The sequence below is a fragment of the Brassica napus genome, chromosome C5, assembly GCF_020379485.1.
Source record: "Brassica napus cultivar Da-Ae chromosome C5, Da-Ae, whole genome shotgun sequence".
In the NCBI taxonomy this organism is placed as follows: Eukaryota; Viridiplantae; Streptophyta; class Magnoliopsida; order Brassicales; family Brassicaceae; genus Brassica; species Brassica napus.
In genome coordinates, this window is record NC_063448.1 from 48,349,543 (window position 1) to 48,410,490 (window position 60,948).

The 60,948-nt window shown below is 34.1% G+C and overlaps 3 protein-coding genes and 1 long non-coding RNA gene across 4 annotated transcripts; 1 reads left to right on the top strand and 3 right to left on the bottom strand.

Annotated features, from left to right (window-relative positions):
• Positions 1 to 17,319: 17,319 nt before the first annotated feature.
• Positions 17,320 to 19,285, bottom strand: LOC111206569 (NAC transcription factor 56-like). Its single transcript, XM_048757007.1, has 3 exons — positions 18,920 to 19,285; positions 18,364 to 18,671; positions 17,320 to 18,264 (listed from the first exon to the last, which is right to left on the bottom strand). The coding sequence occupies exons 1-3, from the start codon at positions 19,110 to 19,112 to the stop codon at positions 17,686 to 17,688; spliced, it is 1,080 nt and encodes a 359-aa protein (XP_048612964.1). The 5' UTR covers positions 19,113 to 19,285; the 3' UTR covers positions 17,320 to 17,685.
• A 23,858-nt stretch (positions 19,286 to 43,143) lies between these two features.
• On the bottom strand, positions 43,144 to 44,350 carry LOC106397412 (NAC domain-containing protein 55-like). The gene is given in 3 exon segments (NM_001316239.1): positions 43,144 to 43,695; positions 43,802 to 44,070; positions 44,170 to 44,350. Coding segments are annotated over 3 exon segments (1,002 nt in total).
• A 7,526-nt stretch (positions 44,351 to 51,876) lies between these two features.
• On the top strand, positions 51,877 to 53,437 carry LOC125586977. The gene is made up of 3 exons (XR_007323532.1): positions 51,877 to 52,633; positions 52,759 to 53,044; positions 53,129 to 53,437. It is a non-coding gene; the product is annotated as an uncharacterized LOC125586977 (long non-coding RNA).
• A 225-nt stretch (positions 53,438 to 53,662) lies between these two features.
• Positions 53,663 to 56,529, bottom strand: LOC106399006. The gene is made up of 4 exons (XM_013839488.3): positions 55,395 to 56,529; positions 55,172 to 55,304; positions 54,920 to 55,023; positions 53,663 to 54,832 (listed from the first exon to the last, which is right to left on the bottom strand). Exons 1-4 carry the CDS (start codon positions 55,490 to 55,492, stop codon positions 54,391 to 54,393), a joined length of 777 nt encoding a protein of 258 aa, XP_013694942.2. The 5' UTR covers positions 55,493 to 56,529; the 3' UTR covers positions 53,663 to 54,390.
• Between the last annotated feature and the right edge of the window lie 4,419 nt (positions 56,530 to 60,948).

Here is a 60,948-nt window from a genome sequence, read left to right on the forward strand (position 1 = left end):
GAGTGGTTTTATCTCTAAATGCTATTATAGAGGTAAATATAGAGGTGAATTGAAGATGCTGAAAACCAATTACACTAAAAGTTAATGCTGCTGCTTTATCCTATTGTAAACGCATTACGACAAATTGTTTTTATTGGATTTGAGTTAATCTTCTCCACGTATGTAACGGCTGTTTTGCTTTTCTATGGATATCTTCTTATTTTTTTGTTTGAAACATGGATATCTTGCATTTTTCTTGCCTCTTACTTTTCCATCTTTCTTTCTTTTTTTAGTCTCTTACACAATCGTTTTTCTTCAAGAACCCATATGATGTGAAAGCAACAAGATATTGTTCATTGTTTCCCTTGGAGATAGAATATAGATATTTCAACGTTTCAACTGAGCATGAAGGATACTGAGAAAAAAAAAGGGTGTGGAAAATATATGGCAAGTGTAACCTGAAATAAATAGTGTACTGTATGTTTTCCAAAATTAAGTGCTAATGATGTCAAAATATCTGAAAGGCGGTTTGTACTTATTATCTAGAAGAGAATGTAATTAAAGGCGTTTTTAATTTCTTGGTTTAGAGATAATGATTCCTTTTGCTGATGTAGAAGCATATGGGTCCATCGGTGGCCCTTTCTTCTAGTATTCTTTTACGCATACAGCGTATGCTCTTTTCGTTCTCCTTTTCTTAAATACACAATTTTTTGATTTTTTAGAAATATATACTTTCTGAAAGTTCGTGGACGACTAGTTCTATGAAAAGGAAATGTAACAACTGTTATCTTCTAATCAATACGATCGTTGTTTGGTTTTAAAGCATATAGCATATAACAATTTTATAAATGTGGTTTTTTGTGTCTCCGATTCAAACTACTTTTGGTACAATTTTTAAAAATATCAGAATATCTAAAAACTAATTTCGAATTTAAGTTATGGAATTAAGATCCAGAACTTACTCTATTAAAATCAATTTTAGAAGTTTATTGCGAATTTATATTTTGTAATAAAACTCTCAAACTGGCATTAATACTTGCATCTTACAAAAATATAATTTGTGATGTGTAGTTACAATATTTTTTGTTAATTGTGAATACTGTCTAACGTGATTGAAGCTAGCTATTATTAGAACCAAAATATAACTTTCGTTCAATGGATGTTGACGACTCAGGTCACGACATGAAGGGACAGTCTTCAGATTGGCTTAATTTGTGTTAAATGCTGAGAGCTTCTTTCTCTGTTGGTGGCTTTGCCTTATAGTTTTCTCTCGTTTGGTACGCGTGCCATGAAACACTTTATAAGGACCACATGAGTCACGAGGTGCATTGCTTGAGTAGCATGAGAGAAAGACACCAATGATCTCATGCTCTCAAACATCAAACCTAACAGCGGTATGCACCAGCCCACATAATGTGTGCATTAAGTTTGCTAGCCATGACGAAAGATAGATATGCCCTTTAAGTCTTTAATTTTAATATAAACATGTGGTTGTTCAAAAAAAAAAATTTACTAGCCACGTCAGAATTATAATCCAAACAATTTTCCATAGGTTCCTACCTACGTCAGAATTATATTCGGATTTCAAATTCAAAGGAGAGGGCTTGTCATCCTTAGAGACAATCCCCTGAACTATATTTGCGAAGTGATTTTGCCACATGTCCTTTTTACAATCAGTTTCACACACTACAAGAAAACACAATTTAGCGAGGAAAATTAACAAGGAAAATTATTTCTCGTAAATGTACGTCGACTTTATGAGGAAATATAAAATCATCGTTATTTCCTCGTAAAGTTACGACGAAATCAGTGTAATATCACGTGGCTTTAACGACGAACTACTCTTTCCTCGTAAACTCGGCGTAAATATAGCGTGTAATTTACGAGAAAATATTTTACATCTACTTAGCGAGGAAATTTTGAATCCACTAAATAACACGTTTTTCCTAACTAAATTTTGTCGTAAATTCGTAAGAAAATTGCAACTACCAGATTCGAAAATTTCCTATAAATATGGACATTTGAACATCATTTTAAAAACACCAACAAGAAAAAAAAAAGTGAAAAAAAAATGTCGGGGTCCGGGAATATTTTTGAGTTGCGGAGGTGGATGTATATGCATAGAGATGCTAACGGGAGAGTGACGAAAGAATACCTTGCGGGGCTGGAGACATTTATGCATCAAGCAGATTTCACACCGCTCGCCCAAGAAAGTGGTAAGATGTTCTGTCCTTGTCGGAAATGCAACAATTCGAAATTGGCAAATCGTAAAAATGTTTGGAAGCATTTAATAAATAGAAGTTTCACGCCAAATTACTATATCTGGTTTCAACTTGGAGAAGGTTATAATTATGATCAGAATGAAGCTAGTAGTAGTAATAGCATTTTTCAGGAAGAACCGGTTGATCATTTGCATAATGAACATAGTTACCATCAGGAAGAGCAGATGGTAGATTATGATAGAGTTCATGATATGGTAGCTGATGCATTCGTAGCTCATGATGAAGATGAAGAACCTAATATATATGCAACAAAGTTTTATGAAATGTTAAATGCGGCAAATCAGCCACTTTACAGTGGTTGTAGAGAAGGTCTCTCTAAATTGTCGTTGGCTGCTAGAATGATGAATATTAAAACTGATCACAATCTACCTGAAAGTTGCATGAATGAATGGACAGACTTGTTTAAAGAGTATTTGCCGAAGACAATGTGTCTGCTGATTCTTATTATGAGATTCAAAAACTGGTTTATAGTCTTGGGTTGCCTTCAGAGATGATAGATGTTTGCATCGACAACTGCATGATCTACTGGGGAGATGATGAGAAGTTAGAAGAATGTCGATTCTGCAAGAAGCCACGATTCAAGCCGCAAGGACGGGGACGTAATAGGGTACCGTACCAAAGGATGTGGTACCTACCAATTACTGACAGGTTGAAAAGATTGTACCAATCAGAGCAGACTGCTGGAAAGATGAGATGGCATGCCGAGCATACTCAAACGGATGGTGAGATGACTCATCCATCAGATGCAAGAGCCTGGAAACATTTTAACAAAGTACATCTGGATTTCGCTAGCAATAGCCGAAATGTGTATCTCGGATTATGCCACCGGAGATGTGCATGCAACGGGAGTTGCTATTCTTGACCATATTAATACCTGGTCCGAACCATCCAAAAAGGTCTTTGGATGTTTTCCTACAACCACTGATAAACGAGTTGAAGGATTTGTGGGCAACAGGGGTGAGGACGTATGACTGCTCAACGAAGACGAATTTTAGATGCGAGTGATGCTTTTGTGGACCATAAGTGACTTTCCTGCCTATGAGATGTTGTCTGGATGGACTACACATGGGAGATTAGCTTGTCCATATTGTAATGGAACGACAGATGCGTTTCAACTGAAGAATGGTAGGAAGACAAGTTTGTTTGATTGTCACCATCGATTTCTGCCCATTGGTCATCCGTACCGAAGAAACAAGAATTTGTTTAGGCACAAAAGGCTTGTCAGAGACACTGCTCCTCCATATCTAACTGGAGAACAAATTAAAGCACAAATCGACTACTACGGAGCTAACGAAACAGTTCGTTGTGGTGGTAATTAGCATGTCCCTCGTAATATGCCTGATTCTTACGGTGTTCATCACAACTGGCACAAGAAGAGTATATTTTGGGAGTTACCATACTGGAAGGATCTTCTTCTGCGCCACAACCTCGATGTGATGCATATAGAGAAGAATTTCTTTGAGAACATCATGAATACAATATTGAATATCCCAGGGAAGACAAAAGAGAACATAAAATCGAGGTTAGACTTGCCGGATATTTTCTCAAGAGGTGAGTTACATATAAAAAGCAATGGACAAGTTCTTGTTCCGATATTCAGATTGTCTTCAGAAAAAAAGCCGGTGTTGTTCAACTGGGTGGCATCAGAAGTGAAGTTCCCCGATGGGTATGCTTCAAATCTCTCTAGATGTGTTGAAAAGGGTCAAAAGTTCTCCGGGATGAAGAGTCATGATTGTCATGTATTTATGCAACGACTACTTCCCTTTGCATTTGCGGAGCTACTTCCAACAAACGTGCATGAAGCACTTGCAGGTAGTATATTATAACGCAGTAATTTTATAATGGTTTAATTTGCAATAATGTATGACTAATATAATGTGTTTAATTGTTTTTGGGATATACAAGGCATTGGAGCATTTTTCAGGGATCTGAGCACACGCACTCTTAAAGAAGAAGTCGTGGAACAGCTTCAGCAGAACACTCCCATCTTATTGTGCAACTTGGAGAAGATATTTTCTCCGGGATTTTTTGACGTCATGGAGCATCTAGCTGTCCACCTCCCATATGAGGCATTGCTTCGTGGACCTGTACATTACGGATGGATGTATCAGTATGAGCGAGCCATGAAATATTTCAAGGGAAAAGCAAAGAACCTCGCAAAAGTTGAAGGTTCTATAATTGCTGGAAGTTTGACGGAAGAAACTTCTCATTTCACATCGTACAACTTTGCGTCAAAAGTACGTACCCGGAAAAGAGCTCCAAGAAGATATGATGATGGTGGTGCCGCGCCAACATATGTAGTTGCTGGTGTTTCAGACATCTTTAGCCAGATTGGGCGACTCGGTGGGAAATTAAAAGAGGTTTGGTGGTCGAGTGAAGAAGACGCTCATAGTGCACACACCTATATTCTACTCAATTGCGAGGATCCATTGATGCGTTATTTTGAAAGGTAACATATATGGACACTTCTAAACACATATAAGTATAAATTATATAATTGCCAAAGACTAATTAATATAAAATGTGATTTTACAGCCTATTTGTTTCTCAAGTCGAAGAAACATTCACATGTTTATCCACAAGTGACGTAGACAAAAGGAAAGATCAACACTTTATTAAGTGGTTGTTGAATTAATTTCAACGTTTTCTTTATTTTAATTTGCAGGTACAACAAATTCGAGTCTTTCATCATAGCTTCACAAGCAGACCAAGTTAGCTTCCCTCCATACCATCGGATGAGAGAATCGAGAATAAATTGGTTGGCCGTGATCAAAGTTACACCACGAAGACGAATCATCACTGGAGAACCACCACCACTGCAAGAAGAACAGATAAATGAAGTCGAGGAACCTGAACAAGAAATTGATGACATCCTTCTCATTGATCCGCATAATCATGAGTACGAAGATCTTACCGACGATGCCACAGACGAAGCTGTTGAAGACGAGTTTAATGAAAATGATGATGTTTCTAGTGATGACGAGAATGTCGATGTATCCGATTGATGTATTTGTTTTTAATAAGATTTATTTTCAGACTTAATGCATGTGAGGTACGGGAGTTTGTATTAGACTTTGGGGTTTGGAATGAAAATAATTTTACTTTGTGTAAGGTACGAGAGTTTGTATTAGAAATAAAAGATTGAGATTATAAGTTAAAGAATTGTGGTTTTAGAATTTGGGGTTTGGATTGGAAAGAATAGATTGAGGTTAAAGGGAAGATGGGTTTGAGGTTTGGAATATATGAAGTAGAAGATAAGGAAGATGGGGTATGGGGTTTCGGATTTTAGGGATTTAAACATAATCGTCGCTAGTTCCTCGTTAACTTACGAGGAAATAACGACGAAAAGAACGCGGGCCTCACTATTTCTACGTAAGCGCAAATCATCGTAAAGACCTCGTCTTAGAAAAACGCGGGCCTCGCTATTTCCTCGTCTTAGGAAAACGCGGGCTTCGCTATTTCCTCGTCTAAGAAAAACACGGGCCTCGCTAATTCCTAGTTAACCAACGACAAAATTACGAGGAAACGAAACGCGGGCCTCGCTAGTTCCACGTAAGTTTACGAGGAAGTTACGAGGAAACGAAACACGGGCCTCGCTAATTCCACGTAAGTTTACGAGGAATTTACGACGACTACTAATTTCTTATATATACACGCGAGCTTCGCCTCCCGTTTCCTCTCCACTTCCTCTCCACTTCCTCTCCACTTCGTAGCTATGATACTTTCTCTCTCTATTTCCTCTCTAATTTGTTTGGTTTAGGGTAGATTAGGTGGTTAGTGTAAGGAATTTAGATAGGTTTACTGATTAGTGTTGATTAGGTGGTTAATGTAGAAAATTTAGCTAGATTTATAGAATTTGTTAATTACTGTGGATGTTAATTTTTAAATTTATTTTTTTTTCCAGACGATTCGAAAGAACAGACTTACTCCCCATTACAGACAGATGTTCGGTGAGCCTGGTAGTCGTTTAGACTCGTCGTCTTCTTCAGCTCCCGGTTCTTCTTCAGCTCCCAGTTCTTCCGGTCAAGAGACTGTCCCCGAGACTCAACCTTCTCAGAGAGTCTCTCGGTCGCCTTCTTCTAGTGCACCATCGGTTCCTCTGATGGCTCCTCCGACGATGCCTCCTCCTGTGCCTCCTCCGATGCCCGCCGAGATTCATCCCGATTTGATGGCGCCTCCGAGTGCTCCTTACTCGCAGTACACTGTCGAGGACATTCTCACTCAGCCAGGCAGAGAAGGTTTACCAGTCATAAACCCCGACCGACCGGAGGAAACTTTGTGGTATGTTACATTAATTATTTTTTTTTTAATTTTTTTAAAATTCTTATATAACATTAATAAATAATTTATACTTTAAATTTGTTTTTTTCAGGTTTGGGGTTGACCGATGTCTTGCATCAGACGTAACCGACACGATGAAAGGTTACTTCTCCATGCCACATCCGAACTGGAAAAAGACCCCGATCTACGTCAGAAAAACGTGGTTCAAAATTTACGCTGCAAGTTACTATTCATTAATTCTATATACTTTAATTTTTTCATGATTTATATATTTTTTAAAAAAAAACTAATTATAAATTTAAATTTTTTTTACAGCAAAAATATCATTGGTCCATGGGGGTCGCTGAGAGGGTGATGAAAGCGTTTTACGCGAAGGCGAAAGTTCGCTTGTTGGACACGATCTCCAACTGGAAGGGTGACTGGATTGTGAAGGGATATTAGCGTGGCAAACCCGCTGAGCTCAGCACGGATGTGTGGGATGGCCTCATCCGTTATTGGCGGGATCCTGAGTCCATCAGAAACGCCCAGTCTTGCTCTGCCTCCTGTAACACGGTAGATGAGCACGACCACGGGCCGATGCTTCACTCTACGGACCAAAAACCCCACGCCGGTGTCCGTTTGGAAATGATAATTAAATAATTTATTTAATTAATTTTTTAATACATATATATATTCTAATTTCCTTAAATGTTTTTAGGCCAAAGAGACGGGACAACTCCCGTCTCTTATTGAACTTTACGAGAGGATCCACAAAAACAAGGCGGGCCAATTTCTAGATGGCAAGTCCGAGCAACTCTTCAACGACTTGGTTGCTCATGTTGAGGACCGCCAGACCCAGCTTACCCAGCAGTCCACCGACGGATTATCCGTCACCTTATCCACACTTGAAGTGGATAAGATTTACGAGGAGGTAAATTTTTTAAAATTTTAATTTTTTTTATTATTCATTTAATTTAACTTTAAATTTTTACTAACAATATTTATTTTTTGTTTTTAAGGTTGTCCCTAAGAAAAAGGGACGTACGTTGGGGATTGGTTCCGTCAACGATGTTCCGAGAGCGACATCGTCTTATGGTCAGACACGGGATGATGAAGTCATTCAGCTGCGTAGAGAGTCCGATGAGTAGAGATGTCAAACAGGTTGGACCGTCCCGTCCCGTCCCGCCGCGGGCTGAGCATCTCGCGGGTGGAAGCGGTCCCATCCCGCGCGGGCTGCTGTCTAGAGAAAGCCGGCCCAGTCCCGTACCGCCTAATTGCACAGGCCCTTACAAGCCGTCCCGTGGGCTGGACGCAAAAAGAGTGCAGCATGACGTTTCTCGACGCTGCAGGCTGCTCCAGTGACCACTACATACATAATGAATGATATATGAACACATGACCCATCTACTATTGGAGCTTAACAAAATTTTACATATATTAGTCTTGTTCTGTATTTTTTTTTCAATCTACGAGAGCATCGTTAGAGCCACTGGCTACTTCAGCAACTCGTATATATGTTAATTACTAGCCATTCAATCTGTTTCTTCAGATAACTTTGAAGAACTATAGTTTGTTGTTTGATCGTGAGTATAAAAAATTAAGTCTCAACTAAAGTAAAATTTTGAGAAACACCAAATGGTCCAAATCATAGTATTCAAAACCAAAAATCATGCAACTTAAACAAGAAATCTGAAATTGTAATTGAAGCAAAACACCAAATCAAGATAACATTTCAAACTTGCTCATCTACTCATCTTCATCTTCCCCATCAACAATGGACTCAAATGTTGGTAATTTCTCTTCTTCTCCATCACCATCGATTTCTTCATCTACAAATATCAGTGTACAAGTCAGTAATGTTACTCTTACTAAAATTATAATGTGAGTTATTTACCATGTGCGTAAGATTCATATCCTTTGATCCAATTCCTAGTGCATATCAGAGCTTGCACATTTTCTGGGAGTAGACGACTCCTATATTTGTTTAGAACTCGCGATCCAATACTGAAGGAGGACTCCTAAGCCACTGTTGTGATTGGAATACTTAGCAGATCACATGCCATTGCAGCCAAATCACCATACTGATGCGCATTATCTTTCCATCAATCGAGGATGTCCAAGCTCTGGAAATTAGTAATGTCCAAAGGTGGTTCTTCAAGATAAGCTTCTAGAGGTGTCTTTCCACTAACAATTCCACTGACTTTGCGAAATGCAAAGAAATCCTAAGAAAATTAAAAAAAAAATATCAGAGAGGAAAAAAAAATTGGAGGCTGACGACAGAAGGAAAAAAATTGAACAGAAAAAAAAATGCTTGTGAAAGATAAACACACTTCTACTCGTGAAAAAAATGCTTGTGTGAAAAAAAAATAAACAGAAGGAAAAAAATTGAAAACACTCACATTGTAGTTTCCAAATAGTCCCATTGATCCTGCCGCACAAGCTTTTTGCGGAACAGTGTCACGTGGCTCAGTGGAATGTGAGTTATTTTTGGAGTTTTTGTCGTATGTCTCAAACAGAATACTGAGCTTGTCACGCAAGTTCTTCACCTTTGCATCACGTGTACTTATGTCAAGCTTCCCTAAACAACATTCAACAATTGAAAGCTTAAACCGTGGATCAAAGACTGCTGCCATTGCAAAAACACCACTAACTTCATCCCAATATTTGTCAAACTTCTCCTTCATCGGTCGCACCATGTATCTGACAATCTCATCTGCGCTTTCCTCATTTCTCCGAAGCCAATCATGGATCAACCAAACCTGATAGAAATACAGGTTTGCAGTTGGGTAATTCGAACCAGACATCAAGCTTGTGATCACAGCAAAAGGACCCAAAAATCGCAGATATTAGCGGCTCTAGTCCATTCCTCATCTGTGGGCGCTGTTTTATAACCCTTCTTATCAAATGTCTCCAACTTAACAAATGCTTTACGGTACTTGAGGGCTCTTTCAAGCATATAGTAAGTTGAGTTCCAGTATCAGCCACCCACTTTCTACTACACCCGCAGCATCTACACATTTTTGGAACAATTGTTCACGGCTTTCCGATCCTAATACATACTTAACACTCTCTCTTACTTTCTGCAAAGAGTCTCCAATAACCTTCAACCCATCTTGCACTATGAGATTAAGTATGTGAGCTGCACATCTTACATGAAAAAACTCTCCTCCACACAACAAATCATCATTCAAATTTAGCTGCGACTTCACAATGTCCTGCATGGAGTCATTACTTGTAGCATTATCTAATGTGACTGAGAACACCTTCTTATCAATTCCCCACTCTTTCAGTGACGTGAGGAGTTGAACCGCAATACTCATACCGGTATGTGGTGGTGGTAGAGCACAAAACGTCAAGATCTTGCTGTTCAACTTCCAATTCCGATCAATGTAATGTGCTGTCACACACATGTATCCTTCCCGTTTCACGGATGTCCACAAATCAGACGTGAAGGAGACTCGTCCAGGGAGAGTCGCTAATTTCCTCTTGAGTGTGTCTCTCTCGCTTTCATAGAGTCTATACACATCTGCTCTCGCTGTGTTTCGACAAATGGTTTGGACATCAGCATTCAAATACTTCCACGTGTCTCTCACTCTTTCATACTCCACGTACGAATAAGGTAGATCATGCTGGACTATTGTCTTAGCTACCATCTGCCTAAATACAGTATGATCATACTTGCGAGATACCACTTTCCCTTCGATATTGAGTTGTTGCTGCCTTCCTCGATTCCTTGGATACATTTTACATCTCACCCGATGTCTTCTCAACCCACTGGTTCCATGCGAGTGAGATTTCCATGCATACTCACGTTTGCAATGATTGCATGCAGTTTTCAACTTTCCATTCGGTTTTTCGACCACCTTGAAATCTTTCCAGACATCTGATTTTTGCCTCTCTTCCCTTTCCTCTTCACCGATTTCATCCTCATCAAACTCTTCTTCATCCAGTTCATCACCAAGCTCGGGTATGTCCTCTGCGACCTTCTCCTTCTTCTTTTGGGACTGAGTAGGCGAAACCTTCTTCTTTTTGAACTTAGTAGGCGACTTTCTTCTCCCTCCACGAATCACAGACTTCATAGGAACAGACTTCCCCTTACTACACGCCTGTGCAGACGAGCCAACGCCACCATCGATAGTTGATTGCAACATGGGTTTCCCCGTGGCTGTTCCGAAACTGGTCTGTCTGCGAGGCTTGGTTTTTTGGGTTGGTTGACTGATTTCAACATCAGAATCATCAGTATCATCAACAAGACTGATAAGCCTTTTTCTGCTTCCTTGCTGCTTCCCATCAGCACGAGTTACACCAGCTTCCTGAGAAGCGATCTGATCACCAGCCTCAGCTGCTGCAGCAAGAGTAGCTAAGACTTCCTGAGTGGCAAAGTCCACAGTATTTGGCGGGGTGTAATTCGGATCAAACGTCGACTGATCTTCGGACTGGCTCCTTGATCCCATGGTCTCTCTCGCTCTCAAGTTTTATGTTTTTTTTTTCACGCCGTGGAATGAAATTAACGTTTTAGGGTTTCCTAAATTTTGTCTATTTTTTTAAAAAATTCTTAATATATTTTTTAAAATCTGTTATAATTGTTGATTTTCAAAATTCCAAATTTTATTATACAAGTACACAAACACAAGTAATCAAGCAAAGCAACGTAAACAAGCAAAGCAACGTAAATAACAAGTGATCCGATAACCTACGCAAAGCCATCTAAACAAGTTAATGTTCTATCATATACGAAAACAACCTAAACAAGTCAGTGATTCGATAACCTACGCAAAGCCATCTAATCTCGATTGTGTTCTATAGACAACTTACTAACCTGAGGTCATTAAAGCACCTACATTGGACGAAGCTGGTAACTACTAGAGCAGCTGCTCAACGGACTCTTGTTCTCCTTGTGATAAATCCAATCCCTCAAGACATAAAACAAACAAAAAAAAGACGTGTAAACAGTATGATCCACGTACACAATGCAAAGAAGAAAATTATAAGCGGCTGGTTATCAATATGAATCGACAAGCAGTGACAAAATTAAGTAAGACCATACATGTTCAGTTGGGTCCTGTATCTTCTTCTCTTCAACAAGGAGGCGGCTGGTTATCAATGAACAAGCTGGTGTGCTTATATCGTTTTGAGCCTACACCATCTTTCACAGTGATTACCATCCGCCTCCTTCTCCATCTACATCAACAAAAAACATATAAGAGACTTGATTTGAGATTAAAAAAACATACACTTGCAATTTTCAAAAACAAAAGACTAATCAGAGACTGAACACAAATACAAGAACAAACTGAATCGAGTTAAGACAAGCAGTGACTGAATAAAATATTCACTGTCTGGTAAAACTATACAGAAACCATATATTTTGGTGATTCATCTCACAAAAGAAAAACCAACAGAAGATATTAAAAAAAAAACTTGTAACATTACCAGAGATGGAGTCGAGTGCAACTAAAGATGTGTAAGCTCCGTTTTTACCCTGAAAGAAATCTCACACGATCAAACAAGCAAAGTTTCAAACTCTAAAGATGAAAAAGGTAAACAAGCGCACTAACCGGAACAGAGTTATTAACATCAGAAGGAGCTGCGAAGACGGCAGAGGCGGTGATGACCAACGGTGAAAAGTTGGAGCGACGACGAGGATTAGAGAGAGGAGGAGAAGGAAGTGAAAATGATGAAGAAGAAGTTGGGTTGAGTAGTGGAACCCAAAATCGCTAATATCCTCTGTTTCTCACGGATTCCACCTATAAAAAAAACAAGTCTTTTTTTATGATGAAATCTAAGAGAAACAAAAGGTGGAAACTTGAGAGAAATAGAACAAGATGTACATGCATGTACCGCAGGAGAGCGCATGAGCACCGTCGATGAAGAAACCATGACCGGAGCTGATGATCTTCTTCTTCAATGGAGAGTTCCTTCGCAAACTTCTTGTTATGTTTCCACGAAGATTCAGAGTAGGAGATAGAAGGCGAAGGGTAGACAGGAAGCATCATCGAAGAAGAAACCATGGCCGGAGCTCCATCCCGTGCGGTGGCGACACCACTTTCACTCTCGCTCTCTCTTTTTTTTCAGGTGGCCGATCGAATGAAGAGAGAAGAAGCTGTGGGACATTAGGGTTAACCGCGGTCTTCTTCGGCGCATCCCGCACAGAGCCCATCCCGCGCAAGTCTATTCCCGCGAGGCACGCGACATTGCGGGATGTCGGATCTTCGGCCCAAGCCCGCCCCGCCACAGGTTTAAACGGGCCTATCCCGCGGGCCAAGCCTTCTTTTGACATCTCTACCGATGATCTGCGTAGAGAGTCCGCTGAGCTGCATCATGAGTTGGCCTCGACGCAATCTGCATTCACAGCTCGTGTGAGTGGACTCGAGGGCTTCTTGGACGTTGTAGCGGCCACAAATCCGGAATGGGAGTCCTTGTTGAGGAACTTGCGACGACAAAATCCCATTCCAGGCGAGTCATCATCCCACACACATGCCGAGGCGGATGTAGAGAGGACGAGTGATGAATTCTACCGGGCGATGAACGACTCTTAGTTCTTTTTTTTCCGGTTCTTGTATTATAAATTCAAAACTTATTTATATATAAAATATTTTGGTATTGATTTTTTTTTTACAATTTTAATTTTATTAATAAATTAAATAATTTTAATTATTTTTAAATTATATTTTTATATTCTGTCAAATAAAACAAAGCAAATTCGTAACTAATTTACGATTTCTTTACGTGGAAATTTAACGAGTATTATACGAGGAAAACCTTACGAGGAAATGACGAGGAATAATAAACGAGTATTTTATGAGGAAATGCTTTCAAGTTATTTACGTGTTCTTTACGAGGAAATACTTTCGAGATATTTACGTGTAATTTACGAGGGGCACCTTTCGAGATATTTACGAGAAAATGAAGCGACGTCCTTACGTGTAATATTTACGTGGTCTTTACGAAGAAATATTGTTCTTCGTCTTTACGACGAAATTATTTCCTCGCTAAGTTACGACGAATTGGCAAGGAAATATGCGTTACGACGAACGTTTAACGACGAAACGTGTTTCTTCGCTAATTCCTCGTAAACCCGATTTTACGAGGAAAACCGCCGTCGTTAAATTTGTGTTTTCTTGTAGTGACAAAACAAATATGACATGACTACTGAAATTGATGACATGACTTTCAGAAAAATATGAAATTGATAATTTCATTTAATGTTGATTTATATTTTTGGCAAACTTATTAGAATATGGTAATAATTCATATATAACATTTAATATTGATATTTCTTTTTAGTAAACTTTTTAAAAATATGGTAATAGTTCATACATCATCTATAAAATAAATATATTCATATATAACATTTCAAATTTCAAAATATTATTATTTTGTATACTTATACAATTTGTATTACTAAAGCTTTTAAAAATTTCTATAATTTTTTAAAAATTTAAACATCTAATCGTAAGATCATTAGTCTTATATATCTACAAATTTTATAAATATTGTTTAGGTTAAATAGTTGATAATTATACAATTTTATATTATTTTTATTAGTTTTAGGGGGGCCTAATGAAAATGAAATTTGCGTGGAATCTGAAAATTTTTAAAGTTCAAAGATTTTTAAGAGTTAAGTAGATTTGATGAATTCTTGTCATATGTATTGCATAAATTGTCATTGATTATGATTGAATAGCATGAATTTCCATATATGTCTTTCTTTCCAGATTTATCTTTCAATAAAAATACTTAATTTTTTTTATTTCAAGAAATATAGTTATTTGATGTTAAAATAATTTTTTTTATTGTTTAATATTTGAATTTGTCTTGTTTGATTTTTGTTTAAAGTTTTCTAAGTTCAACCTATGATTTTTTCATGATTCTTGATTATGTTATCTTTAATAAATTTTTTATCTTTAATTTTTTTTTTTACAATTATCTTTCACATGACAACAAAAATGTAATACACAACTTTTTGTATTTGTATATTTGTGTTTTTTGTTATATAGATTCTAAGAATCTTATGAGTATAGATGATATTCATAAAGTTGAGTGTTATGAGTAAAACTAGAGAGAATTTATGTCCCAATAACAAGAGAGTTTACTAGAATTAAAAAATCAATAAAAACTAAACTTTTTGAATAACAAATGATTTTATATAGAATTTAAAAGTCCATAAACCAATAACTAATGATTCTAACAAGATTGTAAGAATACATAAACCAATAACAATAGAATCTCTAAATTTTATAACTCCTTCAAAATTTAACTACCAATAACCCCCCTTTATACAAATTGATTTAATATATATCAAATCTATATTAAATATTAGTAAGAAAATAGTAAAATCTATAATATTTAATAAAATTTATTTTTAAATATAAGTTAGATTTTAAAAAAAATTCTCCTATACTATATTTACGAAGTGATTTTGCCACATGTCATTTCTACAATCAGTTTCACAAAACAAATATGACATGGCTACTGAAATTCATGACATGACTTCCGAAAAAATATGACATAGATAATTTCATTTAATGTTGATTTATATTTTTAGCAAACTTATTAGAATATGGTAATAATTCATATATTACATTTAATATTGATATTTCTTTTTGGTAAATTTTTTTAAAATATGGTAATAGCTCATACATCATCTATAAAATAAATATATTCATATATAACATTTCAAATTTCAAAATATTATTATTTTGTATACTTATACAATTTGTATTACTAATGCTTTTAAAATTTTCTACAATTTTTAAAAAAAAATTAATATCTAATCGTAAGATCATTAATCTTATATATCTACAAATTTTATAAATATTGTTTAGGTTAAATATTTGATAATTATACAATTTTATATTATTTTTATTAGTTTTATACAAATTGGTTTAATATATATCAAATCTATATTAAATATTAGTAAGAAAATAGTAAAATCTATAATATTTAATAAAATTTATTTTTAAATATAAGTTAGATTTAAAAAAAAATTACTGCACTTGGTGCAGGAAAACACCTAGTAACCCCTATATAATCGTGTATACTAATTTTTTATCTAAGTGTTTCAAAATCCTCAACGTCGAAATATCTTTAAAAGACATTTTACATGTGTCTTGCCGTAAAATCATGTCCAAAGACTGTCAAAAAGGTTTACAAGATATCAAAACATAATCGCTAAATAAAGACGTCAAAAATCATGTCCAAAGAATACTTGCTGCCTATTAGCGTTTATAATTGACCCATGCATTTACAAACAAACAAAAAAGCTTTTAACCAAAATCTTTGATCAGTCACGACCTTTCTTGTATGACCTATGGTTAATGGAATATATTTGGAAATGTCAGATCAAATTTTAAGTCTTGTTGATAAAATAAAAAGTTGTAAACAAAAGAAAATGACACCCATAATGTTAAAAAAAATGACACTCACACCTGAACATATCTGGAAACACTCTTACTGTAAGATGGTCTTAACTAGGAGGTTGTTTGTTCAAAGTCATATTATTAATTATGATTCAGTAAAAAAATATACTACTGTTAATGTAAGATGAATATATAATAAATAAGCTAGCTGTCATTTAGTTATAGGTTTTTTTTATTTACGTTTTAGACGTTATAGAGGCCTTATTAAGAATTAATGACAAATATCCTAAGGAAAAAAAAATGTAGGTTACATGCTAGCTAGATTATTACATAAAACATTCGCAAATTTTTATGTTTTCTTTTCTTTTTTTTTTTGAAACATCAATCTTTTATGTTTAAAACATACTTTTTGTGGGTTGATAATATAATTTCTTACAAATTTGAGTATTGGTATGGTATAAATTACACACAAAATATATATAGAAAATAAAAAGAAAAATCACAATCAACGTGAGATGGCCATCGTATTAAACTATATTATATTTATAGCTTTACAAACAATTATTGAAATTCCTTATCTACACAACGTAGTTGATACCTATCATTACTTTTTTATATGTTCAGGATGTTTCCAAATAAGATTGGTCTTCACTATTTTTAACAATAAAATGTCTATATAAATGTCTATATTTTAATGTATACACACATTCATGGCCCCTGCGTCGTTTCAAAAGAGTTTGGATATAATTTATAAAGCAAGTCATGGGCTTGACATAGATAAGCCTATAATCCACCAGGCTAATAACTTAGTCTATTTTTTTTTTAAATCACAAGTGCTGAAAAAGTATAATTTTCAGAATCTACATATAACTTATAACTTTAAATGATATATATTTAAGAAGTTTTTTCATTTTTTGTTTGGTAAATATACTAGCCTTCTACCAAAAAAAAAAGAAAAATACACAAGCCTTATATTTATTTACCACCAATATTTTAATAAAACCGACGAATAAATTAGTGACCGATTTAAATATAAATATATAATTAGGTAAAACTCCAAAAATAGTATTTTTAAAATACCCAAAATAGCATGATAAACTTTTCAAAATAGCATTCATTTGAGCAAAATTTTTTTTTTTCACAAATTACTAAATTTTACCTTGATTTATATCCCTTAAAATACCAAATTCGAAATCATAATCAGTAAATTCTAAAATCAAATATAAAATCATTACATTTTTTTATTTTTTTTCAAAATATTATTTTATTTTTATATAGCGTGCTATTTTTGTAAATTATGATTTAGTAATATTTTAGAGTATTTCTCTCAATAATTAAATTTTAAATTGTGATTAATAAGTAATAAGAGTCTTCATTCAGTGGCTTAATTTATAGTTTGATATAAAATGTAGACTCCAAACGTGAAAAATACACAGTTACACAACTATTTTATTTATATTTATTTTTATTGTTTCTTTTTACAAAGAGAATACAAGCTCAAAATATCATTGAGATTACTATATCCATCTACACAATCTATATTTAAACACCTACGTATGTGTATTTTTACATTTCAACATTTAAATTGAGAAAACAGTATACTCTTTCAATAATCCTATGTTTGTGTATGATCCTTTGCCTCACATCTCCCCCTCTCTAAATCCCCTAATTAACCCAAAATATATACACAAATCTCAAATTACACAATGCAAATGGCCCCACCAATCATAAAATTCGTACACTGCAATTCGTCACTGTCACCGGAAATTTTTTTCACACCGGCGGCGAACACACAGATCGATTTAAGAGGCGTACCAGTTTAAACCAGGTAACTGATACGACGTCGTTAACTCATCTCCTAACACACCACCTTGTTGTTGCATCAACGGTGGTGTCTCTTCCATCATTGAAGAAGACATGTTTGAACAGTCTCCTCCTCCTGCTCCGCCGTGAAAGCGTTTGCTCGGAGATACATCATGCTCTTCCTCCGCTGCAGGCCAAAATGGCACCGGAAGAGCTCGTTTCAGGTTCGCCATCATCATCGGTCCAGAGGAAGAAGCAGGATTCAAACAGTTACCGACGGCGTTAGGATCACTATTAACGGGGCCAGCAACGTTGCTGCAGACGGCTATGTTGTTGTTGATCATGCCACTTCCGTTGTACAAACCGTGATCGCCGTCGGAGAAAATTCCGTAACCGCCGGGGAAGAAGTTCATAGACCTAGAGACATTATGGTGAAGTCCGGTGGTAGCAGCCGCCATTGATAACGACGGAGGGATCTTTCTGAAGATGTAATCGATCATGTCATGATCCTTATCGTTATCCACATGTCGACCTGCGTTGTTCTTCTTGTAGATGCGACATAGCACCCAATCATCAAGCTAACATAAGAATATTCCAAAAAATATTAAATTAATAATGAAATCATCAAAGACAATATCAAGAATAGTTACTAGTATGTTATTAATATTATTACATACCCGGAGGGAGTTTTTCGTGTTGCCGAAGTCACATCCTGGTGGTCTGTTGTTCGGTTTGTTGTCTATGAGACGATACTCATGCATGATCCAATCACTTTTAATACCTTTTGGAGGTTTGCCCCTGTAGAAGACCAGTGCCTTCTTCACGCCGACCTTTTGGTTACCGTCAGAGGCTAGCACCGGTTTGTCAGTACCCGTCGCTTTCCAGTACCCTGACGTTGCCGCTCTGTTCGGCCTAGCTCCGTTCGGATACTTCCGATCTCTAGGACTGAAGAAGTACCATTCCTGCTCACCAAACGATGCCTTGGCTATCAGAACAAAACAAAAAAGTTAGATCTCACGTCAAAGATAAATTATATCCGGAGGAAGGAAGAAAAAATTCATAAAAAGTTTTAGAATAAAAGAAGATGTAAAAACTAGGATGATGAGTGATGCTTTAAATGAAACTATTATTATCTGCTATGGTTTCGGGTCTAGCGAGGTTATGCATGGGCCTTGACCCAGATGCTCCTGGTATTCAAGAAAAGAAAGAAATGATGATGATGATTATACGTACCTGGAAGTTCCCATGGATCAAATTTGTAGAGATTGACTTCGGCAATGATGGCGACAGGTAAAGGAGCGGAGGCGGCTTTGGGTTTAAGGTAGTGAACGACTAGTTCTTCGTCGGTTGGGTGAAACCGGAATCCTGGAGGAAGGTTAGGCTGCGGCGGCGGTGGAGGACCACCGGGAGAATCGGTGCTCTCCATGGCGAGTTCCTTCTACGTTTAGAATCTAGCACTGTGGTCGGATGATTTGGTTATGATGGTAGGAGAAGCTCATATGATGGTCGAGTAATATTTACTCTGAGATTCTTCCTCTCTCTCTTTTTTTGCTAGATATTTTTTTCTGAAAGGTGTGCTGAAAAATGCTTCACAGAGTCAGCGTTACCATTCTTTTAAATGGCCACATAAAACGCTAATTTGGTTCTAATCGTATGTTTTTTCTTACATACGCCCGCGGAGATTAGGGTAAAAATGCAAAGAAAACATAAATTTTGAAGAGTTGTTTTTTTTCTTGAACTGGCTTTCGAAATGTAAGAGTTTTTTTTGTGATCTTTTGAAGACTTGTTTTACATTGATTATTAGGTGAATTTTTTGAATCCAAAATATCTGATATTTTATTTAAAAAATATTTTAAATATACCATCATATCATTTAAAATGCATATTTTGATTTAACGACAAACAAAATTAATTTATTAAATAATTAACAGTTAATTTTAGTTAAATAGTTTGTCTGAATTATGTTAAAGAGTTTCACACTAAAACCCCTATTGTTTACTTCATATATATTTTAATTCACTATTATTAACACGATGCATGTACCTAAATTTAGTTATTAGTTACAAAATTCATCGAAGGATTGAGTATAAAGATTTATAGCCTATGCAAACGTTGTGTAACTTTTTTATGATATATCATAAATTTAAAATACTGTTAACAATTTGTGTTAATGTAGATAAGAAGTATGAAAAAGCAACAATGATATACAATACAACTTAGTTAATAAACATAATCAAGGCAATTGTACTAACACAATGTCAGGAAAAAAACTTTACCATGCGTACCTTTTACTAGTTACTGAAATAATTTAGAGTCACAAAATTCATGTTATCAATTATCGAAAAGTACAATATTCCCCCATATTTCAGCCGATTTTAGTGTGCTTTGGTTGCACTAAAGAATCTTAATGTGCGACAATGCGACACATATACAAAGCCTGACTAATCATGTCGAATCTGTGTAATTAGAAGATTAACCAAATACTGAGGACATATTAGTCATTCGACTATATGATAACTATAATGTATCCATTGAACTAGATATTTTGGCTGTGCTTAATATATAGGCTCGTCATGGACGAACTACGACAATGGAGAAGAAACTGTAATTAACGTCGAAAACGAAATATGTTGCTATTTTCATTTTTTATTTGTCAAAAAAAATATATTGATATACAAAAAATAGTAAGATATATCGCTTTCTTCGTTAGTTGATGACAAATTACAATTAACACATCAAAGTCCAATAATCGATATATCGCTTTTTAAGCCTTTTTCGAAAAAAAAAAGTTATTAACGATAAAGTATATAGGAAAAATGAAGAAAAGTTTGAGGAATTTTCTAATTTCAAGTTGTAACAAAATTAGGTTAGTTTATTAATTTTTCTGTGGCCTCCTTTGTTCCAATGAAAATTCGACATGTATGATTCCTAGTGGAAGAAATATTCACACGTGGCAATCGAGACATGGGACCCATATTATCGCCATGGAAGGTAACAAATTTATGACGTGGAAATAGATGGCCGGGTGGGTGTGGGGAAAAAAAGCTTTACGTTTCAGATGTCATATGTCACGCTTTCGATATTGAGATAATCGCTCTACCAGAAAAAAATTAATAAAAAATAAATTTTAGGAAACAAACAAATCGACCCATTTCATGTGAGTTTTAGTTTCGATTACTTTATTGTTACTTTATTCTAACAATATTTTCTTGATTTTCCAACGTCACATAAAATAATTACGACTGCATAGTTTAGAAAGATAACCATGCATATTTTTCGACCACTAAAAGTCTAATTTTTTTTTTGTCAACAGTCTAAAATACTTATGGTGTGCTCATACTTATTAATGATTGATTTATCATTTTTCTAGGAAGGGTTTTCGTATGACTTTTCAGTTTTGACTCTGACCAGACTGACCTTGATATTCTCACAAGTTCAAATATATAGTTTTGTTTGGTAATAGTAATAGTGCTCCTACTCCTCGTAGTGCATAATTTTTTTTTCTTTTATTTAACTTTTTTTTGCTATTAATTTAATCAAACAATCTCAGCAAGCGAATACAAAAGAGAAGGGAACACCAAAACCCTTCCTTTGAGTTTTGAGTTAATGAACCAGAAACAATCAGATCATTCGCTTTGAGTTTAGAGGTAGAAAAATAGCACCGAGGGGCGAAGCCACAGTATAGACTATTGGGGCCTGAGCATCGAATAAAATATTTATATTTACGTTTTTGTGTGTCAAATATTAAAATTTCCATAGGTATAATGGTATAAACATCCTATGTGCACCCATAATGTTACAAGTTTGTGTCTCTTTGTGCATGTATTTTAATTTTTTTTTATCATTGATGCACCCAGTACAATAAAAGTCTAGATTCGTCCCTGGTTTTCACGTACTCTGTTTCCTCAAAATTGATTTACTTCCTCTGTTTTTTTTTTTCTTTGAAAACTTTACTTCCTTTGTTTTTGTTAATGAATGTTTAGTGAAAATTATTTAACAAATATCTAGTTTACATTTTATTTATGTTCTAATTTACATATAGCAAGTGAAGATTTACATTAAAATTTTTAATTTACAAATGACCCGATCCCCACCTTTAATATCACAAGTATTACATTACTTTTTTAAAATCCAAAATTTATAACTTAAAGAGTCCCAAAGTGAAGTAAAAATGTCATGCGTTTTCAAAATCCTCAAAAATAGATTATTTATATATTTTCTAAAAACATTGTTAAAACAATTTTCTAAACAAAATAAAATATTAATTTTTTTTTTTGAAAAAAGTTAAAATGTATAGTTGACTGTTTGGATTCACATACGGTTCAGCGTAGAAAAATTATATGTTTACTTCGATATATGCATTAAGAGATATTACTATGGTTATTTACGTGTACATGTTCACGTAGATGTTTTAAAAAATTTAAATACTTTTTGCTAAAAATTTGATGTCTCTTTTTTTTCTGCACGAACTGATTATATTAAAACTAAGGATCCAAAAGGCCAAGACGATTACATCCGGAAGTAAATTCGACTGGAAAGGCGAATAACTAAAAGTACTACAACAAACCAAATGATAGATGTGCTACAGGAGTGAAGAGATCCGTTGAAAACCTTCACTTGAGTTCCTATAACTGTTGTTTGGAACAGTCGTGATCGACGTTGAGAGACCCAATAAAAGGGGTTTGAGAGCGGTTGTATACCTTCTCTGATGCTACTCGGTCTTCGCTTGATAACATGAGGTAATTAAGCGTGATCGCAGAGCGGAGAAGTTAACTCCATTAAGGTGACTTGATTAATGAATGTTGAGCCATAAACTCCGGTTCTAGATAACTCATCGGTAGGAGCAAGCGATGCAATTAACGAGCAAAAGAGTCTCATCGTGACAGTCTTAGGCGTGAACTTGAAGTGTGGGGTCAGCCCTAATAATTTGATGTCTATATTCAACAAATCTGTTATATTTTTTTAAGAAATACTCTCATCCGTTCTTAGAAGATCAATGTTTTTAAAAAAAAATTATTTCAAAAAGATACATTTTTCACATTTTTAATACATTAATTAATGAAAAATTGTATTTTTCAAAAATTAAAATTGCAATTGTGTTTAATAAAATCTCATTGGTTAAAAGTTATTTGGAATAATTAATTAAGAAAAAAATGTATTGGAAAATATAATTTTATATTTTTTTTAATAAGTGTGAAAAAACTATAACATTGATCTTTTAGGAACGGAATGAGTAATTGATAACATTAAATGGTGGATCGGACTATTGGTTCTTTTGATACAAATTTATAACTTGTCTCTCATACATTTTAATTTCTGTATTATATATGAAGTGATTTACAACAAACTATTAATGAACTGAAATTGTTTCTTTTTTCCTAATCAAATAAAGACAATCATATATCCCCACTTTTGTCTTTTGGAGCACTTCGATTTAAAAATGAAAAAAATAAAGAAACGAAAAATGCTCATAAAAAACGAGAAACGTGGACCATATTTTTCACACGGTACCAACTCAAATAAACGCTTGACTCTAATTTGTTAATCTAATTACATTGTATCTTAGTCACATATCCATCAGATCAATATTCAAGACTCAGGAGAAATCCTATTTGCATTCACAGAGATTTCTAGTGCTTTACAGCTCTTTTTTCTTTCTAACTTTCAGAATCTCAACACAACCCACACACATCCCGCCCTATTTACTATCGAACCCATAGTTATAAGAAAACTGTAATATGTTGTCTCTTACCATTAAATACGCGAAAGTATTTCCAAGTGTTATCAACATATAAAATTTTTGAATGATAAATATGCCAGATTTATAACGATTTTATCGTCCAAGCACAATACTCAAAACTATATATGATAGGCATAGACTGAAACGATGGATAGGGCGAAAACACATGTTCAAACCCCTTAATAAGCGAGATGCTAGGATGCTTCGAACAAACGAGATTATTTCAAGAACATATGTAGGTTGGTAAATTTCACCCTTCTATAAGGTATTTAATATGGGTAAACCTAACTTAAAATTTTATACTATATCTTATGCTTTCCCCATTAAGAAAAACTATATGCAGAAAAACGACCTACTTTCAAATGATCCAATGTGTAAGCTTTTGTAAAAATAGCTTTCAGTTCATCATGTGATACAATACTTTTATGCCAGTTACAAAAATATATAAACCAACTTAAATTCCATATTTACACGGTCTTATGTTACGTGACAAGCCCAAACATCGGACAATTATCAAACATTTTGATACTATTTTACCTAGCTTAAAAATATATTATGTCATATGATATCAAGCATTAGCTGGCACTCTCTGCCAATGGTTTCACTTCCCCAAACATATAAACCTATATGTAGTTTTGTATTGTATTTAGTATTTAATGTCCTCTATTTGTTTCACAGTCATTCAAACTATAAGGTTCTAGTATGTGATGATGTCTTGTATTGTAATTACATAGATCTATATGATGCCATCCTAAGTTCCTTACGGAGCCAGCCAAGACGATATCTACACTCTCACACCACAAGAAAATAATAGCATTGCAACACATAAAAATTATTGCAAAAAGTCAATATTTTGTTGCAAACATAGAAATTGTAACGAAGTCTCAAGAAATTTAATCTTGTTGCTGATTGACTGTTGCAAAATCATATTTGTTGCATGAATATTGCAAAATTTACGATAAATTATGTTCTTGTTATATTTGTTGCATTAATGTGATGAAAAAGGTGTAGTAAATTTAAAGCAAAATTACAACATTTATTTGCTACTCCACGTCGTTGTAAATCATTGCTACAAAACACATATAGCAAGCACTATTGCAAATTTCTAACAACTATTTGATACACTAAAATTTGCAAATTTCTAACAACTATTTGATACACTAAAATTATGTCTTTACTACTGCAGACCAGTTTACACTTTATCTTTATGGGATCAATATTAAGCTAAAACAATAATGAAGTTCAAGAATAAGGTATCACGACAAGCAAGAACAAGTTGATTTTAAATATTTAAGGGTTTAAAAGAGCTAGCCTAGGGTGGTTTATTCGGGTGTTATCAGCCACAAGCCAAACCATTATTCAGATTCAGATTAAGGACCAGTCTAGAACTCAGAACACTACAAGTAGATCAGCCCACTGTCCTGGAGCTTCACCTTTTATCAATCAATCTCAGCACCTAAACTATCGTTTGGACTGAGACGCGATGACAAACCTTAAGTTCAAGTCTGATTTGTTCACAAAACACCCTAACATCTACTTTCGCTGGTTAGGGATGCAATGCTCATTCATTCAATGTCTAGCAACCTATAACACTTTTGATGCATAGATTAAGCCTAGATTCATACATTATTTAATTAGCTTAGCATAAGAAGTAAGAGATGCAATGAATGAAGACAACTAAATATTAATCTATTCATGTTTAGCTCATGATCTAACGTAACACCCTAACACCCTAAGCTAACAATCTGACTACTCGGCCATGGAGCAAGAAAACCCAGAGATTAAAACCGGATAACACATCACTGCAATTATCAAAGAAATGTAAAAAGGGTTCAGAGAATTCTTCTCTAAGTCGAGAGAGATCTTTCGCCCTTTACAAGGTATGAAATCACAACAATGGAGCTATAAGGTCTGGTTTTTTCTCCAAACTAGCGTAGAAAATAATAGAAAATATGAAGAGAATATATCTAAAATGTCCTGGCGGCTTAGAGAGAAAATTGGGATGATTAGGGCAAATCCCGAAATATTATAAGTTTCAATAAAAATCTATGCCGCGGGAACTTGTACTCGGGTTGCTCCGCACGCTCGAGAACAGCCTGCAGGTTGTTCCGCTCGTGAAAATCTTCAATTCGGGTTCTTTCTAACTCTTTTGCTCCAGATGATCTTACTTTCTTCATATGCAACTCCAGACTTGTAATGACTCGAAAAGAACTAGGAAGACTCGATAAAGACTTGAAAACCAATTAAAGAGCATATATACAAGATGTCAAAAACACCATATATCACTATTGTAAACAATAATAATAAAAAAATATGTTCTAAAATATTATATGCAACCATCAGCTTATTGAATTATCACGACAATGTCTAGTTCAATGCATCGATGCAATGTATGGTTGAATTATTTTTTAGTAATGTGAATTGGTTTTCTTTTCACGGTATAATTTTTGTTTTTAATATTTTCTACTTGATTAATTAAAATAATAATAAGCTGGTTATTTGAACAAAACTCATTAAACAGATTATTAGATAAATTTTGTAACAACTAAAATAACTATATCTTTAACAATCAAAGACAAAACAACAATTATCAATTTTTTATTAGTCAGAAGAATCCTCCAAATAGTTTTGTCTTGGATTGACGATCTTTTTCAACTTCTAGGACTTTGAAACAAATTGCTATTAGACAATTCTAATAGAGAAAATTGTCTCTAATAAAAAGGAGACAATTTAGAATTTAGAGCGGGTCCCAGCAAATTATAATAATTTTTTACAAAATTCACACTAAATAAAGATAAAATACAAAATCAGAGAATGTTTTTTACACCAAGCCATTGTGAGGAAAAAATACATTTCACTATTTTCTCTATTTCTTCAAGCTTCTATCCTTTTTGATGTGTGCTTCTCTTGGAAGCAGAAAATCCATGATTGATTAGCATGACTGTTGAACATAAGAAGAATGTAGTTTTTTTTTTTTGGTAAAAATGTTAAGTTTTATAACAATTTTCTTTTGTGACAGAAGTTACAAAGCAAACTAGTAGCAGATGAAAATAAACTAAAGCAACAACATAGAAGGAAAGAAAAAGCAATTCCCAGTGACCACATACATACTTAGACATGAACATATAGAGCACATAGAGAAAAAGCTTGACCAAGTGATGACATTGCCGCAGGGGAAGAAAACCTTTGATATACCATGAGACCACTAATGTTAGGAGTTTTCAAGGCTCCTAAGACAAATGATGTAGTATAAAAGATTGTCGAACCAGTTCTGAGGGATATCAAAGCACCGAGAATGCAAGTACTCACTTAATCTAAGTGCAACCAATGATTTAGATGGGTTTTAAACTACTACTAATACTAAAAAGCAATTACAGAATGATAATTTCTTGACTAAGAGAAAAGAGAACTCATGGGCATAGGGATTAGACCTTGGGTGATCAAGTATCGAACTAAGGATGGCAAATGATCAATCAAACTATCGACCTTAAGCCTAGACACAATTCTAAGCAAGCTCTATGTCTAGATGAATGCTCATTTGCTAACATATCTCAAATATCAAATGTCTTTGGTTGAATAATGTGAAAGCAATCATTACTAACAAGTCTATTAGCTATCTTAGCACCTTTAACAACAAATGTCTTTGGCAAAGTATACTAAAAGACTAGGAGAGTTGTCTCAGGCATTTCATCAAACACCTTTTGGGTGGGAAATACCTATTGATCAACTTTTGAGTGGCCAACTCAGAAGATGCATTATAAATACTCTACTAGCAAGGAACAAGAATGATCTACACTAAAACATCCTAGAACTAACCTAATCCCCTTTGATCTCCCTAACCCATGAATTCAAAAGGTGATTACTCACTAATCTCCATGATTTCTCTTAAACCCATATTAGATTTCAGATTAATCATGTAGAGAAATAGATAAGAATCAACAAGAACACAAGATGAAAGCAATGAAATCTGAATCAAAAGAAGTTTTACTGGTTGTTCTTCATAAAAAAGATCCCTGCCTCCAATGGCTTACCCAAGGTACTTTACTTAGGTTTAGGCAATGTAAAACAACAAAACAAATGACAAAAAGGCCCCTGAAATAACATAAAAAATCGTGCAAGCAAAACACGCGGAGCGACCTAGCATAGCCGCTCCAGGAGGTCGTTCCTGACGCGTTTCTTCGTGTCTCGCCCCATCAAAACGCGAGCGACTTGAGCTGGTCGCTCTGGCTGGTCGCTCTGGCTGGAGCGACTTGAGATAGTCGCTCTGGGCTGGTCGCTCTGGCTGGGAGCGACCTTGGTAGGTCGCTCTAAGAGGTCGCTCCAGGATGCTCGATTTTGGTGTCTCCGGACGAGAGGACGCGAGCGACCTTGGTGTGTCGCTCCAACAGGTCGCTCTGAACATCGGGAGCGACTTCAGCACGTCGCTCTGGGAGGTCGCTCCAGGGGTCAAATTTGTGTGTCTCCGGACGTGAAAACGCGAGCGACTTCGTGCGGTCGCTCAGGGAAAGTCGCTCCGGGATGTGGTGCACAACGACTTCATGTAGTCGCTCCGGGAAGTCGCTCTAGGCAGTGTTCGTCCAAAGATCACTCTAATCACCTCCTTTGAGCTCCAAATGCACCTAAATGTCTCCAGGAACTCCATGTGGTACTCTAATACCTAATAGAGACATATGTATGCAAAATGCAACCTAGACATGGCTAAATCATAATCTATATGATGAAAATGCACATGAATAAATGGATAAAACAATGTAAATATGCATGATTTCAACCACGCCTTGGTAGATATTGGCTTGCCCGCAGCGCTACTCCAACTGATTGGAATCCATCCCGCGCAGCCTTGTCGGTCCTAGTCAAGGAAACTCAAGTCTCACGAACCACCACCGATGGACGAAGAACCCGAACGCCAAGAGCTTTCAGCAGCTACACACTCTAGAGAACCCTTGGGGTGCCATCTGGCTAGTCCAAAGAACACTGATAACTACACTTATTTGGTTCGACTTCGGAAGTAAACGAGAATCCAAGCAAAAAGACGGGTCTGATGAGAGCCACATCTCAATGCTGTCCAACCAAACCTGCAACATGGACAAACAATTGGCCCCCACTACTTACCAAATAGACAAGCAATGGGGCTGGGATAACCAATCGGAACACGAGGCTCCTACGAGGAACCAGGAATCCGAAGACCCAACGAAGACCCAAGAACCCCGACTCGCGTGCTAGCATCGAGAACCGATGATAGCTCCATATTGCCTCTTCAGCAAAACAACAACGGAGGAGAACCGATGAGTTAACCGAAGAGACGGAAAGGGGGAGAGAACCCATACGCAGATGGGCACAGCAGCACCGAAAGCGGCGAACCCGAGAGAACAAAGCCGGAGCGACGCCGTAACAGCCCATGGCTGGTCATAGACGCCCAGGCAGAGAGACAGACACTAGCAGCCGCACAAACAAGCGCCAAAGCTACCGCTACCACGCAGTAGCGTTCACCACGACGAGCACGCCTTCGGAGACCAACTGGCCCGAGGTCCAACTTGACCGGAGGAAGAGACGGAAAACCAACCACTCGACGCCGAGCGAGAAAGAAAGCCGCCTCGAACCGGTCCACTCCACCGCAGAACTGAAACCCTAAACACCGAGAACCCCAGATCTGGGCGAAGGAGTTCTAAACACCCGGCCACGCGCCCCCACCACCGGCAAAGGAACCAGATCTAGAAACGAAAACCTCAACCCGAGCCTATGCCGAACCCAAAAAGCCGACTTCCAGACAACTCCCACCACCGCAGCACCCCTCATCGTGACTCCATAGCTCCAACGAGAGATCCAAACCAGACTACGAAGAGGCTAAGTCTGGATCGACTCAGCCACAGAGCCACCAACATATCGGGGGAGGGGGAGAGCTGGCGAAGAAGCAAAGAAAAAAACAGAGGGGGAGAGGGAAGGCCTCCGACGGCGGCGAGCCGCCGGAGCCACCAAGCAGATCTGAGGTCGAGACTTTGTTGTTGAGACGTAAGGTTTTTAGAGAGAGAGCGATTTCCACCAAAGGCGTTTATTTTTCAAGAATGTAGTTAAGAAAAAAAATTTATACGACACTCAAAAGAAATAACTATAATTCCTCAGACATACCTGGTGTTTTCTACTCAAATCCATCTACCGTCATATCTCACAGACTATTTGACTACTAAACATAGAACAAATTAACTGAAATAATCTGACTCCATCAAAAGCTAAAACACATGTCTGTGAGAACCTATACAAACAAACACACACCTGATCCTTATACTCGTCCAGTGAAATTGAAAATGCTAATATTAAATATATAAATGTATGTGTGCGGCTTATAATTATAGATAGAGATTTGGGTTATGTTTTAGTTTTTATTCGAGAGAAAGTTTGGAATATATATAGAGACAGAGAAAACAGAATGTCATACATATATAAATGTATAAGCGTTAATAATTGTGATTATATTAGAAAAAAAATCTAACCGTCAGAATATTTGCATCCAATTTGTACTCAAGACCATCTCCAACCCAAACCTATTTTTTTCCTCTATAATTTCCACAAAAATAAAGTAACTCTGTTATAGTTTAAAAAGTGAAATCCCTCTATTTTCCCCTAATCATTGGAGCAAAACTTACCCTATAATAAAATTACTCTATTTTTGTGAAAATTATAGAGGAAAAAATAGGTTTGGGTTGGAGATGCCCTTATCTAAAGAAGTTTCTGAATTGTTAGACAACTGAAATATCAAAAAGGTTGTTATTAGTTTGACTAGAATATTTGTAGTAATTTTAAATATTTTGAATGAAAATCAAACGTAGAATTAGGCTATGCAATATTCTTTTTCTCAGTTGTGGATATGCACAAAACCTAATAATTATGAAAATATGTATAGAAATAAATCAAATAGATATAAACTAGACTAAAAAAAATTCATCAATCTCAAATCATACGTAGGTTGATAAGAAAAGTTAATGGTATATCAGGCCAAAACTAATTAATTTTATGTCAAATATTTTTGTTGACACCTGAACCAAATAAAATGAAACTAACCACGGTTATTAAGAGTTAAAAAATCCAAAATATATAATTGCACAGTTGTCATAAGAGTTCTTCTTAATCGTTACCTTTTTGTGACATGTTTTTAACGCTACAAAATGTCAACTCGTTATCGTTGAATAATTCTCACAAATTTACAAAATATGTTCATAAGTTATAAAACTATTGCAAATTAACAACATAATTTGCAACAAAAAGATTTTGTTATGATTTTTCAATAAAACTGTGACTAAATTGTGATGTATGGTCATTATTGCAAAATATTTGCAAAAATTGTTGCAAATTTTTAACAAAAAATAAAAGTTGCAAAATTGTGTTGCAATATCCTAATTTTCTTGTAGTGTCAATCGATTCACAACACCTTTTGAATTATATTTTTAGATATGAATTAGGTTTCTAATCGATGGTCACTTAATTATTACTAGCTTAAGATCCGCGCAATTGCGCGGGATGACACTACAAGTAAACATAAGTTTAACGAGGGCGGTTTTCCTCGTGAGTTCATCGTAAAAGAGGCTTTACGAGGAATTAGCGAGGAAACACGTTTTGTCGTTACTCGTTCGTCGTAACACATATTTCCTCGCCAATTCGTCGTAACTTAGCGAGGAAAATATTTCATCGTAAAGACGAAGTGCATCATTTCGTCGTAAAGACCACGTAAATATTCCACGTAAGGAGGTCGCTATATTCCTCATAAATACCTCGAAACGTGTTCCTCGTAAACTACACGTAAATATCTCGAAAGTGTTTCCTCGTAAAGTACACGTAACTACCAAGAAAGTATTTCCTCGTAAAATACTCGTTTATCTTTCCTCGTCATTTCCTCGTAAACGTTTCCTCGTAAAATACTCGTTTATTTTTTCTCGTCATTTCCTCGTAAAGTTTCCACGTAAATAGGTCGTAAATTAGCTACGAATTTACTTCGTCTTTTTTATTTTACAGAATTTAAAAATATAATTAATTAAAAAATAATTAAAATTATTTAATTTATTATTAATAAAATTATAATTTAAAATAAAAAACAATACCAAAATATTTTATATATAAATAAGTTTTGAATTTATAATACAACAACCGGAAAAAAAAGAACTAAGGGTCGTTCATCGCCTGGTAGAATTCCTCACTCCTCCTCGCAACATCCGCCTCGTTATGTGTGTCGGATGACTCGCCTGGAATGGTAAGTATGTTCTTTCGAATCGTCTGGAAAAAAAATTTAATTTTTAAAATTAACATCAACAGTATAATTCCCTACATTATCCACTTAATCAACACTAATTAACATAAAACCCGTAAACCTATCTAAATTCCCTATACTAACCACCTAATCTATCCTAAACTAATCAAATTAGAGAGGAATTAGAGAGACTTACCATTGCTACGAAATAGAAAGGAAGTGGAGAGGAAGTGGAGAGGAAAGAAAGAGTGAGCGCTCGGGAGTATATATAAGATTACTTATCCTCGTTATTTCCTCGTAAAGTTACAAGTAATTACAAAGGCCCGTGTTTATCTTCACGAGGAATTACAAAGACCCGTGTTTTATTGTACGAGGAAGTAGCGAGGAATTACAAAGGCCCGCGTTTAGCTTTACGAGTTTTTTACGACGATTAAGCTTACGTTGAATTTACGAGTCAACATTTTAAGAGGAATTAGCGTCCCCGCTTTTCTATAAATACCCGTAACTTTCCTTCTCAAACCACACACAAACTCACAAATCACACACAAACTCACAAATCACACCCTATCTCAAATCACACAACTCAGCAAAATACTTTTAAAATTAGAAATATTTGAAAAAAAAAGGAAGAGAAGAAAGATATTAGAACACATGTGGGCTAGACTTACGTAAGTCTCGCCACATGTGATTCCAGTATCTTTCTTCTCTTCTCTTTTTTTGTTTCTAGTTTTTATTCTACGAGAAATTAGCAAGGCAAGCCTTCTTTCCTTTTTTTGGTTACGAGGTATTTACGACGATTTGCGCTTAAGTGGAATTAACAAGCCCCACTTTCTTTTTTTTTCTTCGTCTTTATTTCCTCGTTGGCTTACGAGTGCTTTACGATGATTTCTTCTTACGTGGAATTAACGAGCCCCGCGTTCTTTATTTTTATATTTCGTCGTAATATCCACATTTATTTACGAGGAATTAACGAGTATTATGTTTAAATCCCTAAATTCCGAAACCCCAAACCCCATCTTCCTTATCTTCTACTTCATATATTCCAAACCCCAAACCCATCTACCCTTTAAACTCAATATATTCTTTCACCTCAATCTATTCTTTCCATTCCAAACCCCATTCCTTAACTTATTATCTCAATATCTTATTTATAAAACAAACTCCCACATTACCTTACACAAAATCAAATACATAAATCCAATACATCGACATTCTCGTCATCACTAGAAACATCATCATTTTCATTAAACTCGTCTTCAACAGCTTCCTTTGTGGCATCGTCGGTAAGATCTTCGTACTCGTGATTATGTGGATCAATGAGAAGGATGTCAACAATTTCTTGTTCAGGTTCCTCGACTTCATTTATCTGTTCTTCTTGCAAAGGTGGTTCTTCTCCACTGATGATTCGTCCTCGAGGTGTAACTTTGATCACGGCTAACCAATTTATACACGAATCTCTCATCCGAGGGTATGGAAGGAAGCTAACTTGGTCTGCTTGTGAAGCTAAGATGAAATGCTCGAATTTGTTGTACCTTCGTCCACCGTTGACAGCAACTACACCAAATTTGTTAAACCGAACACCTCTGTTGACGACGGGGTCGAACCATTCACATTTGAAGAGGACGCATTTCACCTTCAATATCCCTGGGAATTCGACTTCAATAATCTCCGTCATGATCCCGTTGAAATATGTTTCCCCTTTCACACATATTCCATAGTTACTGGTCGCCCGCTGTCTACCATACTCATATGTGTGAAAAGTATAGCCTCGTGTGAAATACATCTGTGATGCGGTGACCTTTACAAGTGGAGATTGAATTACTTCGTGTAACCACTTTGGATAACCTGCATCGTCGTCATAATCAACCAGCAAAAATAAAGAGAACGTTGAAATACAGATCATGTATGAAAAAAGAGTTTGAGGTAATTAATATCTGATTCCTCAACCACTTAATAAAGTGTTGATCTTTCCTTTTGTCTACGTCACTTGTGGATATACCAGGAAATGTTTCTTCGACTTGAGAAACAAATAGGCTGTAAAATCACATTTTAAATGAATGAATCTCTCGCAATTATATATTTTATACTTATATGTGCTTAGAAGTGTCCATATATGTTACCTTTTCAAATAACGCATCAATGGATCCTCGCAATTGAGTAGAATATAGGTGTGTGCACTATGAGCGTCTTGTTCACTCGACCACCAAACCTCTTTTGACTTCCCTCCGAGTCGCCCAATCTGGCTAAAGAGATCTGGAACACCAGCAACTGCATATGTTGGCGCAACACCACCATCATCATATCTTCTTGGAGCTCTTCTCCGGGTACGTACTTTTGACGCAAAGTAGTACGATGTGAAGTGAGAAACTTCTTCCGTCAAACTTCCAGCAATTGTAGAACATTCAACTTTGGCGAGGTTCCTTGCTTTTCCCTTCAAATATTTAATGGCTCGCTCATACTGATACATCCATCCGTAATGTACAGGTCCACGAAGCAACGCCTCATATGGGAGGTGGACAGCTAGATGCTCCATGACGTCAAAAAATCCGGGAAGAAATATCTTCTCCAAGTTGCACAATAAGATGGGAATGTTCTCCTGAAGCTGTTCCACAACTTCTTCTTTAAGAGTGCGTGTGCTCAGATCCCTGAAAAATGTTCCAATGCCTTTTATATTCCAAAAACAATTAAACACATTGTTAGTCATATATTATTTTGCAAACTAAACCGTTATAAAATTATTGCGCTATAAAACAGTACATGCAAGTGCTTCATGTACGTTTGTTGGAAGTAGCTCCGCAAATGCAAAGGGCAGTAGTCGTTGCATAAAGACATGACAATCATGACTCTTCATCCCAGAGAACTTTTGACCCTTTTCAACACATCTAAAGAGATTTGAAACATACCCATCGGGGAACTTCACTTCTGATGCCACTCAGTTGAATAACACCGACTTTTTCCGAAGACAATCTGAATATCGGAACTGGAACTTGTCCATTGCTTTTATATGTAACTCGCTTCTTGAGCAAATATCCGGCAAATCCAACCTTGATTTTATGTTGTCTTTTGTCTTCCCTGGGACATTCAATATTGTATTCATGAAGTTCTCAAAGAAATTCTTCTCTATATGCATCACATCGAGGTTGTGGCGCAGAAGAAGATCCTTCCAGTATGGCAACTCCCAAAATATACTCTTCTTGTGCCAGTTGTAATGAACACCGTAAAAATCAGGCATATTACGAGGGACATGCCAATTACCACCCCAACGAACTGTTTCGTTAGCTCCGTAGTAGTCGATTTGCGCTTCAATTTGTTCTCCACTTAGATACAGAGGAGGAGTGTCTCTCACAACCCTTTTGTGCCTAAACAAATTATTGTTTCTTCGGTACGGATGGCCAATGTGAAGAAATCGACGGTGACAATCAAACCAACTTGTCTTCCTACCATTCTTCAGTTGAAACGCATATGTCGTTTCATTACAATATGGACAAGCTAATCTTCCATGTGTAGTCCATCCAGACAACATCCCATAGGCAGGAAAGTCACTTATGGTCCACAAAAGCATCGCTCGCATCGTAAAATTCGTCTTCGTTGAACAGTCATACGTCCTCACCCCTGTTGACCACAAATCCTTCAACTCTTTTATCATTGGTTGTAGGAAAACATCCAGGGACCTTTTTGGATGGTTCGGACCAGGTATTAATATGGTCAAGAATAGCAACTCCCGTTGCATGCACATCTCCGGTGGCAGGTTGTATGGCGTAAGAAAGACTGGCCACAATGAATATTGTCTCCCTGACATTCCGAACGGACTAAATCCATCTGTGCATAATCCGAGATACACATTTCGGCTATTGCTAGCGAAATCCGGATGTACTTTGTTAAAATGTTTCCAGGCTCTTGCATTTGATGGATGAGTCATCTCACCATCCGTCTGAGTATGCTCGGCATGCCATCTCATCTTTCCAGCTGTCTGCTCTGATTGGTACAATTTTTTCAATCTATTTGTAATTGGTAGGTACCACATCCTTTGGTACGGTACCCAATTACGTCTCCGTCCTTGCTGCTTGAATCATGGCTTCTTGCAGAATCGATATTCTTCTAACTTCTCATCATCTCCCCAGTAGATCATGCAGTTGTCGATGCAAACATCTATCATCTCCGAAGGCAACCCAAGACTATAAACCAGTTTCTGAATCTCATAATAAGAGTCAGCAGACACATTGTCTTCCGGAAAATACTCTTTAAACAAGTCTGCCCATTCGTTCATGCAACTTTCAGATAGATTGTGATCAGTTTTAATATTCATCATTCTGGCAGCCAACAACAAATTAGAGAGACCTTCTCTACAACCACTGTAAAGTGGTTGATTTACCGCGTTTAACATTTCGTTAAACTTTTTTGCATCTATATTAGGTTTTTCATCTTCATCATGAGCTACAAATGCATCAGCTACCATATCATGAACCCTATCATAATCTACCATCTCCTCCTGATGGTAACTATATTCATTATGCAAATGATGATCAACCGGTTCTTTCTGGAAATTGCTATTACTACTACTAGCTTCATTCTGATCATAATTATAACCTTCTCCATGTTGAAACCAGATATAGTAATTTGGCGTGAAACCTCTATTTATTAAATGCTTCCAAACATTTTCACGGTTTGCCAATTTCGAATTGTTGCATTTCCGACAAGGACATAACATCTTACCACTTTCTTGGGCGAGCGGTGTTGAATCTGCTTGATGCATAAATGTCTCCAGCCCTGCAAGGTATTCTTTCGTCACTCTCCCGTTAGCATCTCTATGCATATACATCCACTTCCGCAACTCGAAAATATTCCCAGAGCCAGCCATTTTTTTTTTCTTTCACATTTTTTTTTGTTGGTGTGTTTAAAATGATGTTCAAACGTCCCTATTTATAGAAAAATTTTGAATCTGGTAGTTGTAATTTTCCTACGAATTTACGACGAAAATTTGTTTGGTGGCCGGAAAAAAACGTGTGACAGACAAAGTTGGTGGATTCAAAATTTCGTCGCTAAGTAGACGTAAATTATTTCCTCGTAAAGACCACGCTAAGTTTACGTGGCTTTTACGAGGAAATCGTATTTCCTCGTAAAAGCCACGTCACTTTACATCGATTTTACGACGAAATTGTTTCGTCGTTACTTTACGAAAGGAAAAATATTCCTCGTTAATTTTTCTCGTTAAGCTTGTGTTTTCTTGTAGTTTGAATGTTATATATAAAACTAATTTTAATCTATTATTATCTATTTGTATTCATTTACGTATTATGTATATAATTAAATTAGAGTAAAGACATAAATCAAAACAATACATCTTTTTTATTTACGATAATATTTTGGTAAATAAATCAAAACAATCATTTTATTTATTTTATATGGTATATAACTAAATTTCAATGACATGGACATAGATATATAGTATATTTTAATATATATATTTATTATTGAAAATTCATACTTATATGATAAACACACAATTTCTAATGTGTGATTTTTTAATGCAAATTTTAAAATTAAAACATTAAGGTTTCAATACTTTTTCAATACAAATTTAGAAACTATCATATTCAAGTAATTTTCTATGTTATATAGTTTAATTTTAAACTATATTAATATATAATATGAAAAGTAAATGAGACTTCATATTCATACGATTTATGATTGTTCGTATCTTGTTATTACCAAAAAAAATTAAACTATTGTTCACAAAATTTTAGTGTGAGACATTTAACGTTTTTAATAATTTATAGTCGTTTTAAAAATTCAAAATATAACATATAAGAAAAAAATATTTTTTATTATATGGTTAATGTAGTTGTTTAATATTTTTTAATAATATAAAATTAAACAAAAAATAGCTAAGATACAAAAATTATTATCAAATATTTGTCATTCATAATCATTAATTGTCATATATACGTTAATTATATTAGGTAATTCCGTAATTTTTATTTAAGGAAAGTGCGAGAATATTATTTTGTACACTATTTATCAATTTAATAGTTAGTTTATTAAAATGTATAGTATAAGTTGTGTTCATCAAAGTGATTAAGCTGTGCCAAAAGTATATATGTTCTAAAAGCGGGCCGGGTTAGGGTTCCTTCAGCTTCTCTAGAAAATATGATATTCTCTTTAGTTGTTTTCTTTTTTATTTCAAAGTTTTAAACGTTTTTTTTTTATTCGTTTGTAAGTTCACAATGTAGAAAAAAGAAGAAGAATATACTAGACTTTTTTTTTTTGGGCAACTAAGAATATACTAGACTAAAATTGGAGATTAAATGAAGAATTTACTAAAACTGGGATAAATTTATGTAATCAACTTCCACTATACGATAAAGGAGATATATTTATGCTTCCAATGGGGAAGGCTAAAGTTCTTCATCACCCACACAACACATGACCACTCTGTACTTTCCATTGAAGTAGCGATCACTGATCAGTCTCTGATTAGTTTTAATTTAAAAAACAAATTGAATCATTAACTAAGCCAATATGATTTAAACGCAAGACAAAAGAGATATAGTGTAAACCCAATGTGTTACTATTAGATAGAAGAAGTGATTCCCGGCGTCCCCTTAACGGTTTCACCCAAAATCCCAACACGGTCCTGTTTTATCGTCTTTTTTTTTTTGTTAAATGTTTTATCGTCTCATGCATACATATAACAAATGTTATCAATAAGTATATGTGTAGTTCTTATAATCAATATACAGAAAGTACATTTTCCAGCATATATCCGAAGTATTTGTTAAGATATTTTTATTAAAAAGACAAATACAGTTCTTCACTATTTCTTATAATTTAAATCATCATTTTTTACAATTTTATTATGTATCATCATACCAATTTTCAAATCACTTAATTTTGAACAAACATAATTATTGTTTATGTTCTCTCAACAATATATTTATATCATTGTATTTCATATATGAGATATTTTCTCAGAAAGGGCACACGGATTAAACGTATAACTGATGTAAATCATACGTAAACATTGGTTGAAGATAGTCTAGATTTTATATATATTAATGGCTATGATTAATTATGCCTAATGAAAGAATCAATCAAGTAGATTAAGACATGATTCTGCTGAGACTTTGCTTTAATTTTTTTCTTTCTATACTTTTGTTTGTAAGCTCAATCTGGAAAGTGATTAAGGACCTCCACAATTTTATGTTTTGTTAAATAAGATTAATGACCTTCTCAACACACCGGAAGGTCACAAAATCAACGGTTGAAACACTTTAAAGAGTTGTCTAGGACTGATGTATATTATCGCAAATGTCATTGTTAAATATATAAGATATTGCATTACAAAATTGCACGAGCGCAATTAATCTGAAGTGATGCGAGATTTTGAACAAATGTTTAAGAAATTTAAATAGTTAAATAATTTTAAGGTTAAGTAAAATTAGATTAAAATATTAATTATATAATTCCATTTTTATAAAAACTTCTATAAACTTTGCTAGAAAAATAAGCCCATTTGTCAAAAAAAAAAAAAAACTTTGCTAGAAAAATGATGTCGCATATAGTCTGAAAATATATTTTAAAGCATGTATATAGATATTCCATATATTTGAGAATATTTAATTTATAATTAAGTTCTTTCTTCAGAAGCATGTATATACATATTCCATAAACTTGAATCATAAGTTTATTTCAGTAATTATAAAAGCACATATATCTTTTAACTTATATAAATAGATTTATCTTACAATTATATAAACTAGTGTACGAAATACGTAAAATAACAAGTGGACACTGGAAATCTTGTAGGCGTCTCAAATAATTTTATCATGTCTTTTAACAACCTTTTAGATTTATCACTCTCTAAAGCAGTGTTTTGAAATCCGACTAGATCCGGATTGAACCAGTAATATCCGGTATGCAATCTGGTTTGAATTTTAGGAAAATTTTATTATTAAAAATCTGGTAAAATCTATAAAAAGCCATTAAAACCCGGAACCATGCTACCGGTTAAACCACTGGTTGAACCAATACGTATATTTTAATTATTATTTTTTTAATTTTCCGGTTAGAATTTGTTTTGTATTATAATTAATAATTTCAATTTTTAGTTCTTTTCAAAAATAAAAAGATCATATAATCATGTAGATTATGAATCTATTAAAAAACTGTTAATGTGATTTGGAATTAGCTTATTTTGTTATCGATAATTTATTACAATTCTATGTTTTATTTTTGATTTTAAAGTTTAATTTTATTATTCAAAATTAACATTTAAATACTTATATAATTTAAGTCTTGATATACTTCTATTCTATGTCATAATTCTTAACTTGACAAAATTGTTATATAGTCTTTTTTTGATATTTTGTATGTAAAATGAAAATAAAATAAAGAAAACTAAAGTTAAGTATTTTTCAAATATTTTTAAAAACTTAAAACATTTCTTATCTTTTCAATAGCTAATATATTATTATATAACAAAATTAATTTATTTATTAACCCGTTGTCCGTCCAAAGTCGAACAAATAATCCAGTGTCTCGGAAAATTGTCCGGTTTAATATCCGGGTCGGGTTTCAAAACACTACTGTAAAGTGATTCTCACTGATAAAATTGCTATATAGATGTTTTTTAAATTAAAAATATAAGTTGAATAAAATAGTCTAGTCTCTCGAGCAGAGACAGTTCTTTAACTAAAAAGACGAGAATTTGCGTTTGTTGAGCTTCGATTCATAGGGCCCAGAAAGCTTATTAATAATGAGATTATTACTAATGTAAAATATTTAGGCCGAACTAGTCCTAGTTTTGGCCCATGGCCTAATACTTATATAAATATACTAATTACATATAACATTTTTAGTCCAACTAAATACATATTCTTTTTTTTTTGAAACAACTAAATACATATCTATAACTAGTAATTATATGTGGCATGGTCGAACGAATGGTTGGTTGAACGGATGAAAAAATCTTGAATTTGGACCAGAAGTCGTTTCTAAGCAAATTAGATACAAAGTATTTATACTCAAAACTTTCGTTTTCAGGTATCTATACGATAGAATATGCTCTTCCAATGGGTTGCGTAGAGCTTCGTCCAACAACAGTCGTATGATTTTTTTTTTTATATCATTTTCCCTTCAGAACTGAAAAGAAACCACTTCCAAAGTAGTAACAGATACCTTAATCCTCAAATGCCAGTGAATTTTGATTAATACACTGAATATGAGGACTACTATATATCAATCGTAATTATTATTATGTTAACTATATTAATTGTATTGATTTACAGTCTTGATAACGAATGTGTGGATATAATTAAATCAGTTGGTGAAAATTTTAAACATATTTACCCAAAACATAATGGTAAAAAACTATAAATTAATAATGTTGAGGCTTTGATATTTAATCAATTTATTAATTTAAAAATATTATTTTTATATATTTATATATTTTTGAAATATGTTTTTTCTGTAAAAATTTTTTTATTATTATTTTACGGTATATATGTATTGATTAAATTTTATAGATACAAATTTTATATAGTTATCATCTTTTATTTGATGTAATAGAAAATATGCACTATAAATATCAATGTATTTTTAGGTCCAAAATAACTAAATAATATCAATAACTAAATAATTTTCCTTTTTATGGTTATTTCACAAATAACCCCTTTAGAAAAATAGAAAAGTTTAAGAAAAAAATCACCATGAATAAAAACTAACTATGCAACATATTTTATATATTTATATAAACTTTTTATACATTACTTATTAATTTTACCCTTATTTTGGAATTATATATTTATATAATTTTAAAAAATTATTATATCATTGAATTGTTTTATATTTTACACTAGTCTAGTTTGGGGTCAGTGAAAATTTATTATGTTTATTAATTTATCGAGTATTAATTTATAGAGTTTATACTATACAATAGTCATTAGATTTAGAGAGGTATTGAAGGAAATTGTATTCGACTATTCCAAGTCCATGAATTATTCAAGATTCAACTTACTGGATATTTATTATAAGTAACTGGTTCTGTTGAATAATATTTTTCATCTTTCACTAAATGTCCATTATTCTTTAAAAAAAATTATATATATATATATATATATATTAAGGAAAAATATTCAATACCTTTTAATGGATTATTTACCCTATTTCCATAAGTTATATAAATAAATAGATAATTCATTATGAAAATGAGAAATCGTCTGCTCAGACGAGTAAAAAGCGTTGCTGTGTTTGAAACTTGTACGGTATGAACTGTTACTATTTTAGGAAAGAAATGATCCCAAACTGGTCAAATAAGCTGCACATGTTGATCGGCACATGCAATTTCGGGAAACCCCAATCGTTCCAATCTTATCTCCGTAATTCAATTGGTCTTATAGGATTTGGTCATCTAATAATCTGTAACCATCACTTTCCTATTCCCATTAAACAATACACATCCATTTAGATATTAATCAGTTTATCTAACAAAATTCGAACACTTTTTAATCTTTTCGACCTACAGGCTACAGCTGTAACATGACTGTTTCAAGCATTGCGTCATGGTATATGTCATCATACATAAACGAATATATGCACAACAATCTCGTGCGAAATTGCATTCTGCCAAATGTTTATATGCAGAAACTATACCAGTAACCACGGGATGGTGGGCTAGTGGTCTTGAGGTAGTTACTTTCACCAATACGGACCCAAGTTCGAATACCCCTGTGACTACGGAATGTTTTACGCCCTCTCCAAATTTAAAGTTAACGCGGCGTTGGTGCTGGGTCCTTGGGTAATGGATATTAGTGCCGGCTGGTTCCGGGTCACGGGGATTAGATGGTTGGCAATCGGAAACCACATGCGGATTACGGGCCTTCGGGCAAACGGAAACCACGTGCAGATTACGGGTCGTCATTGAACCTCCTGTTTATAAAAAAAAAAAAAAACTATACCAGTGGACTTTAGGCTAGAAAAACATCATCATTGATGAACATAGAAATTTGGTCATGTACTTGGATATTTTGCGTAATCGCGTCAGCGAAAGGCTGAAAGCTTACAAACTCTATAGTTTATGTTGTCGACGATAATAATAAACGATGAACGATTTCGATCTAAACCATGTTTGTTGTTAGTTACTGGTTCGATAATACATGTTAATATGCTATTGTTGCTGAAACATATAGCTGGAGGAATATTGTTGTTGTTTGTCATCAATTCAAGAATACGAAGCGAAAAGATTAAAATGTACCAATATCCTAATTTTTTTATATAAAATATCAATTAATTAATACAAATGATGAGAATCCAGCTAACAAGTTTGCAAAACTGTATTTTTGAGGACAAATGAAGACGAATATACAAGTGGAACCTAAGCTAACCCCCAAGAATTCAAAATTACACACAATTAACTAATTAATCTGATTCGCACAAAAATAATATAATAATTTTTCTTTTTGTGATTACGTTACCATTACACAATCACATAAACCCGAAACCACTAGGTTGTTGACCCGAGTACCCGAAGCCGTTAACGGGGTCAACACTGAAACTTTGATCATGAGCCAACACGCCCGAGTTATTAAACCGAGGAATCCCCTCAGCTTGTTGTTGCTGCGTCTTACCGTCTTCTTCGTTTGTCTTCAAACCGTGTAAATAGCCACCACCGTCGCCGTAACGGAGACTTGGAATGTTAAGATTCCGTCCTAGCTCCTGGACCGAGTTGTGTCCACCAAAATTCGTCCAATTATAACTCTGTTCCCTTGCTAAATCAAGAAACCCGGTTTTCTGTTCGGTTAAACCCGGTCTATGATTATAATGAGGAATAGTGTGTGATGAACCGGCAGCATAACCCAAACTTCTGTTGTCTATCTCATGCAAGGACTCAAGAACGTCGTCGTATTGGTGAGATGAAGTTGACGTGGACGAACCATTGTTGCTATATTCACTTGCACTTGTCATTAGATTGCCGTAAGCTTGTTTTTGCGCGCTTGATTGCTTCTTGTATATTCGACATAGGACCCAATCATCAAGCTGGACAGTTAGAAAAATGATCATTATAAGAAAAACGTTTCAAATTTGGAATTAAACAAAAAAATAGTAATAAATACAATTAATACTATACTTTTATTTAGTTTACCTTGGTGCTTCCATTTCTGCGAGAGGGTTCGATGAGACGGTACTCATGCATGATCCAATTAGTTTTGGTACCTTTTGGTGCTTTTCCAACGTAAAACACCAAAGCCTTCTTGATACCAACTCTTCTTCCCTCGGTCGAGATAACCTTATCCGTACCGGTTGCTTTCCAATAACCGGATCCAGCAACCCGGTTGGGTCTGGACCCGTTCGGATACTTCCTGTCCCTTGGGCTGAAGAAATACCATTCTTTTTCCCCGAACAACGCCTTGCCTACAAAAACCAAACAACACAACTTAGTTATAACTTATAAAACATCTACAGAAACTATCTCTGGTTTTTAACAGAACCGACCCGGTTAACGTAACGTACTTGGTAAAACCCACGCGTCGAATTTGTAGAGATCAATCTCGGCGATGAGCTGGAGAGAGAAGTCGTGACCGGCGGCTTTTCTGCATAGATAATCAACCATCAGCTCTTCGTCGGTCGGGTAAAACCGGAAACCCGGTGGTAAGCTAAGCTGGGCTAACGGGTCAAGTTCTTGAATACCCATTCTTTTATTTATCTTTTTTTAACGATAAAATAAAATATCTTCAGTTTCTTGATATTTTGTTGAACTTTTGAACCTCTGCTACTTGTGTCTGCGCATGTATTATATAGGCATAGAGATACAGAAGAGTCCAACATCGCCGCGCCGCCCAATCTTCGTTAACGTGCGGCCTCAATATGGGTCCCACCTTTGAGCTTATCATGACACGTGGATCAATTAGGGCGTCATGATTTATGCGATCACTTGGGTTCGTTGAACCTATGCAAGAAAGTTGATATATAATATTGGTAATTTAATTTAATACTTTCTGTGACTGTATAGCGCCTCTATATTTACTGTTTCTTGAAATGTTTTGTCAAAGGTTTCCCAATTGTTAGGGATCAGTATTCACACAAACTCCAAGTTAGGACTCTTCTGATTTTCCTGTTATTTTACGCGGTAAATTTCTTGCATGAGTTGCATCAATATATGAAAAGTATTTAAATAATATGTGCAAATAAGAAAATACTATTCGTTTGGGTACATGCAATTTTTTTTATCAAGAATAAAAGACACGTGTAAGTGAATGATGGGTAAGTTCACAACTTCACGGTAAAGCATTTTTCAGTGAAAACTATGACAAAAAGGCACGTGTCCATTGTTTATGAGATAAGTTAGGCGGGACATTTTCCTCGTCAAAAAGCGTTACAAATGAGAGAAAGACAGGAACAAACACGAGCTGATGATAAAATGCATAATCTCGATTTTTTCTATTAAATATTCAAAATTAATTAACCAGACTGTAAAGTTTGATAGGCTGCAACAACAGATCAGTTTGTGTATACTCAACACGAGAGTATATATACTGCAAGTCTGAAGTCTGAAGTCTGCAGCAATTATATAAGAAAATAATATGCTTTTGTGGTTGAGAAATGAAAATGGATTCAAACTCACCTCTCTCTGATTTTCTTTGCACGTGGTTTAAGAACACTTTAATTAGTTCCAAGATATTTTAATATGTGTGTGTGGAAGTTGAAACATAAACTTGTAACTACGAAGGTTTTATTTTATTTGATATCTTGTATTCACACGTACATGATGCTGTAAATGATTCTAGGCTATTAAAGAATTAAGAAACTGGGGTTTCTTTCACTCAATAGCTTTCGTGTCACGGGGCGTCTAGTGTTAATTAACTACATTGTATAGTTGCTCTTCGAATAAACGTCTAATGGGTTGGTCAAAGTTGTTTTTAGACTTTGTTCTTCTCCTTTTCGCGATGAAGTCATGCATATATCATAACGTGTGTGTCATGCATATATCTTAAAGTATACACCCGGAAAATTAGGCTCAAAGAGAGAGAGTTGTATAAAAGAATTTGGTGACGTGGATTTCAACCTTTTACATGTGGGTTTAAGTAATGTTTGGTTGGATAAACAATGACACCAATATTCTGTTCATGAATTTGTCAAAAGTTTACTTACTTTTTACAATGCTCCAGTGAAATATGAGCTGAATCTGTGATGCTACTTTACGATTTTTTTTCCTACCATATAGAACTAGCTAGCTTATCTGGAACATGATTTATGAGCTACTTCTATAATCACAATTAGGGCTGGACATTTTATCCGTTAAATTTGATTCGATTCGCTATTCGTTTCGATTCGATCCGAAAATTCCGGATATCCGTAAACCTTCGAAACAAAGCAAATACTAAAAATCAATATCGTTAAAATCGAAGCAAATCACAAATATTAAAATTTTGAGAAGCGGAAATCTGATCCGATCCGGTAATATATAAATACATGTATATCTTGATTATATTTAAAGTTTTAAATGTATAAATTATATAATTATTATTCTAACATACGATTTGACAAATTCTATTCACATTATTATTTATATAAAAGTATTACATAAAAGGAAGTGAAAAATTTTATGACAATTATAACTTTTTTCTTAAGTTTTGTCTTATTATAATTGTTAACTAAGTTTAAAAAATTTACAAAATATGTAGATTCATTACTTCTTTTGATTTTTATCTTATATATCATGCAAAAAAAATATTTTACAAAACAAATTTGTATGAAATTTTTAATATTATTTGTATGAATCAAAACAGATGAGATATCTGTAAGTATTCATAAATATCTGCAAATATCTATTTATTTTCCGGATATCCGTTTTTTCGAATATCCGTATTTTTCCGAAGAAAGCAAATCGAAAAATTAGATATCCGAGACATACGAAGCAAATCACAAATACCTTCAAAAACCCGGATATCCGAACCGTGCCCAGGCCTAATCACAATCCATGTTGTACAATAGATGACGAATCCCTGATGATAAAAGCGATGAACGATCTTAATTAAATCAAATCAGCCTAATATATATATATATATATATATAGTTTATAGTTAACCTAAACAAAGAATTTCGTAAGATTACAAGATTAAAACAACCTGTAATGTTCCATAATACTTTTCTACTATCATTTAAAACGTTAAATATGCTTTGACGAAAATGTTTTGGAGCTGGACCGATTTATGAAAATTGTAATCCAAAATAAATTTATAAGGTTACAAAAGCGGAAATATTATATATGCTGCTATCTCAGTCCATATATATCTGATATTATTTCTCCTTAACATGTTATGCTCTTTTTAGGCTAAGGCTAGTTACAATGTAACCTTAAACTGGTATGTTTGATCATTCTCTACTAAACTGTATGCAGGGCCGGCCTTAGGGAATGCGTAGTGAAACATTTTTAATAGGCTTCCAATTTTTTTTAAAAAAAATTACATACGAATAGGTTCCCGAAATAAATTTAGGTTCCCAAATTTGTACACAGACACAGCCACAAGCTTCCAAAATATCAGGGCCGGCAGACTTGAAAGAGCAATTGTTATGCATTTTGTTTAGGCATTTTAATATATAGCAAGCCTTTGTTTAAAGAAAACAGAATTAAAAACTAGTGCAGTACGCATGAATTCACATTATTAGCCTGTGCATAACAAACAACAAAGATTAATCAAAATTTTCATCTATATAGAAAAGGTAGTCCGATAAGAGCATCAATAGAATATTCTATGCCCTAAAAAGCTAATTAACAGGGGTGATTGGTAGTTGCTGTAGGTGTTGTCCACGGCTCTATTTATTTCTACAGCACCAAATTCAGAGCAATCAAACTTTTTTTTTTTTGAAACCACAGCTCTTGAAATAACCTACAGCTGTACAAGTACTCTGCAGAGACAAAGGTTCCGATTGGTAATGGCTGTAGCTTTAAAATTTTTGCTGTAGAAAAAAATCTGTAGACTTTTTGCTGTGGCTTTAAATTTTATTGCTGTAGAATTTTATGGAAAGCAATAAAAAATTGCTTTGGATATTTGGCTATGCACAGCGCTTGTACAGCTGTAGGTTATTTCAAGAGCTGTGGTTTCAAAAAAAAATTAAAGCTTGATTGCTCTGAATTTGGTACTGTATAAATAAATATGGCTGTGGACATCACCTACAGCAACTACCAATCACCCCCAAATATCCAAAGCAATTGTTTAGTGCTTTGCATAAAATTTTAAAGGTACTATCATTACCAATCGGCCCGAATATTCTGATCAATTTGGAGATACATCTATCATATTGAGTACCAACTTGTGCATATTATACGTCTTTTCATATTCTTAAAAGAGAATAGAAACGAAAAAAGGAATCCGAAGATGAAGATGAATATATATGAATATTAGGTATCAACATTATCTTATATAAAACGTGATTTAAAATAATATTTTTTGGTAGGAAAAGAATTATACAAACGTATATATCAGTTTTCACTAACGAATATTGTAGGGTAATGGTGATTTTAAAAATCACTAGCAAACCTATTATATAATGCGAATTTGTTTTGTCGGGCAACGATGTCTTTCAAAAAGAAAGAGATAGGTCTTTCAATAACATTATCTATATTGTTATTGGTTATGCTTATAGTGAAGGCTGTGAAGCAACGAAATCTCATGTTTACTGATATGTGTTAGCCATGTGGTGATAACAATAGTAGCGTCGAGCTGACAAAGGACGGCCGATTAACATCCGTTACGATACACATCAAAATCAAGCTGGAGACTCCTGGAAAAGTATAGATGAGAAAGAAACGAAACATAGATCTTTGACAGTTACTTTTATCAGATTCCCATTTTGGGGAGTTGGAGATTACACGTCACTTGTTTATTTTTATTTTATTAGTGTCTTCTTCGAGTTAATATTTTCTAAAATATAGGCACTTAATAATTAGCAACTAGGTAATAATCCGCGCCTTGCGCGGAATGTGATTATTAATTTTGTTATTTTTAACAAAAACACATTAAATCTGTTTAATTTGGATATCAGTTCGGTTTTAAGTTATTTTTTTGGTTTTTATTCTCCTAAAATATAACTATTATTTTAAATTAATATTTATTTTGGTTTATTCGGTTAGAATGTTTGATTTTTTAGTTTTTTTTGGTAAAAATAAAAAAATACTATTATCTGTTTATTTTCATATTATGAATTTTAGATAGTCGTCATGTCGAACCAATGGCTTCATATCATAGTTTGTAAACGGATAATAGTTCTAGAAAAAGAAAAGAAAATTATTAAGACAAATCATTTCACTACAATTTGGTCGGTAGTGAAAGAAGTATTAAGAAAAAAATATTTCAACTTCCAAAAAATAATAGATATTTCAGTTGTGGTAAATACTTAGTTACAAGGTGCTCACATCAAGGTGCACATGTATGTGTTTGTAAAAGTATATAAAAATAGTTGACAAATATATAAAGATATTGTTAATTAATATTAAATGATATTTTTATTTAAAATAATACAGGAAAGATAAAATTAAAATTAATTAAAAAATTAAAAATTAAAAAGGCGTTGACATTAGTGAATTTTTTTCATATACAGAAAAATAAATTGTATCGTAAATAGAGGTGGAGACATATCGAATATCCGGGTATTTGGAGACATTCATGTCGATTCAATCTTTAGCCACATGGATAGTCGATGACTCTGATATCCGAAATGATTTAGAATTTTAAAGAATATCCGATATGATCCGTAGATAAAATAAAATTTTAAAAATAATTGAAAATTTTAATAATAACATTTTATTACAAAAATAAAATATTATTTAACTTTTAAAATTTTATTACTTAATATAAAAAATTTAATTCATAAAAATATTGTAAAACTTATATAAACTATAATATATATATATATATATATATATATATTTATATATATATAATTATGTACGTATATGTATATATGTGCATATAATAGATATAAATATCCGTTCCTAAAAATATTGGTATTTGTGATTTGCTTTTTTTTTATATTGTATTTTAGTATTTGATTTTCTTCGTAGAGTTACAAATATCCATATATTTTGGTTCAAATCAAAACGGATAACGAATCAAATCAAAGTTTATAAATATTTTTTCGAACTTTATCTGTAAACAATAAAAATAATATATATATATATAGTTTAGCTTTTGATTCGTTATTTGTTTTGATTCGAACAGAAAAATCCAAAGTTTTATTGGAACCATGCATGTGAGTTTTATATTAAAAATACAAAGTATATAGTGTGAACATATTTATGAATATTGTGTGAACGTGTTAGCATACTTATTATCAAACCATTGTGAAGCTGTCACGTGTCTATTATAGTGTGAATGTATTTTTTTTTAACGCTGATTTATTATGATATTACAATTATGAGAAATATTACATAGGCGATCTGACAACCGACAATACTACCTGCCTTATAAAGATATACGCCTAACTGCATCACCTGAGCCGTCCTGCGAAGATCACGCCTGGCCGAGTTTACTTGCACCATGTTGAAGATCTCTTGTAAGCATTTTCTCCGTAACTTGCATAATTGTTTAATAAAGCGCTTTCTCCGGGAATTGAAACCTGGACCTGCTGGTGTAGAAGCATTAATGAACCCTTAGTCAAACCATTGGACTTTCACTAAGGAAACTTCTACGGTGTGAATGTATTTATTAAGATGTTTCTCCGGTAAACGCCAATGACATGTCGGATGCGGTGTTTGTTATTGGTTTCGGAGGAAACATTACTTAGGCCAAGTACACTTTCAGGCCTTTAGTTTGAATCACCTGTTTTCAAATACAATATATTCTATTAAATTAAAATACAAAATAATATTTACCTATTTTTAATTGGTTTCTTACAGATTTTCTTTCTTTTTAACTAATTCTAATCATTTCATTTATTGTTTTTTTCTAATTAGTTCGACATCATTTATTACAAAGTATAAAACATAATTTACATATTTTTATGTATTTTATCACATTTTCTTTTTTTCAATCTTCCTAGCTACTTCATTAATTTTATTTACTATAGTAATTCGACATCATTTATTTTAGGTATTAACTATAATAATTTTATATGTTTGAATGAAATTGATTCATTCGTGACAAGAATTCAAACCAATTAACAAATAAATTTTTATTTGTTTATAGAATTAATTAGTTAGGTATGGACGTCCATTTACCAATTCGAGTATGAATCAATTCTTTTTGATATCGGGTTTTTTGAGTTTTAAAATTAAACTCTATTTGAATATTATAAATTTTTCAGACGGGGTTCAAGTTGTATCTTTCCAGGTCCGGATAAGTTCGTAGAAACCTAAAAATATTCAAATAAACTATGTGTTTAAAAATATCATTAAAATTTATTTTAAAAAAAGTAAAAATCAAAATCCGCGCGGGTATGCGGAACAAGCTCTAGTTATATTTTAGATTTGAAAACATTTTATTGGCATTTACATACTGCATGTCTCTACAATTGTTATTTTATGGATGTTTTTAATATAAAATGATATTTCTCAATGTATAGTAAGTAGAGACATCTCCAACTATGACACCAAATTTGGTGTTAAAATTACACCAAATTTGATGTTTTGGTGTCAAACATTTTGTTGTCATCTCCAACCATAACACCAAATTTTACACTAAAGTAATATTATATATTATTTGATGTTTTCAGTTTAATCACTTTTATATTTTTAATTTTTGGTAATTGAATTATTTTATCACACTTAGATATTATGTTTGTTAATTTTTTGTAGTTTTATGTTTATAAAATTTATTTACATTTATATTTTGGTTTAAAAATATTATAGTTTTAATGTATTAATTTTATATAAAATATTATATTAAAAATTACAAACTATTAATTATGAAAAGCACATAACAAATAATATATTTATTTTATGTTTGGAGTGTTTATTTTAAATTTAATATGAATTTTAATCGTATTCAGCTTATATTATTTTTTGTATTTTATAAAATACTAACTAAAATTTTATATTATTAAAAATAAAATATAAAAGTTCTATGATATTTTATTTTTTTATAATATACAATAAATGATAATAATCATATAGTGATTACTAATAAAATAAAAATATTTTTGTTATGTAAAAATAATTAAAAATACAAATAATACAATATATTTATGTTTAGTTACAAATTTGAACTAATTAATAATAACAATTGAGCTATATTATTTGATGATAATAACTGAATATATTATTAGATAAAATATAATAAAATATGTATAATAAATATTTGGTGTGATGAATAGTGTTACACCAAATTACACCAAATTTGAAGAATGCTGTAATTTTTAGTGTTCTATTAGAGATGAAATTACATCAGTGTTTTGATGCCCTATTGGAGCTGTCCTAATGGCTCGCATGGGTGGCCGTTTAATGGCTCGCTTGAGTGGCTGTTTTAGTGTTATAATAGGTAGTTACAAGTTCAAACTTTATATTACAATAGTATTGACAAACCAAATACCTTTTCAAAACAATAATACATATATGTTTCAATATATACACACTGCATCATTAGACCACATCCATCAAGGGGTTCTTAGATGGGTTTAGGAAGAAAATAAAAAAAAAATGAAAAAGCCCAAAATAAAGAAGAACCCGTGCTTATTTTGGGCTTTTTAGAGATGGTAAGAGACCCTTTCGTGTCAGTTGCGTGTTGGTCCTCATGTGTTTGTCTCTCTCTCCTTCCGTTGGCTTCGCGCTTCGTCTTCTTCCGTCATCCATCGCTGTTTCAGCTTTGAATCAGGTGGTATATTGTTGTTCTCTTTTACCATTGAATCTGTGCAAGAGCGTGGTGAATGACTGTTATTACCCTTTTACTTTGCAGTGGAGACAATAGCGAAGAAGAAGGTGGAGGATGTTACGCCCATTGCAACCGGACACGAGAAGGAGGAGCTTGAAGCTGAACTTGAGGTGATTCCTTGTGTTTTTTTTCTCTCTGTATGAGTATGACAATGTGATACAAATAAGCTTTTACTAATCAACTTCACCTGTGAATAAATCAGATTTTGATTTTGTCATTGTTTTCTTGGATGCAGGGGAGGAGGCTGCTTAACATTGACTTTCCTGAAGGTCCCTTCAGAACAAGGAGCAGCTAGAATTGGTGCGGGAGGAGATTCGTGTTTGGTCTCTGTTCAACCATACTAATCTGCTTCCTCTTCTTGACCATGCCATTATTTCTGTTAAGGTAAGTGTAAGCATACGACTCTGAAACTTACATGGCTGATGTTTAATTTTTTAATGTTTTTGCTTGTTTTTTTTTCTTGGGGGTGTTCACTTTGGCTCTGGCTTTTGTCGTTGGATTGACATGTGCCTTCACCAATGGTAAAATATCATTCCCTTTGTTGTTCAATTACATTGATTCTGTTTTGCATTACGTACAATGTATGTTTCTGTGTGTTGGAACAGGGAAAGTGATTCTAGAGTCAGCGATCTTGACAACGGTTGTGGTGCTTTCCCTCACCGTGTACACCTTCTGGGCTGCTAAGAGAGGATATGACTTCAACTTCCTCGGACCATTCTTGTTCGGTGCTCTCATCGTGCTCATTGTCTTTGCCATGATACAAGTAATGCCACTTATTCCAAACTCTATGCCATAAGAATTACAGAGAGTGAGAGAGTTTTAATCTTAGCTAGTGAAATGTAGTAGCGTTTTGGTTGTATTTTCAGCTACAAGTAAGAAACTTGCACCTAGTGCAACTAATCGGTTTTCATCAATAATTGAAAAAAAGATTTAAGAACCTCAAAGGGGTTCTCCCATTGGTCTTTCACAAAGCTAATTATATTAACAGGGGTTCTTAATTTCATAAAGTACACACTTAATAATTAAACTAATGGTTAGAACTCATCAAGAGCTCTAACCATTGGACATGCTCTTAGACTTCTAAGCAGTTCCAACAATGAGTATTAAGAGAGGTTTTACGTATTTAAGAAAAATAAAAAAAAATTAAGATAGAAAAGACCAAAAGTTCTAATCTTAGAGGTTTTTAGAAACTAGTATACCCAAAAGACACATGTCATCATGTAAGCAAAAATTAGTGATTTTGTTGGCTAAGAAAAAATTAAACATAATTGAATAATTATAATACTAATACTCCCTCAGTTTTTAAATAAGTGTCACTTTGAGATTTTTCACACAAATTAAGAAAGTGACTGAAATGTATTTAAATTGTTATTAGTTACACTTTTTTGACCAATAATATTTTAGATAAATAAAATTATTTATAAAATCAATGCAGTTTGCAATTAATTTCAGCTGAAAGTAAGTATAATTTGCATTAGAATTCTAAAGTGATTTTTTTTGTGTAAGAAGAAGAAATGTTAAAATGACATTTATTATGAAACAGAGAGAGTATTTTTTTATTGAAACTTATGTGGTTTCTTATCGTTGTAGTTGCTCTTATACGTTTAATCAGCAATAGCCCCAATTTTTTTCGGGACTCAAATAAATCTTTCAGTTCAATAGTTCCACTCGCTATAAGAACAAAAGATGAATCTCAATATAAACAATGTATGATATCACCATATAAGTTAAGCAAGACAAAACATACTAAATTCTAAAACTAACTAAAAATAAAAAGATTATTTTTGTTCTTTTAGTAGTTTTACTATCAACAATACATGAGTTTTAGTGGAAACATCAAAGCAAAACCACAATCACAATCAAACTTTTATCTCATGAACTTTGACCGATCTCTTTCTTGAGACTCTCCACGATCTGTATGCAGACACTTTGGATTCTCCTTCGTGACTTTCTTTCTCCTTGCAAGCGTATCAGAATCAGCATTGCCAAGATTATTAAGTGAAGCTGAATCTTCAGTTATTGAATCCACGGAAGTAATGAAGTCGGTTTGGTACTTTTGTGAAATTGCCATTATGATCTCTGGACTAATTGCATCTTGCGGCATAGTCGTGTCTAGAATGTTAACTATCTCCGAGCTCACTAGGTTCCCTGGACGCAAATCTACGCAATCTTTGTCAAACTTCTGCCCAAATCTTTGAACGAACAAGCACCTTATGATTTGTAGCTCCTTAAGCTCCCCGATTCTTGATGCGGCAAATATCAGTCCGGCCATTGCTTCTTTCATTTCATCCGGTAAGAGATGAACATCGCTGTCGAGAGAAACACAAGTGACTTAGGTTCTGGAACTATTAAACTTCAATGAAACCTTGTGGTGCAAGTTATCAAGAACCACTTACCTTTGATGAAGTAGAGGAGAAAAACTCTGCAATATAGATGTGCACAAGTACTTGACCTGATCGTAAGCTAATAGCCTTCTCTCATCTTCATAGAACTGCTTCGCCTACAGTTTCAATTTAAAACCTCAATTACAAGATTGATTTAAGGGAGATTTTAACATAAGGCAAGATCCTCGAGATTATTCTCATATATTGTGAAATAAGCAAATTTATATGGTAACTAAGATAAGATTATTTATTCTCATATATTACCTTAGGAAGTGCTTCACGAAAGCGGCCGTAAGGAACGAGTTGAGCAATATCGGACCGGGACTGTCTGACCATACACTCTGTTCGTGCTCGTTGCACCTTGACAGAACATAGCAGATTCTGGATATGGAGTTTGCTGCAAATAAGACATCATATTATTAATTAGATACTTGAACAAAATTCATATAACCATTACCTTCTAATACAAGTAAACTTGGTTTCTTACCACTTTGAAGCTTTTTGCCATCTTGAAGAACGAGACCAAACAGCAAAAACATTACAATAGCATCCGAACTTCTGTTCTGTTTTCTTGGCAAACATCATTACCTTTCCTCGGTAGGAAGATGAAGCGAGCCTTTAAGAATGATCTAACAGTGAGATGTTAATATATGATAATATCCGTAGTGAAAAAGATCTACTATTATATATAGCCCTTAAAAAGTGGTAATTTAAAGCCATATAGTATTATGATTTACTTATGGTACTGAATAAGGGAAAACGCGGTTTTTCTTTTCCAATAGGGAATATGAAAATCCAAATGCATTAATGTACGCTATTTTTATAAGCGATAGTACATTGATACATCAGTACAGCATTACTCTCCTAAAAACATCTCAGATGTATTCCTTTATTTTTTCTTCTATAATATAGGAACTCCATAATAGAGGTGAGTTTCTCCCCAATATATTTTTCTATTCTTTTCTCTATAAAAGAATATTCTTAAAAAAAAAAATTTTATTTTATAAATAACACATTTAACTTATAAATGTTACAAATTAACCAATTTATTATAACTTTTAATTTTTTTTCATAAAATTGCAATATTATTTAAATTAAACATTTTATTACAAATGACATTAGAAAATAATAATAAAACAAAATAAACATTATCTAAACATCTCATTACTATATTTTCCCATAAATGGTCAATTAATGCATTCCGAAGTGAGAAATGAGCTTCTTTATCTTTGATTTTTCTGAATCAACTTAGAATTGGAACCGATTATCTTCATCATCTGGTATTTGGACTTCTGGTGGTGGAGCTTCTCTTCCAATACACTAGAAGAAGAAAATAAACAATTCTTAGAGAACCTAAAGAAGTCAAGTGAACAAAGACAAACATCAGTTGGAGATTCGAAGACAAAATTTTGCTTTAAAACAGATGAGGGAAAAAAAAAATTATTTTGTGACGTAAATTCTATAGAAGATCCAAATGTCCGTGAACATTTCCAAGTAAAGAAAGCACATATTTTACAAAAGCGCAGTCACTAGCAACAAAATCAGCAAACTCCTCCTCCACGCACGTCGTTTGGACAATATTTTAACAATTTTTGTGGATCCGGAAGTAATTTACCGGAGTATTAAGTTGTTTCAACATGTTGTATTGATTAATATTTAATTATTAAGTTGTTTCAATATTTAAGTTTAATTTTAATATGTTATAAATATGTGAAATTATGTTAAAATTTTAAAATTAAATTCTAATTAATAGTTTTAATTATCAATATAAAATTTTAGATATCATTCATTAAATAAAAAGTCTGACTTTAAAATAAAATAATTAGTATGTAAACATAAAATAATTAGATATCTTTTTATTTATTTTATTTATAATTATGAAAATTAAAAATTAGTATGTAAACAAAAATCTGTGCATTTATATGTAAAAATTGTATTTCTTCGTAAACATGTATTTTAGTTATAATCACAAAAGTTAAAGGACTATTTTGTAAATAAAAAAAGTACATCTCTGTTATAGAGGAATGCTATTTTTTCCCCTAAATATAGAGGAAAAAATAGCAATCTCTATTATAGGGGAAGAAATAGAGGTGAGTTGGAGTAGATTTTCCTCTATTATAGCATATAGAGGCAAATATAAAGGTGGGTTGAATATGCTCTAAGACCATGATTAATGGAAGTTTTTAGGGTCTAACTTTTTAGCGGAATATAAAAAACCGTTTCTTAACTTTCACTACAAGAAAACGTGCCCATGACAACGAACATTTACGACGAAAATATTTCGTCGTAAATTTACATGGTCTTTACAACGAAATTACGAGGAATCTAACTTTCGTCGTAAACGCCATGTAAATTTACGACGAACTGATTTCGTCGTAAACTCCATGTAAGTTTACGACGAATGTACGTGGAATGAGAAATACGTCGTAATCATTACATCGACATTACAACGAAGCATGTTACCGTTATATTTAGGTGAAAACGTGTATTCAATGTGCTTTAACTTACCTAATTTCGTGGTAAAGTCGTTGTAAATAATATGTTAAAACCATGTAAAATCCATGTAAAATATTCCTTGTAAAATCGTTGTTATATTTCAACTACCCAACTCGAAAATTTCTCTATATATATGTCATTTCCCACAACTCTCTTCCTCACAACACACAAACGGAAAAAAAAAAAAAAAAAAAAATCAGAAAAAAAATCTAAGAAAAAAAATCTAAGAAAAAAATGGCCGGTGGCGGTAGTATTTACGAGTTACGGAGTTGGATGTATTTGCACAAAGATTCCGACGGGAGGGTGACGAACGCATTTCTGAGCGGGCTAGAGACATTCATGCACCAGGCGGGCTGTACACCGATCACACAGGAAAGCGGTAAGATGTTCTGCCCCTGTCGGAAATGCAAGAATTCAAAATTTGCACGTAGTGAAACTGTATGGAAGCATTTAGTAAACAGAGGATTTACACCACAGTACTACATTTGGTATCAACATGGAGAGGGTTATGGGGGAAATGAAGCTAGTAGTAGTAATAATAATTTTGAGGATGGTCATCATAGTGAAGAACCGAATCATTTGCATAATGAATATAATTATCATCAAGATCATGAGCAGATGGTAGATCATGATAGGGTTCAAGATATGATTAGTGATGCATTTTTAGAAACAACTACAACAATAGCTGATGGAACTGGAAATGTAGAAGAACCTAATTTGGATGCAAAAAGGTTTTATGAAATGCTAGATGCTGCAAATCAACCAATCTACACTGGTTGTAGAGAAGGTCTCTCTAAATTGTCTCTAGCAGCTAGGATGATGAATATTAAAACGGATCATAATTTACCTGAGAATTGCATGGATGCATGGGCGGAGTTGTTTAAAGAGTATTTGCCAGAAGACAACGTGTCTGCTGAATCTTATTATGAGATTCAGAAATTGGTTTATAGTCTTGGGTTGCCTTCGGAGATGATTGATGTTTGCATCGACAACTGCATGATCTACTGGAAAGAAGATGACAAGTTAGAAGAGTGTCGATTCTGCAAAAAACCACGATTCAAACCGCAAGGCCGTGGGAGGAATAGGGTACCGTACCAAAGGATGTGGTACCTACCAATTACAGACAGATTGAAAAGATTATATCAATCTGAGAGGACTGCTGCATCGATGAGGTGGCATGCGGAACATGTCCAGAGAGATGGTGAGGTTGCACATCCATCAGACGCAAGAGCGTGGAAACATTTCAACAAGGTACACGCAGATTTTGCTACAAATATTCGGAATGTCTATCTTGGGTTATGCACCGATGGATTTAGTCCATTTGGAATGTCTGGTAGACAATATTCTTTGTGGCCAGTCATTCTTACGCCGTACAATTTACCGCCGGATATGTGCATGGAACAAGAATTTCTATTTTTGACCATATTAATCCCTGGGCCGAAGCATCCAAAACGGTCTCTTGATGTTTTTCTTCAACCGTTGATAGAAGAGCTAAAGCAATTGTGGTCAGAAGGGGTGAGGACGTACGATTGTTCCTTGAAAAACAATTTTACGATGCGAGCAGTTCTGCTGTGGACGATAAGTGATTTCCCTGCTTATGGGATGTTGTCTGGCTGGACAACACATGGAAGATTATCTTGTCCATATTGTCTTGGATCGACGGATGCTTTTCAACTGAAGAATGGTAGGAAGAGTTGTTGGTTTGACTGTCATCGTCGCTTTCTTCCACTTGCCCATCCGTACAGAAGAAATAAGACATTGTTTCGGCACAAAAAAATTGTCAGAGACGGTCCTCCTCCATATCTCACCGGCCAGCAGATCGAAGCAGACATTGATTATTACGGAGCTCAGGAAACAGTTAAAGTTGGAGGAAATTGGCATGTTCCTGGAAATATGCCTGATGGATATGGTGTGTCTCACAATTGGCATAAGAAGAGTATATTTTGGGAGCTACCCTATTGGAAGGATCTTCTCTTACGCCACAATCTGGATGTCATGCATATTGAGAAGAACTTTTTTGAGAACATCATGAATACATTACTTAACGTCCCTGGGAAGACAAAAGATAACAAAAAGTCAAGGATGGACTTACCTGATATTTGCTCAAGAAGTGAGTTACATATCAAGAGCAATGGAAACGTTCATGTTCCCATCTTCCGGTTGTCATCAGAAGCCAAAACAACCTTGTTTGACTGGGTTGCATCAGAAGTTAAGTTTCCTGATGGTTATGTTTCAAATCTGTCAAGATGTGTTGAACGAGGTCAAAAGTTCTCCGGAATGAAGAGTCATGATTGTCATGTGTTTATGCAACGACTACTTCCATTTGCTTTTGCCGAGCTCCTTCCAGCAAATGTCCATGAAGCACTTGCAGGTAATTATAAAACGTTAATATATATACATATGTTATGAAATGTTATTAATTTGATTACTTTTGCAATATACAGCCATCGGCGCTTTTTTCAGAGATCTCAGCACACGTACGTTCAAGGAAGAAGTCATCGAACAACTTCATCATAACATTCCGATCATATTGTGCAACCTGGAGAAGATATTTCCTCCTTCATTTTTTGACGTCATGGAGCATCTAGTTGTCCACCTACCGTATGAAGCATTGCTTCGTGGACCTGTTCACAACGGATGGATGTATCCGTATGAGCGACAGATGAAACATTTGAAGGGGAAAGCAAGAAATCTTGCAAAGGTGGAAGGTTCAATAGTTGCGGGAAGTTTGACAGCCGAAACATCTAACTTCACATCATACTACTTTGCTCCAACTGTTCGTACGAGGAAAAGAGTTCCTAGAAGATATGATGATGGTGGAGTACCGACATCATATCCAATTGATGGTGTTCCTGACATTTTCTGCGAAATTGCACGGTTTGGTGGTAAAACGAAAGAAGTATGGTGGTCATGTGAAGAGGATAAACATAGTGCCCACACTTATATTCTGCTCAACTGCGAGGATGCAGTGACCCGTTACTTTGAAAGGTAAATATTTTTGTGAATGTTAATTATATGAATTGCAGTTAATTATGTATGACTTGATTATTTGTTTAATTTGCAGCATGTTTGTATCTCAAGTTGAAGAAGCAATACCAGGAATATCTGCAACTGATGTGGACACACGTAAAGATAAGCACTTTGTCAAGTGGTTAAAATCACAGGTACGTAATATATCTCATACATTGATTAATTAAGTAAGTGTTTTGATACTTCAATATTAATTAAGAATAACTGCTTTTGGCAGGTTGATTATGACGATCCTTATTATCCCGTATGGTTTCACGAATTGGTTCAAGGTCCAGTTGCAAAGGTCACCACATCACCTATGTATTTCACACGAGGATTTACCTTTCACACATACGAGTATGGGAGACATCGGGCAACGAGTAACTACGGAATATGTGTGAAAGGTGAAACGGACTTTTACGGGATCTTGCAGGAGATTATTGAAGTGGAATTTCCGGGGTTATTGAAGCTAAAATGCGTCCTCTTCAAATGTGAATGGTTCGATCCTGTTGTGAACCGAGGGATTCGGTATAACA

Excerpts from the sequence above, each read along its gene's own strand:
- LOC106399006 (XM_013839488.3), bottom strand. The coding sequence starts at position 55,492 with ATGATGTTTGCCAAGAAAACAGAACAGAAGTTCGGATGCTATTGTAAT. Across the intron at positions 55,305-55,394 it reads TGGCAAAAAGCTTCAAAGTG|CAAACTCCATATCCAGAATC; the intron begins GTAAGAAACCAA and ends TCTTATTTGCAG. Across the intron at positions 55,024-55,171 it reads TTCGTGAAGCACTTCCTAAG|GCGAAGCAGTTCTATGAAGA; the intron begins GTAATATATGAG and ends TTGAAACTGTAG.
- LOC111206569 (XM_048757007.1), bottom strand. The coding sequence starts at position 19,112 with ATGGAGAGCACCGATTCTCCCGGTGGTCCTCCACCGCCGCCGCAGCCT. Across the intron at positions 18,672-18,919 it reads TGATCCATGGGAACTTCCAG|CCAAGGCATCGTTTGGTGAG; the intron begins GTACGTATAATC and ends TTGTTCTGATAG. Across the intron at positions 18,265-18,363 it reads ACACGAAAAACTCCCTCCGG|CTTGATGATTGGGTGCTATG; the intron begins GTATGTAATAAT and ends TTCTTATGTTAG.